The 55,764-nt window shown below is 46.7% G+C and overlaps 4 protein-coding genes and 1 non-coding gene across 6 annotated transcripts; 1 reads left to right on the top strand and 4 right to left on the bottom strand.

The window, feature by feature from the left end:
* Positions 1–1,975: 1,975 nt before the first annotated feature.
* Positions 1,976–9,201, bottom strand: PDCD5 (programmed cell death 5). Of its 2 annotated transcripts, XM_033129664.1 has the most exons (6): positions 9,042–9,196; positions 8,045–8,082; positions 5,561–5,622; positions 4,672–4,763; positions 3,491–3,562; positions 1,976–3,172 (listed from the first exon to the last, which is right to left on the bottom strand). In XM_033129664.1, exons 1-6 carry the CDS (start codon positions 9,105–9,107, stop codon positions 3,125–3,127), a joined length of 378 nt encoding a protein of 125 aa, XP_032985555.1. In that variant the 5' UTR covers positions 9,108–9,196; the 3' UTR covers positions 1,976–3,124. The 2 variants fall into 2 exon arrangements, with proteins under 2 accessions (XP_032985555.1, XP_032985556.1); XM_033129665.1 differs by lacking the exon at positions 3,491–3,562 and having other exon boundaries at positions 9,042–9,201.
* Positions 9,202–13,955: 4,754 nt separating this feature from the next.
* RPL13 (ribosomal protein L13) lies at positions 13,956–16,791 on the bottom strand. The gene is made up of 6 exons (XM_033128846.1): positions 16,706–16,791; positions 16,399–16,519; positions 15,953–16,094; positions 15,575–15,748; positions 14,772–14,828; positions 13,956–14,138 (listed from the first exon to the last, which is right to left on the bottom strand). Exons 2-6 carry the CDS (start codon positions 16,500–16,502, stop codon positions 13,980–13,982), a joined length of 636 nt encoding a protein of 211 aa, XP_032984737.1. The 5' UTR covers positions 16,503–16,519; positions 16,706–16,791; the 3' UTR covers positions 13,956–13,979.
* On the bottom strand, positions 15,806–15,889 carry LOC117035674 (small nucleolar RNA MBII-202). The gene has a single exon (XR_004425244.1). It is a non-coding gene; the product is annotated as a small nucleolar RNA MBII-202 (small nucleolar RNA).
* A 1,701-nt stretch (positions 16,792–18,492) lies between the features above and the next one.
* LOC117035143 (prostaglandin reductase 2) lies at positions 18,493–22,748 on the top strand. The gene has a single exon (XM_033128845.1). It carries the CDS (start codon positions 18,777–18,779, stop codon positions 19,692–19,694), a length of 918 nt encoding a protein of 305 aa, XP_032984736.1. The 5' UTR covers positions 18,493–18,776; the 3' UTR covers positions 19,695–22,748.
* A 148-nt stretch (positions 22,749–22,896) lies between these two features.
* Positions 22,897–53,330, bottom strand: SPG7 (SPG7 matrix AAA peptidase subunit, paraplegin). Its single transcript, XM_033128843.1, has 17 exons — positions 52,500–53,330; positions 50,773–50,875; positions 49,367–49,456; positions 45,259–45,500; positions 42,369–42,508; positions 41,165–41,267; positions 39,752–39,877; positions 39,227–39,389; positions 38,671–38,844; positions 32,353–32,477; positions 31,314–31,416; positions 30,370–30,480; positions 28,359–28,474; positions 26,468–26,624; positions 25,691–25,857; positions 24,930–25,007; positions 22,897–23,274 (listed from the first exon to the last, which is right to left on the bottom strand). Exons 1-17 carry the CDS (start codon positions 52,680–52,682, stop codon positions 23,074–23,076), a joined length of 2,382 nt encoding a protein of 793 aa, XP_032984734.1. The 5' UTR covers positions 52,683–53,330; the 3' UTR covers positions 22,897–23,073.
* Positions 53,331–55,764: the final 2,434 nt, after the last annotated feature.

Here is a 55,764-nt window from a genome sequence, read left to right as displayed (position 1 = left end):
CATTAGACAGTGCCTAGGGCCCTCACAGTTTTCTTTTAAAAGCAAAACAAAAATGAATACAGCTTCTTAGTCCAAACAGGAAATGTGCACTGTTGCTTTGCCAATTTTTCATCCTTTTCCCAAGTTTTGAACAAAACAACTTATTAAGTTGCTACCATCCTAATTAAGAAACTATATCCTATGCAGTTTATCAGCACAGCCATTTCTATTTTTTGGATGGTGCGATATAATTTTTAAATTATACCTCTGTGTATACATACTCCTGTTTAATTTTAAATTTGCCCTGGCTAGCAGAATCGTCAAATGAATAAATAGGCTCAGAGAAGTAAGGGGACTAATTTGCTTGCATTATCAGAGCTGGGGTCGAGGCCTGATTTGCTGTGATTGGCGGTGTCATCCAAATTGACAGTTTCCAGCTTGGTGTACACTTTATCTAGAGATATGAGTACCCTGAATGGGACTGGCAATCTTAGGGGAGGAGTTTCCTCTTGAGCTACTCTGGTAATCAGCAGGGTGAGCCATCTGAAGTGATTTACCTCGATTATTTTCAAAAACACGTTTTTCTCCAATTTTTTACTAAATTTGATAACTCAGAAATTGGTAATGCCCGAATTTCTATTTTGCGTAAGACTGTTTTTTGAGGTTTTTTAAAGGATTTTATTGGGGAAGGGGAACATGACTTTTATTGGGGAACAGTGTGTATTTCCAGGACCTTTTATTGGGAACAGTAGTGTGTTTTACCCAGGACTCATCAGCTCCATCCAAGTCACGTTGTTGTCCTTTCAGTCTAGTTGTGGAGGGCAGCTCAGCTCCAGGTCCAGTCGCCGTTGTTAGTTGCAGGGGGCGCAGCCCACCATCCTTTGCGAGAGTCAAAACGGCAACCTTGTGGTTGAGAGGACGCGCTCCAACCGAGCCATCCGGGAGCTCAGCGGCATCCCGTTGACTTCATTCTATTTGTGGAGGGCGCAGCTCGCTGGCCCATGTGGCAACTGAACTGGCAGTCCTGTTGCCCAGAGCTCGCGTTCTAAACAACTGAGTTACCCATCCGCCCCAAGAATGTTTTGAATTCAAAGCATTGTCAGTTAAATTATAAAATTTAGTGTAACCACTCCCCACTCCCTAGACCAAAATGTACTCCACCCTTGTTTGCCTTCAAGAACTTCTAGCTTTGGGGGCGGCACGGATGGCTCAGTTGGTTAGAGCGCGAGCTCTGAACAACAGGGTTGCCAGTTCGATTCCCACATGGGCCATTAAGCCCTCCACAGCTAGACTGAAGACAAGGAGCTGCCAATGAGCTTGCAGAGGGGCGGCCGGATGGCTCAGCTGTTTAGAGTGTGAACTCCCAACAAGGTTGCCAGTTCAATTCCCACGTGGGATGGTGGGCTGCACCCCCTGCAGATAAGATTGAAAAACGGAGACTGCACTTGGAGTTGAGCTATGTCCTCCACAACTAGATTGAAGGACAGCGGCTTGGAACTGATGAGCCCTGAAGAAACACACTGTTCCCCAATATTCCCCAATAAAATTTTTAAAAAATTGTTTAAAAAAAAACAAACTTCTACCTTTGGGGACTTTGGGATGGCTGGTTAGCTCAGTTGGTTAGAGCATGGTGCTAATAACATCAAGGATGCCAGTTCGATCCCCACATGGGCCACTGTGAGCTGTGCCCTCCTTTTAAAAAAAAAAAAATATTACAAGAACTTCTAGCCTTGTACAGAGAACCACCTTCTATTCTTAAGTGTCTTTGGACAGTTCGATCATGATCTTTAAACACATTTACACCAGTAGCTGCCATTAGGACAGTGGCAACAAGAAAACGTGTAACAAGACTTGCTGAGAATCGTCCAGTCTCCCTCCAGCATTTTTATATAAATGAGACTTGAAGCAAAATTTACCTGTAATTGGGATTTTTTTCAAAATTCTTGATCAAAATTTACTTTTGACTATTTCTGTTGCTTTAAATTTCTTTTTTTACGTTCTTCATGGTTCTCGTTCATTTGTTCAGGAAAGCTAGACATTTAATTCCAACACTTTCTTCATTCACTACTTGCAAATTTCAAGTCTCAAAAAGAGTAAGCTCTCAAATATAGTTTAAACGCATCAGTAGTATGCTAGCTAAAGCAGAGACAGGGCTTGTAAACCACATTTCCCATCACTTTTCTGGAACTAATCTTATTCATCTCTCTAAATGTTACAACTTGCCCCTGGGCTGGGTCTCACAGGACTAAAACATCTAAAAAGTTACACTGAACAGCTCACTTGAGAGTTAAATTTATGATTTAAATTTATGAGTAAAGGTTTCAGAACCTAGTGGGAATAAAGCATAATGTAAGAGATGACATTTGCTGTAAGTTACCTGCAACTTTTATCAGTGAAGCACCCAGAACATTTCTACCAAAATGTAAACTGTTAAACTGTCTCAACCAGATTTGAATCATCAGAAGTCATCATTTCTCTTACAAACATGTTTTCATTGTTCAAGTATTATTACCAGTATGTCCTGGTTATTTGGGGAATTCTTTTCAATGGAAGTATCACTCTAGTTATAGACTTTTTGGATAGAGGCAAGATTTGTTAGATAATGTATCTCAATGCAGTTGAAAAGATGATAAATGAAACCAAAGCTATGAATTTTCTTACATTAAATGTAAGTACTATCTGCAGTCAGAAGAACAGCTTGCCTGCTTTCAGAACCTGTGTCTTGAAAATATTAGATGTTAAATATTAGAGATTAAAGTTGGTTCAGTTTAATCCATGGTCTTTAACGCGCACCATGTTACTGGATGCTATTTTCTTCTTACTGAAGACCACTCGAGCAACTTCTGTTTCTGCTAAGGCCATTTTCCTACCTAACACTAATATCATAATTACAAAAGATATATTCATGCTGCTATAGGTTTTTTTGGTAGGAAAGGAAAAAAAGCAAAATGCAGATCTGTTCATTCTTGGTACTATGGTACTAAAACAACTTCACCCAAATTGTTTTATTTTACATAACAAGTTTATTTTTCCAAAGGCATATAGACAATAAACAAAGTAAACATTCAACCATATCTTAACTTCTGCCAAATATTATCTGTCCTAGAACTGTTCCATTATGTTGCAGTGTCTGACATCTTTAAATTCAATAGTCGTCATCTTCATCAGAGTCCATTACTTTTCTTCTGTTGAACTGGGGAGAAAAAACAAGTGTCGTTCCATGTTTAATAAAGCACAACTCAGATTTTCTGAGAACTATTTCTGCCTACTACCGCGAGATATTTTTGTTTGTCTTTAAAACAACCTGGTGTTTTAGATCTCAGGGGAGCGGGACGACGACGGAAGAGCCTTAAAAACTACACCCTCCATACGGCAGCCTTTCTCCCCAAACTCCCACGTGTTACAAAATGGAAATGTCTCTGGCCTGAAATGTGGCCAATAGATGTATATTCAATACACCGTTTAAAATATCCATCTTTTTCTTTTGCCACGTGCATTTAGGGAAACTTACTTTAACTGTGGTTTTCCTTTCTGTTTGTTGGCTTACTTTTTCAAGGATTTCTATTAAACCTTGTTCTGTTACCTAGGATAACCAGCAAGAAAAACAGTCATTTTTTTTAAACAAAGAATTTACCTCAGCAGACGGAATCATTTTAGTCTTCCTGGGGTGTAGACGTAGAGCACCAGAGGGAAGGAGAGGTGGGACTAAAGGTTGAAGTTACCGGTTATAATTACAGGTACACCTCTTTTTACTGGGCTTCACTTCATTGCACTTCACAGGTGTTGCACTTTTTTACAAAGTGAAGGCAAGACCCTCCACCAGCAAAAAGATTACAACTCACTTTACTGCAGTGGCCTGGAACCGAACCCACAATATCTCCGAGGTACGCCTATATTGGTTCCTTAGAAAATGTGCTCAGCTAGTCCTCGTTTGAGGAGGGGGGAAAAAGTCTCCATCAATTAGCTTCCTCAGAAAAATCCAAAGTTAACAGGTATTTAAGAGCATCTTTATCACCACTAGCAGAAAAAGACCACCTGCACCACTCTGTCAAGTGTCAGGGATACAGACACACCACCTCTGCCCTTGAGACCCTGAGAAGATGAAGTGCAGGTGATAAGTCACTCAAAAAAGACAAACCGGTCACTGTCTCTTCCACACATTCCTAGTGTAAGGGGTCCAGGGCAGGACTGATCCCCTCAGGCTGTGGTGGCAGGTGGGGAAGTGGGGGTGATGCCGTCTGGATCTTGAAGGAAGGTCAGACTTGCCACAATATACCCATCGTGGCATTATAGTAACGCACACAGTAACAAGGAATTTTGCGCCATCTCATTTGCAAAACAAGCTTAACGTCTGCCTACACTGGTAGTATTTCCATTAGTATTACTGAGAAAACTTCTTTCCAGTATAGAAGCAATTTAAGCCAGCTGACCCTGCCAGTCATTGGGTCACACAGACACTAACAGGGTCCTACAGCAATGTCAGAAAGGGAGAACGGAGGAGTTTAGGAAGGGCAATTCGTTATCTTTTAGGATTTATGGTGATACACCTATTCTCTCCTTTAAAAATTACTTCCTTAAAATAGTCAACAAGAATTCTGTAACCAGAAGAACATGAAATTGACCTTCTGAAGGTATGTTTTGATAGAGTAGGTTAACGACAGGTAAAACTGCCTCCAGGCAGTCCAAGCTTACCTTCCCACTTAGTTGTCCGTATCTTGCCATCTGTATGAGGTAATTCTCTACTGCTTTAGTTTTTTCAGGCTTTACAAGTGCTAAGTTACTTACTGAAAAGAAAAAAGTAAATATACAAAAAAGCATCAAAATTAAATGCACTTATACCTTAAAACTAAGCACCAGCATTTCCAAAGCACTTCACAGACTTATTTATGTCTTGAGACTAGCAAAGTAGGTATGGCAGAAGGTACTGTCACCCTTCTTAAAAATGAGGAAACTGAAGTTCAGCGATGTCAGTCTAGTCAAGGCCACACACAGGTGGTGACAAAGCCAAGATTAAACTTGGGTCCTCAGATTCTAAGCCCTATGGCTTTTTAAAAAATACATACTATTGCCCTCTGGAAAACAAATTATACATTACTATACATACATAATGGCAGAGATCCATCTAAGGCTCCCTCCTCTAAGCTGGGCTTCAAGTTACGTTACAGAAGGTACTAGTTCATTCCAATTGGCTCATTTAATTTTTTTCTACATGTTTTTTTTTAATTATGAAAAATTATGAACTGAAATGGAGAACACAGTAATCCCCCAAGTCCCCATCACCCACGTCAACTACCAGCAACATTTTGTGACTGACTTACGAGTTGTTTCCTATAAATTTTACCTAATAAGCCCTCGGAGATCATCTCCCTGGTAGAAGAGAACCGAGTTGCTACTTTTAATAATGATTTAAGTACATTTGTTTAGGTTTCTAAACTTCACATTTCTTACAAATGTCTGTATCTTAAGTTTTTTTAGGTTAAACAACTATTTAGAGAAAGCAATAATTTCATATGTATCTCCCTATTCAACTAACCCAAGCCAGTTTTACGGAAATAGCTTAGAAGAAACTGAAGATACTTACACCGGGCCCGGGCTGACTGATCCAGAACTTGGGCTAAGATACTGTTTCTCATTTCTGCTTCCCTACAACAAAAACAGGTCAAGCAAAATTAGAACTAAGCTGTCAGCATGCCAACTAAACATACAAAAATGTAACTCACTCAATACATGTCCCAAGATGGAAGCCTGCTGCATACACCGACTGTATGCTGTAGTAGGTGCTGTGCGGACAGCAGCAGCTATTAAAAGAGTCCACTCTTGCCCTCCAAAGCCAGTTTTATATTATGTGGGTGTAAACCTACCAGGCTGAAAGGTAAAACTTTGCATTTTCACAATTCGGGGTGGAGTTTTCAGTTCAACCACCATTACCAACACTTATTAAGTACCTTCCGTGTTTCCCCAAAAATAAGACCAGGTTTTATACTAAGTTGTGCTCCAAAAGACGCATTAGGGCTTATGTTCAGGGGGTGTCATCCTGAAAAATCATGCTAGGGCTTATCTTCCGGTTAGGGTTTATTTTCGGGGAAACACGGTAGTATGTAAGAGGTACTAGAAATTTGTAGTGAGATTTCTGGCAATTAGAAGGACCAAATGATTAATCCATGGAATTATCTTAGAGACGAAGACGCCAAGACCTAGGGAGGCTATGTTAAGAGGACACAGAATCGTGGCCAAGCTAGAACCAGATCCCATGTTTGAAGACTCTCAGTTCTATGTTTCAGGTGAGAAGGGGGAGTGAAATTATAACTGCAAGTATCTTTGCATCATCCTACCTATCTAAGTAGGAACTAGTTCATGTTAATAGGACAGTGGTTTCAAACCTTTTTTTAAGTAGCAGCACTTTTTTTTTAAGCAAAGTCCTTCAAGGAACTTAATACACAACACAGACAACAGCAGAGATTTTTTGGCTGAACTGAGGGGGCGCTGGGACTGGCTGTGCCCACTAACTGCCCCATAGGGTTCATGGAACATAGGCCATATTTTTACCACACCTGAGTACTTCAACCCTGCCAGAAACTACTGTTACTATATTTCACTGAATCTAAGATGCCATTGATTGTAAGATGAACCATAGTGTTATGTACCTCTAAGAACAAAAAAACACCCTAAATGAGGAGGCTATTGGGAGATTTCCCCCACTCACAACTGGGGCATTAAAGAGCAACATCCACAGTACAAGGTAAATAAGAAATAAACCCGCCATGCAGAAAGGGACAGCAAGTAAGGATACATGCAGGAAACTTGGCCCTGAGTGAAGGAAGAAAAAAGTTCCTCTGAAAATTTGAACTTGAAGCTTTAGTCATGCAGGTGTGCTGTCTGAATTCATAATACCAGCGTAAAAGGAGGGGGGAAACTTCAAGCAGAGAATGTAATTGTAAGACATCTCAGGTTAGAAATGTACCCACGTGATGGCAGAAGCAAAGTAAATCCTCTCTGGAAAAATCCAGGACAATAGTGATCAGTTATGAGAACTTTTCCAAATTCAGGTATGTTAAAATGTAAAAAAAAAAAAATGTATGTCTTAGAATTAATGAAATTCATGTAGGTTTATTTTCTTAGCACTATCCCAGATGCTTACCATCTCTCTTCTCTCAATAAAATAAGCAATGGAAAGGCAGGATCCTTCTCTGCCTGTTTCTACAGACCCAGTACAGTGCCTGACCTAGAGCAGGTTCTCAACATTTGCTGAGTGAGTTAAAAGGCAGCATGATGGAGGGAGGAAAAAGTAGAGAATTCTTCAATACCGTGTTTCCCCGAAAATAAGACCTAGCCGGATCATCAGCTCTAATGTGTCTCTCGGAGCAAAAATTTATGTAAGAAAAAATGTACGTTTACATTAAACCAGGTTTACATATGTTATAGTAAAATACGACCAGGTCTTACATTAATTTTTGCTCCAAAAGACGCATTTGAGCTGATGGTCCAGCTAGGTCTTATTTTCGAGGAAACACAGTTTAGTTTCATGTTTGCAAGATGAAAAAGTTCTGTTGCACAATAACGAGACTATAGTTAACATGACTGAACTGTACACTTAAAAATGGTTCTTATGGTAAATTTTATGTGTTCTTTTATCACAATGAGAAAAAAAGGTAGCATGATGGGGTAACTAAGTAGTCATTCAATAAGCCTGCCATGTGTGAGGTGTTCTGCCATGTGCTGGGATAAAATAACAATCTGAGAATAGTATAACAGTTAATATTTACCTAGCACTTACTAAATGTGAGGCACTGGACCCCTCTAAAAAGTAGTCCTATTGCTATGCTCATTTCAAGGTAATCGCAGTTTAGCAGAGAAACCAACAGCAACCAGTAACTATTAAGGTAAGTACTATGTATGGGGTTCCACACATTTATTTAACACATTAATAACAAAGATACCTTGATGGTTTATGGAAAAATAACTATGTCAGGAAGAACTTTAAGATTCACATACTTACTAAAATAAAAAATAAAAAAAAAAAATTGGTGAAACCAGCCTTCAAAAAGTTCAGCGCTCCAGCCCATACCTGTGCTTTGCTTCCTGTTGTGCTGCATCGCCAGGATCCTGAAAAAGTAATTTTATCTTTTAGTAATTTCACAGAAAAAAAACCTATATAGGAACTATTCTACTTTCTGATACCTAATCGGCTCCTGCAGGGATAGAAGTCAATTACCAACTAATTAAAAGTTGGGCCTCCCAGAAGTCAATGGGATAAGTCAATGGAGGGTTCCACTTACTACAATGTTCTGATGAGCTTCTAAAGTCACAATCCAATAGAGTGTTTTAGCATACAAGCAACCATTAGGGAGAGGTGTACCGGTACAATGAAACCGAATTTTAGGAGGTAAGAGTAGTTCCTGGGGGGAATAAAATGTGCTGCTGTCCTGGGGATGCTCATGATTCAAATGGCGCTTCCGTGGAGACCGTCGCGCTCCATCCCTTACCCAGTCCTCCGCTCTCTTTACAGTAAGTCATTACTTGAGTCTCTTATCTATGGTATTTAGTGTTTAGTGTCTGGCTCCTCCCCGGGGCTGTCAACTCCGTCACAGGGGATGGGTATTCCCCGCCGTGCCCTCAGCGCCTGGCACTCAGGAGACCCTCGACAAATGTTTATCGACTACTTGGGTCAGAACAACTGAATTCTAGAAAACAATTCGGCTGGAACAGTAATCGAAGCAGGCTAGATCCCAAACCTAAGAGTACGGAGACCCGAGGAGCTGAACCTTCTGCTTCGGACCGACGCCGGCCCAGGCGAGACCGACATCTGAGCGGAGCCGACCCCCGGCTCGGGAGAGGCCCCCAAGCCGGACCCGCCGGAGACAGCACGTGGTCGGCTTGCCGCCCGAGTTGCCAAGCGACGGAGAGAAAGGCCCAGGCCGGCCTCGGAGTCAGGGCCAGGGGCAGGGTCCTCGGCCACTCGGCCGGGGACCAGCCGCGACGCTTTGAGCCGCGGTCCTCCTTGGGCCGCGCCCTCCATCTCACACGAGGGAGGGCTGGGCCTGGCGGGCGGCCGGCGCGCTCACCCCGTGCTTTGCCTGCAGCTCGGCCAGCCTCTGTTTCCGCAGCGCCTCCAACTCCTCCTCTGCCATGCTGCAGCCGTCCGGGTCGAGCAGCCGCAATCCGGCCCCGATCCCCTGCGCTCCGCCGCCCTCCCTACTGCGCAGGCGCCCACGGCGACCAGGCGTCACCAATCCAGCCCGGAGCTGCGCCGCCCGACGCAGCCAGGGCGCCGGGAGAGGCCCGATTTCCCGATAGACAGTGGTTGCGCGTGGGGCGGGGCGGTGGGCAGAACGAGTGGGCGGAGCCTTCTCCAGCGCGGCCGCATCTTTGCTCTGCACTTTGGGGCATCACCTGGGCTAGGAGCTGGTTGCGGATGGACAAAGATAGAAAACTAAAAACAGGCCGTCATCAAAAAGTATAATAATAACAGGTAAATTTTGTTGGTGGGCTATTATGTGTTAGGCTCATATTATCTCCATTTATAGATGAGGGTCCTAGGGCTTAGACTGGCTAAGTGGGGTGATGAAAAGGTTCTAAAACTGGATTGTAGTGAGAGTTACACAACCCTTAAATTTGCTAAAACATTAAATTGTACACTTAAAATGAGTGAAAGGGGGACTGGAGGCGGAGGCAGAAGAGACTCGCTGGTTACCTGAGCATTAAGAAGCCAAGTTAAAGCTAACTTGGAAGGTAAGACTGGGGCAAAAAATGGGGCCTTTCCTCCGAGATGGGAGCGGGGGTGGGGGTAGGGAAAGTTCTGGAAACCCTTCCCCACGAGGGCCTATCGAGGGTCTGTCGGAGGATGTTGGGGTGGGCAGCGGTGGCTACGTGAACTCCCCAGCGGGAGGCATGGCCTTTTCAGTTGGGGACCTTGGTGTGTGTAGAGGGGAAGGTGGTGCAATGCCCCTCTTCCTAATCCTGTTACTCTGCACGTTAAACACCTGCTGTTTTTCAATTGTGGTAAAATACAAAATTTACCATTTGAAAATATGTTCTCATTCTGTGGGTTGCCTTTTTACTCTGTTGATAGTATTCTTTGATGCAGTTTTTCGTTTTGATGAAATCCGACTTACCTACTTTTTCTTTTGTTGTCTATCCTTTTAGTGTCGTATACAAGGAATCATTGCCAAATCCAATGTCATAAAAATTTCCCCCTATGTTATGTTCTAGAAGTCCTACAGGTTTAGCTTTGATGTTCAGGTCTTTGATCTATTTTGAATTGATTTTTGCATATGGTGTAAGGTAGTGGTCCAAACGTTTTGGGTTTTTTTTCGCATCAGGATCTCCAGTTTTCCTAGCACCAATCGTTGAAAAGACTATCCTCTTTCCCCATTGCATAGTCTTGGCACCTTTTTTGAAAATCATTTGCCCGTGTATGTGAGAGTTTATTTCTGTGCTATTTTATTCCATTGTTCTATATGTCTGTCTTTATGCCAGTGCTACACTATGTTGAATACTGTAGCTTTGTAGTAAATTTTGAAGTCAGGAAATGTGAGACCTCCAACTTTGTTTTTTTTTTCAAGATTATTTTGGCTACTCGGGATCCCTTGAGATTCCATATGAATTTTACAGTAAATTTGTCTTCTTGTTCAAAAAACATCATTGGGATTTTGATAGAGATTGCATTGAAACTGCAGATTGCTTTGGGGAGTATTGTCATCTTAACACTATTAAGTTTCCCAATCCATGAATACAGGGTATCTTTCCATTTGTGTCTTCTTTCATTTCTTTCAGCAAAATTTTGAACTTTTTGATGTGCAAGTCTTTTGCCTCCTTGGTTTAGCTTATTTCTATGTAGTTTATTCTTTTTATGCTAATATATGTGGAATTGTTTCCTTAATTTCAGTTTTTGATTCTTCGTTAATGTATAGGAATAAAATGATTTTGTGTTGACTTTGTATCCTACAACTTTGCTGAATTTATTAGTTCTAACATTTTTTAAATTTAAAAAGACTCCATTTTTTAAATGGAATCTCTAGGCTTTTCTACATGTAAGTTCATGTTGTTTGCAGAGATAATTTTACTTCTTTTCAAATTGGATGCCATTTATTTCTTTCTCTTGCCTACTGGCTCTGGCTAGGACTTCCAGTACTCTGTTGAATAGATATGGTGAAAGTAAGCATTCTTATTTTGTTCCTGACCTCAGAGGAAAACTTTCAGTCTTTCACTATTGAATATGATGTTAGCTGTGGGTTTTTCATATATGGCCTTTTTTATTTGGAGGTAGTTACCTTCTATTCCTAGTTTGTTGAATTTTTTTTTTTTTTTATCATGGAAGGGTGTTGAATTTTGTCAAATGCTTTTTCTGCATCAATTGAGATGATGTGTTTTTCCCCCTTTCTGTTACTGTGTTGTATTACTTCATTTTCATGTTGGAACTTCCTTGTATTCCAAGAATAAATTCCACTTGTAATTGTGGAATTTGGTGTAAAATCCTTTTAATATGCATCAGATGCCCACCAAGTGCACCTAGAGAAAATAGCAAGATAAGGAACACACACTGCTGATGGAATGTTACCCAGCTATAGAAAAGAATAAGGAATCCTTGCGTGTATTTGGGTTAGTTTTTAACGCTATGTAACAAATGATCACAAACGTGGTGGCTAACACTTGCAGGCACCTGGCACAGCACACAGGGGTCTTTGCTCGTGGGCTATCATGTCTGAGGCAGAATTCAGTTCCTTGCAGTGACAGAAGTGAGGTCATGTTCTTGCTTTGTCTCTCGAGGCCTGTAGAGTGCTGCTGCCCTCCACTAGGCATATCACAGAATCATGACTGGCCTCTCCTCCTCGCCCCAGTTCTGCCCGTGCTCAAGGGGAAAGCCTGGGCATGTCCTCCAGGGGAAGAATCCCAGGATCATCCTAGAATCCTGCCAGTGCCAGAGATGGCTGGTGGACAAAGGACCCCATTGCCCTGGCAGTGCTTGCTGCCTTGGGGTTGTCACACAGACACACAGGCATCCCTGAAGACCCTGCCCCTTTGAAGGAACCACATCTCTACCAAGCGTGTGTTTGCTCTTAGTCTCAGTCTCATCGTTCCCCAGCTGCAAGGTCTTCATCACAACCCACCAGATTCAATCAGGGACCCAGCATGAACTTGGGGGTCTCGGAGGCTGGTCAGCACCACCCGCCCTGCAGGCCTCCCATTCTGCCTTCAGGGTGACTTCCTCAACCTCCCTGCTGCCCAATCCATAGCACGTCCTGTGCCAGGATCACCTAGTGGAACCTGGGCCAGTCTTGATTGATATAAATCTATGGACACACTGCCAAGAGCATTCCCAGACGGCAGGGACAGTAGCTTCTCACGCCCTCATATCAGAGATTTTAGTAGATGGAGCAGATTTGGGAGAACAAGCTGGAGCCCCAGCACCTTTCAAAAAAGCTCCTCCAAACATTTGCCTGGCTCAAGCCCCAGGTGTGCAGGATCAGAGTTACTTCCTGCCTAGCTTCCCCAGGTGGCACATCTAGCTTGGGGGGCAGAGCCTGTCCTTGCTTACTGAACACTTGCAGCACAGGCTGTGACAGGATGGAAAGGGAGGAAAAGGGCCCAGAGAAGCAGCTCATTCAGTGTGACACTGTATATACCACCACCACCGGGCACGGCCAGGTGAGGTCTGTTACACAAGTGTGGACTAAAGGCCAAGTGTAACAGGGTGCTACAGAATGGGTCCACCAGCCAAGGGCCTTCCTGAGCACTCACCAGGCCTGTTCCAGGCACCCATACAGCCCTGCATTCCAGTGCGGTGTGGTTGGTCATACAATGCTGGAAGGTGGGCAGGGTGTGCACAGAAGTGGCTCAAGGTGAAAAATCACATCTAAGGGGAGGCAGGTGTTTCTTCCCCAACCCAAGGCAGCAGCTCAGTGCTAGTGCAGTGGGGCCCCTACCTTGCACACTTAACTGAAGACCCCTGTACTCCTGACATGTGAAGATCAGCAGAGCTCTGGCTGAAGGGCAGAGCCACCTGACTCTTGGTAAGTTCATTCCTCACTAGGCTCCCAAGCACCAAGCAAATGGAACAGGTGCCACTAGGCCATCCAGAGGCAGGCAGCCCTTCCACACCTCCAGATGGATTGCCAGAGATACAGCTTAGGTTCAAATTCCCATGCCTCCACCTCAGCTGACCTTTATATATGACACAACGTCCGTGGAAATCAATACCTTAATAGTTCCTTTTATCAGGTTGGTGCAGAAGAAATTGCGGTTTTTCCAATTAACATTTTAAACCACGTTACTTTTGCACCAACCTAGCATGTTAAAACAGTCCTCCAAATTACCTGACATAGCTGTTGGGTACGGGAATGCAAGTTGACTGCAATTTACAAAGACTTGCAGTGGCAGGGCTGCAGGGTCCAGACAAGAAAGCACCTTCAGCAGCGTCTCCAAGGCTGCTTCGCTCACAGCTGTCCCTGTTGTGATGCAGGACAATGGAGGTTTATCTGAACTTTTCACTGTAGACAAACCAGACTGGTTTCAAGGAAATTCAGGCACCAATCTGCCATCAGGGAGGGATCCAGGCAAAGCAGTGCTTACCCATGAGGAACGTTTGGCAGGGCTCCAGCCTCCCTCTTGGCCAAGAAGGCAGTCCTTGAAGAGTCTGAGGCTGGCCTTCTGCCCCAGAGCACACATGCCCTACAAGTTTGGGTGAAGGGCTGCAGACAGGCTCAGCACGAATCTGGGTGCAAATCAAAGCAAGGGCGAGGTCCTAAGACCTACAACGCCAAAATAACTACAAACTGCTCTGATTAAAATAGGCAGCTCTACTTAAAAAATGGGATTTGTAAACTATCCACAGAATGCTATTATGGACAAACAATAGTCCTAAAATATAGAAAGGGGGATGCAATCCTGTCTCTGGCCTGCCTTGTAAAAACACCCTCACCCCAGCTGAGGCCCCCTACCCTGTTCTTACAGACAGGTATCAAATGGAGACTACAGACTTATCACAAATTGTCAACAGAACTTTATTTCTTCTTTTCAACATCCTGTTCTGCAGCTTCCTTGGCCCTTTTTGCCCGGATGCCAAAGAGCCGGGCATTGGCACGGGCCATGCGAAGGCTGGCAAATGCCTTGAAGTTCTTCTCCTCTTCTGTGATGACCCTGGCTTTCTCCTTCTTGTAGACCTAGAAAGAGTACAAGGAGTCAAACCCTGGCCTGCAGTGAGGCCTGTAACGAGGCCCAGGACCCAAACATCAGCAAACCCAGAGAGGTACTGGAAAGAGATCAAGTAGTGCTGAGGAAGTGAGTGGCCAGCAGCCGGCGAGAGCTGCCATGAGCTGCCGACCGACGACTGCCTCAGCCGGGGGGAGCGCAAGGCTCATAATACCAGCATGGGCCAGGGAGCTGCATCCTACACTAGACTGAGAAACAACGGCTTGAACCGGAGGGGAAGGGGGGAAGTGGAAGAAGAGGGGGAAAAAGAGTAATGCTGAAAGGCTACACAAAGGCCACCGAGGAATAGATCCCCTTTCCCAGAGGAACCTCAAGGGCCCAATCACTTGATGGGCAGGTTACAGAATCATCAAACATGCCCTGAGATTACCTGTGGCCTGGGATTTCCAACTAGCAAGAAGGAAAAAAGGACCCAACAAAGAGAGGAGTGACAAGTGGGGTTCCCCAAAAAAGAGCATACGGCCTTCCCTTGAGGAGTCCATTTGTTTAGAAGACAGGGTGCTCTTGCCACCCTTTACTCCCTCCAAGTCAATCTCCACCTCAACACACGTTCCCTTGTACATCCTCCCAACACCTCCACTTACGTTCCGTATGGGCATCACCGGGCCTGACAGCTGGGTGGCCAATTTGAGTTCTTCAGCCTGTTCACGAGAAGGGCGAGTCAAATGGGTGCAGCTCATTTACGTAAGGGCCCCAAGCTTATAACCCTCTAAGGCAGCCCCACCTCACATTGGGTGACCGTGTGCTTGGAAGGGCTAGGTGTCTGCAACTGCAAGCACACATTATGTGGGTCTATGTGCCAAGTAATGGCATGGCACCAGATTCCTATTCTATCTAGCTGACAGTCACAGGCAGCTGCAAAAGTGCACGTATACCTGAACAGATGCAGATAAAGCAAAACGTCAACTGAAGTGTAAACCCACTCCCCACCCAACTCCAGAGAAGCCTGTATGGATGGATGGACACTATCAACTTTGTTCCAAAAGTTCTTCTAGAAATATCTGTGTCATACGTAAAGCGTTTTAGAGAGCAAATCACTTTCAATGTAAAAAAACTAGGTCCAAGTCAAACAACTTTTACCATTCCTACAAAACAGAAACATCACATTTGAGGAGCACGTGAGTGAATATTGGCGGTTCTGATTCATTTATAAATTTTTAGGAGCTTTCCGCTCATTATCAATTCTCTACTGCCCATATGAAGGCCAAGTTTTGGGGGATAAAAAGGTTACAGGCAAATGCTTTCCTTCTCACCCCAGCTGGACCCAGCTACAGAAACTACCCCTGAACCAAGGAAAGCCACATGCTGGGGTTGGGCAGCCTCTCAGAGACCCCCACGCCCCTGACCACCCCTCTGCCCCACCAGGAGCTGGGAGCACTGTACTCACAGAGCTGTCTCCCTTCTTGGGGGCTGATGGCTTCCTGGGGAAGAGGATGAGCTTGGATCGGTACTCCTTCAGGCGCTGCACGTTGGCCTGCAGGGACTCAGTAGACTTGTTTCGCCGTCTAGGATCCACTGAGATCCCAATGGTCCGGGCCACCTTCTTATGGATGCCAGCCACCTGCCCCCAGAGACAGACACAAATGAAGCCCCAAGAAGCCTCTAATTTCCATACCTTAATAAAATCGCTCAGTCGTCAGATGGAAAAGGGTTCAAACGTACTTTCATCAAGGCAGTACAGCGATTCCGGAGAATGTCATCATTTGACTGTGAGCCCAAGAGACAAAACGTATGCTTCTGATAACGAGGTTTTGCGAGTACTCACCCGTAACTCCTCCAAGCTGAAGCCCCTGCCGGCTCGCACTTTGGTGTGGTACCTCACAGTAGGGCATCTCACGATGGGCCGGATGGGTCCCGACGCAGGGCGCGGAGCGATACGGCGCGCTTTGGCTTGCCGGGCCTTGCGTCTGAGCAGACAGAAACCAGGCAGCAGTTACCGTACCCCAAAGCTTGTCTCCCCCCTCGGGTGTGACGTCTACGGCCTAATGCCAAAGCAGGGACAGAGAGCGCAGACGGCCCCGCCCGCCAGCGACCCCAAGCCCAGCGTCCCCACCCACTTGCCCCCAATCATAAGGTCACGTCGGCTCTCCAGTGGAGCTGAAAGTGCTGCAGTTATGACATGGCAAAGGGTCCATGCGCACTTGCAACACAGGGAACACCGATTCCGAACACTGTCACTACCTGGCCGTGTACTCCAGGAGCCCCGCTCACCTGCGGATCTTCCGCGCTGGCTGGTTAAACCACGTGGCCACACGCCGCTGCCAGTCTTTGTGGAAATGGGGCTTCAGGATCATGCCATTTCGGCTGGGCGCCATGGCTGCTGCCTACCGGCCTGCAGAGGAAAGCAAGTCAGGGCTCGGGTTCCGGGCGGATGCCGCGTGCAGCCCGCCTTGGGCGCGGCCACAGAGCTCGGCCATAGGCCAGTGCTGTCTGCGCCATGGATCCGACGCCGATGGAGGCGGATGGAGCCCGATGGCATTCGAAGGCCTCCGCCGGCGCCGGACTAGAGCGTACCCACCTTCTCCCAGGGAGAACAGCCACCGGAAAAGAAATGGCGCCGCAAAGCACCCCGGGATGGCAGTGAGCCTGGCCAATCAGAAGTGCCGGGACGTTCTGACCAATCAGAGCCTGGAATCACGGAAGTGACGTATTCGCGTTCCCAGCCGACCTCGCGGCCCCTGGATAGAGATTGCGTAGCCTGCAGCTCCCAACAAAGTCAACGAGGGATGCTTCAGGCTGTAGGAGAGCGGTGGCGGATGGTTTCGGCAATGCCGGCCTTTTTCAGCTTCCGCACGCCCTGGGACTCGGTACGTTTTCCCAAAACCTAAAGCGTCGTCCTCTGTGCCCCAGTCTTTGTTCCTTCCCGTTTGGAACATTTGTGCTTCTTTAGGCCACACTTAGGGGTTGCTGTAAGCGGGGCATCCTGTACTTCACATGTATTTTTCACATGGAATCGCACAACCGCCTCTGCTCGGCGGAAGGATCAGGTAACTTCTCTGAGGTCGGGAGTAAGGGGTGGCACTAAGAATTCACGTGGCGGACTGCAGATGTCCCACTTCCCGCTGTGCATACGGCCTCCACAGAGGCGAGCATCATAAAAACACTAACTAGTCAGGCACACATCCATAATTTGTGCCTCGCGCGTCTCCTATTCTCCAAGTCTGGGAACTCGCCAACACCGTACTCCTCCTACCTCTTAAGCCTTTACTTCCTGCTAACCCACTTTCTTTCTCAGCTTTACACCAATCATCGAGCTTCCTCCTAGCAAAACTTAATCAACAGTTTAAGAATTTCATGACACAAAATGAGAAATTTGAAGCTCTGTGCTCCGCACTGGGAAAATAAGTTGCTGATAAAGTTTTCTGCTCTAGTGAGATACCCTTGGGTGTTGGAAAAATCACTGAGGAATTAACAAAGTTTTGACCTGGGGAACAGGAGGCACAGTCTTTTCAGATGAATGCACTGAGCCTACATGGGAAGTTCAAACCCTCACCCTGCCATTTAATAGATACGTGCTCAATTAGGAAACTGAGGGCAATAGCAGCCCTGCTTTTCCCACACGTTCTCAGGCACCTTGCAGTGATCCCACCATGGCCAAGATACTTTGCTCTTTGTAATCTCAAACATTCCTGTCCCCATCCCCAACTTCCCTTTCTGGATGGACCCACAGACTCAACGTATCTCCATCAATCCTAACCCTCACCTCCACCTGAGCTCCAGCTGCTTGTGGTCAAGACGCTGTCCTGGGACGCTGGGTGGGGGGTTAGGTCTGCTCAGAATCCAGTTAGCGGTAAGGAGGGAAAGTTGTAATTTGAGGACCTGCTCTGCTGCACACAACCAAACCAGACATAGAACCCAATTTTTCATGCTTCAATACTTCATACCTTACTTCAATCAAAAATTATGCAGAACAGCGAGACAAAAAATTCTGATACGAAAATTCTGTTGAAAACGTTCAGATTTCCTGTTGGGAAAGATTAGTGGGAAAGCTTAAAGAAGTGAACTGTTATGAACTGTCATGCAGAGGTCCTGATACAAAGGCTTGGGTGGCTCAAGGGTTTTAAAAATCTTTAGCTATAGGGATAGTTCTGTCCCTTGGCACAGAAACTCCACAGCCACAACTCTGCTTAAGGGCTTTTGTCCTGGACTTAGGCCTGAAAGGGCTAGCTAATGCCCCTGGAAGTAGCACTCAATTAAGGGGACCAGGGATTCCTGGCTAAGTGTCCTTGGGGGTGTGGCAGTGTGCTCTGCACACCCCCCAGCATTTCCTTGCAAGACTGAACCCCAATTACTGCCTGCTCGCTCATTCTGCCTCTGCACCTCACCGGCTTCCTCCATCTAGTGCTTTGAGGGTCAGCCTCAAAGAAATCCGGCCTAAGACAGTCAACTATAGCTTCTCAATCCCTTTCAGACACAGTCTTGATTGTTTAAATTATAGTGAAGTGATTTTTGAGTGATTTTTTTTTTGCGGGGGCAAAAGTCACGTCCCTATAGCACTTTGCAAAAAATTAGCACGTTAATCTTTGTCATATAAATATAGGCCGATGGTTAAATTAGGAAAAGCAGTGGCCTAATAATAAGAATGGATAATGGATATTCTTCTGAGGTCGGTGGCGGAATTATTTTATACAGAAATCTTGTGCGATCCCTATGCAAACAAGGCGATGATTGTACGAAGAGTGATACTGAATTCCCGAGTTGGGAAAAATGGTAATCCAGTGGCAGAAAATTTCCGAGTAGAAGAAGTAAATTTACCAGATAATATCAATGAAGGACAATTACAAGTCAGAACTCTTTATCTTTCTGTGGATCCTTACATGCATTGTAGAATGAATGAAGACACTGGATCTGATTATATAACACGTTGGCAACTGTATCAAGTGGTTGTTGGTGGAGGTGTTGGGATTATAGAAGAAAGCAAACACACAAATTTTACTAAAGGTGATTTTGTGACTTCTTTTTATTGGCCCAGGCAAACCAAGGTTATCCTAGATGGAAATAACCTTCAAAAGGTAGACCCACAACTTGTGGATGGACACCTTTCATACTTTCTTGGGGCCGTAGGTATGCCTGGTTTGACTTCCTTGATTGGGATACAGGGAAAAGATCATGTAACTGCTGGATCTAATCAGACAATGGTTGCTAGTGGGGCTGCTGGTGCTTGTGGATCTTTAGCTGGGCAGATGAATCAGATCAGCCACATTGTCCTGTGTGGTCAAATTTCTCAGTACAACAAAGATGTGCCTTATCCTCTTCCATTAACCCCTGCTATAGAAGCAATCCGGAAAGAAAGGAACATCACAAGAGAAAGATTTCTGGTGTTGTATAAGGACAAATTTGAGTCTGGTATTCTACAGCTGAGTCAGTGGTTTAAAGAAGGAAAGCTAAAGATCAAAGAAACTATGATAAACGGATTGGAAAACATGGGAGCTGTATTCCAGTCCATGATGACAGGAGGTAACATTGGAAAGCAGACAGTTTGCATTTCAGAAGAAACCTCTTTGTAATCTCTATAAATGTCTTCATCAAGGAAATACAGTTTTCTTTCCATTTTGCACAAAGATTTTGAAGATACATTAAAAAAACCTTACAGTATAGCTTTTGATCATAGTATGATCATAGGTGATATTTTCTTAGTTGCATAATTCTTTCTTATACCTTCAATATCATATACGTACTCTACATCCAACATGACTGTTTACAATGATAGAGTGAAGTCAACATGATCTATTTTTCTTTCTTTTACTAAAACTAGTATTACATGTGATATTCTTATCAGATATTCCGAAACCACTGGAGATTTGATACAGCTGTTAATGGATCACACAAAACAAATTTTTTTAAATCAATAACTTTTATTTAAAATGGAATGCTTGAGAAGGCACTTAGTAAATATTTGTTTTACATAATTCTTGAATTGAAAGTTGGAGTAAGAATAGAATTGGGATAGCCTTTCCATATTGTAGATGGAAAAGGGACTTAATGGCAGGGCGTCTGTGTAGAGGTTTGGGGGAATTCAGTGTCTGGCACATTTTTTGGGATAGGAGAGTAGAGGCTTTGTGTGAGGAGTGGTATGAGAAGGAAAGTAACAGGTTGGTTAGGTGGATGGAGAGACTAGATTTACTACAGAAGATGATCTGTTTGTGTTCTGCCAGTTTCCTGTAGAGCCTAAAATCTCAAATACTTAGTGATAAAAGCACATGTTTATTTTAGGTTAGCAGGCACATACTGTCAAATGGTTGTAAAGATTTCAAGGGCAAATAAATATAAATATCACTTGGAGTTTTAGGTAATCAAAAAGATTTAGACAGCAAAGAGAGCTTCAGAAAATGCCAGGACTGACTGGGAAAATTAACAAATGGTTGTAAAAACATGAATGTGCAAGACCTACTAATGTAACTCTAAATAAGAGTGTTTTATTAAATGTAAATCATTTAAACATTAAAATTGAGGATATTTTTCTGGGGGAAAAAAAAAAGAATGGATAATGTTACACTGTTTCATCACAAAACTGATAACCATCCAGCCTCTCAACTTTCCAAAATCATGGCCTACACATAAATCAGATATAGGCTAACTCAAAGGTTCCTGTAGTATGAGAAATACATCAGTGAAAGACAATTGGAAGTACATTATCATAATCATAAATATTTTAAAGTTCCTAAGAGAGTAGATCTTAAAAGTTCCCATCACAACAAAAAACACTTTGTAACTCTGGTGATGATGTTAACTACACTTACTGTCCTAATCCTTTTGCAGTGTATACAAATATAGAATCATTACATTGTACACCTGAAACTAATATAATGTATGTCAATTATACCTTAGTAAGTTTTTTTAAAAAAGCAAAACAAAAATCATGTTTATTTGGGTATAGATGAGAGCGAAGAACAATTTATATTATGATTTAAGAACTACAAGTTAATTATTTTTCTTATTCTTTAATGAGCTTCTGAGGCTCTTGTGTTCAAGGTACATGTTTACCTAAGGAACATGTGGTTATCTCAGGAGATTTCACACACTTAACTCGGACAAAGACAGTTCCAGAAGCTACAGTCAAGCCATGCTGTACCAGTTCTGCTGGTCAGAGGGTCAGAGTTCAGTTCCAGAGTCACACCCAGATTGCCCGGGTTGTTCTGGCTGCTCCAGGGACCAAGTGTTGTTACGGAAGCCTCTTCACCTCTAGGACCCCTCTTGAAGTATGAGCTTAACCATGCACAAGATAGCAGAGGATGTAACTCCTGACACTCTTTTCAAGTGCCATGTGTTTCCTGACAGGGAGGTTGACATAATTAAGGATCAGTCCCAGGGCCAAAGTCGGCAAACAACTCCTGTCATTCAGAGCACAAAGCAAACCCCCCTGGCTGAGGGTCAGTGAGCCCACTTACACCAGTGAGTGCTGGGAAAGCCAGCTGCACCTTCCCCACTATAGCAAGGCAGCCCCTTTCATGCCATTTACATCCTTTCCCTGGCTAAGTACCTTCTGGCACTCAGCAAATGATTTTCCAAACAGACATGGGCCATTTTAATGGGTAAAGTACAAGGAGGATGAGCTTGGCCATGTCCACCATTAGAGATTACAAAGGATATTGCCCTCAGGCAAAGACAGCACCCAGAAACTACGTGAAATGAATTTGGGGAACTGGGGCAAATGCAAAAGTGTCCTCACAAAACTCCAGAGCTGCCCACCCTCAGGTGTGTAACGACACGTGCACCTGCCTATATACAGCTCAGCAGGCGTTTCCTCAGGGCATCAAGTGGGATCAGCAAAAGAACAACTGTTCTGTCAGGAAGTACCCATAATCCATGGCTCCAAACACCACTGATGAGAGGCGGCAGGGGCACCTGAGTGCATGTAGCACACCCTCAGGGACACGGGAGCCGAGTGCACTCCACCTTTTATTTTTTTAATTGGGGAATATTGGAGAACAGTGTGTTTTGCCAGGGCCCATCAGCTCCAAGTCGTCTTTCAATCTAGTTGTGGAGGGCGCAGCTCAGCTCCAAGTCCAGTCGCCGTTTTTAATCTTAGTTGCAGGGGGCACAGCCCACCAGCCCATGCAGGAATTGAACCGGCAACCTAGTTAAGAGCTCATGCTCTAACCTACTGTGCCATCTGGCCACCCCACTCCACCTGTCTTGCAATGATGGGGTGTCCTGGGCCCTTTATCCCAGATTCCTAAAAAGGGGTCCTTCAGTAGGTTATCGCATAGCTGAAATTAGAACCTGCAAACACAATCTGTGATCCAGAACAAACCCAGTAGCCCTTCTGGGTTAGAACTGGCCATATGGTACAAAGTTGGATTCTCCATCCTAACGTATCACAGCAGGCCTCAGGTGTCCACACGGTGCCACCAGAGCAGTGAGAGGTTCTCGTGCACACATATCCGAATGGCAGTAGGTGGCGGTGTTTTAATCCTCCAGAGCCCAGTGCCTGCCGCAGCTGTAACCCCATTGATGAGTGAGAACACAGGCTCAGATCCTTTCCCTGGGACCCTGTTAGCATGCTGATGAAGTCACGGGTTGGGAAGAGCCCGTGCACAAGCGCCGGCATGAAGAGGCTGTGCAGAGCCTGACTGCTCCACTGGCCCTGGATCCACACAACACTCACGAAATGACTGTCATAAACCTGGGAACTCCTTCATGGGCACCTGTAACAAGCACTGATAACCCTCTCCATGGGGGAAAACGATCTACAAATGCAAAACTAAATCATCTCTGCAAAGACTTTACTAATCACAGGTAATGAAACCAACAAATCTCAGAAGCCCTTCAACAGGGAACAGTGAGGGCCCAGAGGTACAAGTCTGAGGCGAAAAGGAACTTGGGGGACAGCTGAGGAAGGAGTTCACTTCCTGAGTCCCCGCAGGCACCACTAACGAGGTCCAGCTATTTGGGCCAAGACGGCTCCTCCCCTTGAAGCGGGGGCTGCTGAGGTGCCTCCTCCTCCCCAGAATCTTGCTTCTCGCTCTCGGCATCCCTCCACCTCAGAGGGGCGATCATCTTCTTGGGCCCGTGAGGCGGTGGGCCGATGAGGGCCTCAATGTCGTCGTAGTTGATCACTTCCTTTTCCAGCAGCGCGTTCGCCAGCTAGAAAGAACAAAGGGCAGTGTGTGAGCCCAGGGGGCGAAGGGCACAGACAAGGAGAGCCTTTTGAGAGCAGAGCCCTGAGAAGGAGGGGGGCCCTCAGCTTCCCAGGAAGGGGCGTCTGGGAGCAGGACGCCCCTGGACAGGCTCCCTTCCCAGGGAAGCAGCACATGCAGGCAGCCTGAGCAAAGAATCACTCCCTGTCTCACCCTCGGAGATGATTTCCCAGCTGCAGCCTCATTAATTTTCTGCTTCCCTTCCAAATCTCGGCTTATTTGGGGCAACTTCAACTTCCTTTACCAAACAAGGTGTGTGTGTCTGCGTGGGGGCTGGGGACTAAAATGTAGAACCTCCTCGCTGGCACTTGGGGAAAGGGATGCTGGCACGGGGACCTCACAGTTTGGAAGGGAGCCTCTGTCTCTCTCTATGTGGTTGTGGAAAACACGCTGAATGAATCCTGTGCGCGTCCTGCATCAGCAGCCCGTCACTGCCACTCAGTCCCCATTACAAGGAATGCTGCCACAGCCACTTGGACTGGTTTCCGTCACCCCAAAACTGGAGCGACCACTTCCTCTGTGTGGCTGCTCTAATATATGACTACGTCCTGTACCCCCACCTGTGGTGTGAGGCAGGACATTGTCGGCTCACCACAGGGAGCCTGAGTCCTGCCCACATGGGACACTGGGGAGTTTGTCAATGGCAGTTTCCGGCTCAGCAGGTCAGGTACTGCCCACAACTCCTGGGGAGACTGGTACTGCCAGTCTGTGGTGAAACTTGGAGGACCCGACACGCACAGCTCCTAAGCTGGCAGAGCCTCACGTTCATGAAACAACAGCCAATCCACCAAGAGCTGCCCACCTCGATTAGGGACACAGTACCTTCACCTCTGGGGTCAAGAGGTGACCCCCACCCCAACACTGAGTCTTATTATGAGAACATCAGACCCGTCCTTCTAACACTGCCACGGCTGGCCATCAGCAACAGAAAAGTCAAAACTGACAAAGCCAAGAAGCGCCTAAGGAGGCCTGATGACTAAACGTAACGGGTCGGGGGGAAGAAGGGGCAGGAAAAGGACATTAGGGAAAAGCTAACAAAATCTGAATAAAGTGTGGACTTCAGTGAATAATAACATCAACACTGGTTCACTAGGTTGTGAAAAATGCAACATGTTAGTGGAAGATGTTAACAATAGAGAAAAACCAGATGTGGAGAATAAGAGAACTCTACCATATTTGCAACTTTTCTGGAAATCTAAAACTATTCTAAACTTTAAAATTTATTTTAAAATTTTCAGAAGTTTGACTTGGAAAAAAGATTAAACAATACTGACCAAACACTAGTAAATTGCTAATGCTAGTTAATGGGCACATGAGGGTTTATTATATTCTTTCTACTTTGAAGGAACTGGCTTGACATGTTCATAATAAAAGGCTAAAAAAATGTATGAAAAATGCTACATTTCAGTTGAACTGGGTAGAATACATATTGGTTATGTTGTTTTCTAAAGTTCTGTGTACGTTTGAAATATTACAGAAAAGGGTGACCAGTTGTGCCCGCACAGGGGAGTGATGGTCGCCCCCCCCCCACACACACACACACACACACACACGACTTCTGGAGGGACAGGCAGTGCCTGGAGGTCGGAAAGCACGTCTCACCGCATGCAGCTTGTCCAGGTTGCCCCGCAGCACCTTCTCGGTGTGCCTGTAGGCCTCAGCCACCAGCAGGCGAGCTTCCTGCGGGTGAAAGAAAAGCGCTCTGTAGTGAGCGCGCTGACCACTGTTCATGCCACCCATACAGCCCGGTGCTGGCACCAAAGTACACGAAAGGACCGTAGGTTCAGGAGCATAGCCTTTTGTCTCACAATGACGGGAGCGCTCAGCTGCCAAGTTTCCCTGGGAATGCCCTAGGTCAGGCTGCCTGCCCACCAGCCGTTCACACCCCGACGCCCCACCAGTTCCCGGAGGTCAGGGACCCTGTGTCTGTCCCCCATGCCTGCAGCTGCCTCACGTGCTTGTGCACCAGGACAGGCCAAACACTGCCTTGGCCCAGTGTCTCAGGGACAGTGCAGTGCACCCCTGCTGGCCATGGGGATGACTGGCACTGGCTCTGTCATTTGAAGCATTTATGTGATATTCTTCCCAGTTTCGCATCATCTAGTTTCATTAGGAGCCACACAGGTCCTCATCTAAGGACACACTCAGCAGGTCAGAGTGACAACGGGCCAGGAGGAACAGCCACCTTGTGGGGGCACATGACGGATCACTGTGCGCAGTGAGGAGCCACCTCTGAATGGAGAGCTTCGGTCCTCGCATGGCAGAGAGCACAGTGCCAGCACGGGAGACTTGCCCCTCCCCCAGCTGTGGTGCAGGCTGGGCAGAGGCCGCCTGAGGTGTGGCAGCGAGGGCCGTGCACTTACGTGGTCCATCATCTGCTGGAGGCCCTGGCTGAAGGGGCGCCGTCCGATACCCGCAAGGCCCTCCTGAGCCTCAGGGAAGGAGACGGGCCCGATGCTCGGTGCCATCCCGAACTGCTTCACCATGGAGTAGGCGATGCGAGTGACCTTCCGCAGGTCATCCTGCGCCCCTGGGGCGTGGGGACAAACAACGGTCTTTCTGCTGGTGATACTGAGTCAGGGCACCGCAGGGACCCCACTGGTATACACCTGGGCCTGATAGCAGACACAGAGTCCCCAGAGGACAACTGAATCCTGTTACTGTTCCTTAAAAGAGTCCGGAAACTAAAAGAAAATGCTCTTTTGTTTAAAACACACCTACTCGGGGTGCATATTGGCATTCACTTCACTGGCAGGTCTCTGGCACATCTATCAACAGGGAACCCCAACATCACAGGGATTGAGCAGGGAAACTCTTCGGCCTGCTCTTCGGACATCCCAGTGAAATAACAGTTTGAGAACAGTGAAGTGGCTCGAATTACCAACAGTTAACCAATTAAATGTGTTTATCGTCTGCATGTAAGGAAGTTTTTGTAACAATTATTTTAAAAAGGCTTGCTTAGTTCCAAATCTTTGACCATAGCTCATCTTTTAAAAAAACCACTTAATGAAATTCAAACTATATCTGCACATCCTACTATTCAAATCCCTCCATCAGACTCACCCCCCTCCCCACCCAGAAGGGCTAATGGATGTAAAAGCACCGTGAGAACTCCAGACCCTGCAGGGCCAGCTCCTCACCAGAAGTGACCTTGTTGAAGGAGATGCTCTCTGACACGCGGCCCCCCAGGGCCATGCACATCCGCTCAAACAGCTGCTCTTTGCTGAAAAGGTACTGGTCTCTCGGGAGCATCTGAGCAAAGCCCAGAGCAGCATTTGTCCGAGGCGCGATGGAGACCTGCAGAATGTCAGGTGGCCGGAGTTAACAGGCAGGACAAGGGCTTTAAAGCTGAAGGTGGGGCAGTATAAGGTCTTTAATCGGAGAGTGTCAAAGCAGTTGAGCAAATCTGTGCTTTCCCGTTTTTATAACTAGAAGATGCTATAATTAAAGAAAACCAGCGCACACTATGGGTGTCTTCATCACATATTACTATGTATGTAAGTAAAGAACAAAGACAGGGCCTTTTAGGTGAACCAACCAGGAAGTGCAGGGACCAACACCACTGAGCACCCCCACACCCATGGCCCCCTCCATCACCACCTCTGCTTCGGGCACCCTGACCAGGAGGCTATGAAGGGGCACAGAGACTATCCTCGTCTTCACCTTCCCCCACAGCCCAACACCAGGTGTGTGCACGGCTCCAGGGGGACAAAGCCTGCGGCCTGAGAAACAAGGAGACGGACTGCTGTTTCTGAGGGTGACGGCAGCAGGAGAAGCACCTCACAGTCCCCCGAGAATCAGAAGAGGAAACTTAAAATCCAACACTAAAGTGAACTACAACTGAAAAGCCTGGAAATAATGACCAAACAGGAACTTCACCATCGTGCCCTAGCAGAGTATAAGCCTCGGGAGGGAGGTTTTCTGATCATGACTCGTTTATGACTTTTAGTCAACAAATGAAGCAAAATTTCTAAAAACAGGGCATTTTAAATTATTTACTTGATCGTGGATTTTTCTGCATTAATTTTTATTGAGATATTTATCTTGCATTGAAGTATTTATCTTGATTACTGAATTTTGTAGCATCCCATAAGTATCACACCCGAGGTGACTGTCCCACCTGACTCACCCTGGGCCCGGCTCTGATCACCTCAGTGACTGGTGCATACACTTCTCTCTGTCAGAAAACACTAGACTGCCAGCCCTCTGATGAGCATATAAAAGGAACTGGCCTGATCAACAGTGACTTCACCAAACACGACTAACAAACATCAGACTAACATCTGCTTTGCTACAACTAACACCACTGATTAACAGACCTTAACCACTAACATACCAGACTGGGGATTGCTCCACTGTTCCCCAGTTTGGGTCTCAGGGAACTGCAGTGCAGCTCCTTCCCAGCTGGTAGAACCAAACCACCTGCACAGGCTCCCAATGGCTCTACTCCCTCAGGTCTATATGGAGGGTACGATTCAATCCATGCCCTCACCTTGACAGACTGGGCACCTGCATCCCCAATATTTAGTTTTCTTAATGGTCATTCAAGCATCTCCTGGTCATGAATACACACATGTTGGAAGAGCTATGATATTACCATTTGATACAAATAAATTTTCATCAAGCTCACAAATGTCTACAAGAGTAGACATTTTTAAATGTATACTAAACTCATTTCTTTTTAAGCTTAGGAATCATTAGATGAACATATTTTAGAGTTGATAGTAAACTTGGCGATTCTTAACTCCAAGACTGACTGTAGAGGGGGTATGAGACCCCAACTAGTCATGTGACTTTCCAACGGTCATGCCCAAACTGGACCGCACTGGTTTAGATGTCAGACCTCCTCCTGCCCTACGCTTCCCAGGGGAGGGATCCTGCAGTCACCTCCCACCTGTTCCCCGGTCCACCTCAGACTGCGCTGTATCTTTACCAAGCGCACAAACAGGTGGCACTTCCAAAGTCAGCTTTGTTCCAGGGCCAGTTGGGGTCACAGCAGATCCTCCCGGCACCCGCCCCCCGACACCCTACCTTCATCACAGCCTCGGTGTGCTCCAGCAGCCAGCCGACCAGAGCGTGGCCTGACTCATGAAACGCTACCACCTTCTGCTCTTCCTTCGAGAGGATCGTGCTCTTTTTGGCTGTCCCTGAAAGAACGTCCAGGACCCTGAGTTCAGGCGCACTGATAAGCCTGCGTAAGCATATGAGGAACCTTCTTAATCAGCGTTGCAAGATTTTTTACCATGTGTCATCAAGGCAAGGATGGTCACCTCCTGCATCTGCCCCAAGCTGACACCCGCAAGTAGTCCTCACTGTTATTCCAATTTGAAGGGAAACTTATTAGGTAGGAGAGGTTGGAGTGGACCATGCTTGTTCCCACTTCCATAAATGATGGAATAAATCCAAACAGCTGGTGCAGGCTTTGTGGGTGGGGCTGCAGGGCTGACAGGATTAGCACGGGCCCATCTGAGCTCTAGATTTCTTGTAGACAGGTAGCTGCAGTCCCTGTGACTCTGTAGTTCTCTTTTACCCTGAGTAGCTGACCACCTTGGTGACTTTATCTTTTTTTTTAACTTCATTTTTTTTATTTTATATTGAGGGTGCAGTTCACAGTGGCCCCTGCGGGGACTGAACCAGCAACCTTGGTGTTATCAGCACCAGGCTCTAACCAACTGAGCTAACCTGCCACCCCTTGTGTCTTTATCTCTCATTTCCCCTGTTCAAATTACTGCTGAGGTTTCATTCACTGTCCCAGACATCCTTAGGTTTCCATTTTATGCAACTGAGTAAGCTCTAGGTTCAGCGTATGTACTGTATCATGCTACTAGCATCATCCACCACTATTTACCGTAGTCGTACATCCTAAGACACACTGGCTGTAGCAGAGGAACCATTTCAACCAGAGCGGATTATAATGAGCCCCTACACATGAAATCACAGCCTCACAAGATGGGCTTTTCCTGAATGCGAACGTGTTCCAGCTCAGGCAGTCCACCCTGGAATGACAGGAGAGCTCGTCTTGTTCTAAGCACTGCATACATGGGGGGCAGCATTCTGTTAGTATTTTCTCCAGTCTTTCCCGCTTTGACACTATTACTGTAAGCTTATCAATTTCCACATAAAAATAAATGGCTTATAGAAAACCAAATTTATAGTAAGAAACAGCAACTTTAGTCTTTTATATCCACACAAGTTCACACCTTTCCCAAGCTGCAGCCTAGGAACTTGGTGGCTTTTGTCTCGATTTTCACTCACACTGAGCGTGACGGAAATGCACTTCCTGTAAGGACGGCTTCTGACGGAGGGCTCAGGACCACATGCAGGCCTCACGACCTGTAAGCGTGGCCTGTGCTCCTCAAACAGCTGTAGGAAGGACTCCTTTCCCTTTTTTAAAATTGTCAGTGTCTTGAATTAACACTTTTGTTCTGAACTCGGTTCAAGGACAAGATGCACTGCTCATGTCTGGATGTTGTCACATGGAGCTATGGAAGCTTCTAGATGCTTTCAGTTTTCGTCCTGCTCTCCTCACAGAAGTCCACAGACCCCACTTCGAGCAGCAGTGCTTAATTAAGCACTGCCAGCAGCACCTCTTCTATTCCTGTACCGAGCAGAGTGCACGAGTTTCAGCAGAGATGGAGCTGACCGGCAGGGCATAGCCCTCGGCAGACATGCCCCCTCGTCCTCGGGCAGCAGCAATGTGTACCCCTAAAGACATGCACACTGGCCCATCCATCAGCAGTTGGCTCTCAGGCACCGCAACAGCTGATGGGCCAAGCACCACTCGCATTTGGGTTTGCAAGATCCTTTCATATTTCTATTTGAAGAGTGTGTCTGCTTTTCAAATTGAAATTTGCAGTATTTTAAACTATGGAAAAGTAAGTCACAGGGTAAAGCCCTGACTTCCAAAACCAGAACTACTTTATGTATTTCCCTCTCATCCAACAATTCCTTGCTGATCAGGTCCACCACGCCACATCTAAGTCTGACCCACTCCTTCCACGCGCCCCTCCCTGAGGGCACTTCTGGGGATCGTGCCTCATACCTGCAATGACGCGCTCGACGGCGTACTCAAAATTAGACGTGTCGACAGACGTGTGCCCTTCCCTTGCAGCGTGCAGTGCAGCTTCGTTGCAGATGTTCGCGATGTCAGCACCTGTCAGTGCAACAGGAGCGTAGGGTGTTGGCATGCGCCCTCGGGGCTTGAGAGGAGGAAGGAAGGAGGGGCCCACAAGCAGATGAAGAGGGGTCAAGGGAAGTGGTGCAGAAAGAGAAGGCCTGGTGAGGGCCGGGCTTTACTGGACTGAAGCCATTTCACACAACAGACCCAAAGAACCACCTCTTCTTCACACCCACTCCAACCTCTTCAGTCCTCCTGCCTTCTCCACTGCTTTACTACACAACTGTAATCAGTACGCCTCCATGTACCATCTTGTGTTCCATTTTACCTAATAGTTCATATACTGATGGCTAAGAAATTAAAGGCTCGCTAGTATCCACAAGATTCTAGTTAAGGACATTAAAAAAAAGTCCAAGAAATTATATCACAATAAAAGGGATTTTTGTTTACACTACTCTTTAAAATGAGAGCCATAAAGAAAAAAATCTTGATCTGTGATGTCTGTCTCTACGAATTAAATCTGAGACCATGAGTGACATGGCCTAGCTAGGGCGGCACCCGGTGGGAGCAGCGGTCTGAGCTGCAAAGGAACTGAAGAGGCCTGTGTGCGGAGCCCTGAAGACAGAACAGCCAGGACCACCCGGAGGGGACACAGGCTCAGTCTGATGAATGCAGGCAACGCAACCACTGGTGGGTTTTCCACCCTTGGAGGAAAAGTAAAGTGTCATGCATCCTTCTATCTCCTACCTGCTCTGTGTGCACAACCTCACTCCCACCCAGGCTGTGCTGCCCGTGGGTCCCAGAGCAGAGGGTGGAGGGCACCTGGCAGAGGCTCTGCCCTCAGGACTGACAAGAACTGGCCCGCGTACCGCTGAACCCTGGCGTGAGCTCTGCCAGACGCTGCGAGTAAAAACTGCTGGGCTGGGTCAGCTTTAGGGTCTTCAGGTGCTGTTCAAAAATCTCGCGCCTTTCCTGCCAAAGATAGGGGAGAGGACACTGTGGGCCTGGCTCGTCCGCTCCACAGCCGGGAGTCACGTGGGAGGCACTCTCTGGAGTTTCTTCATCATCAGTCACGACCCCAGTTTGTGAAACCAATTTAGTGCTACAAGCAGCATTCCAAAATTAAAAAGAAAAAAAGAAACAATAGAAAATAAGTGCATGGCACATAGCAAAGTTATTCTGTAGGACTTTGGATTCATGCACACCCTGTATGCTCTAGACCCCAATGTAAATGTTTCCTTAACAGTCAGGACGGTGGACAGGCACTCCTGCAGAAGCAGTGTCACAGGGGAGCCTCGCTCCACTTCTTGCACAGAGCAGCAGTTTGCGAGAAGAACCCAGAATGATCTCAGGGTGTGCCACGAGCTGCAGCCCTGTGCCCCTAGGCACGTACCTACAGGAACAATAAGCAGTTAACCAACTGTTAGGTTCATCTTCCAAACCCTGTCTACCCACGCGGGTCCCTACCACACACGTGACCCTTATCACCGCACACTGGGTTCCTCTCCTCTCTCAGGAGCCACCATGAAGGCCCAGCCACCCAGAGGTGGACGTCCAACCAGAGGCCTGAGACAGAGGAGGCTGGTGGGGCCCAGAGGTCACCAGGGCTTCCACCTGCTTTCAGGGCAGCTACACACAACTCATGCTCCACACTCATGTGGCACTAAGGACTTGGGCCGGTCAGGATGAGAATTCTGCGGCTCTCCAAAGAATGTGCTACAATGGACTGGAGACCAGTCCATTCAACCCCAGATGCTTAAGGATAATGGGAAAAACAACTTGGGTGAACAAAAACCAAGCTGCAAAACCACAAAAAGAGTGGTACGCCAAAGAAAGTCTGAACAGGTAAGCACTGGAGGGAACACGCGGCTGCATCTGGGCCAAGGAAGGCGCCCCAAGAGCACTGACCTGGAGTGTGGGGAGGTCGATGAAGACATGTCGGTCCAAGCGGCCTGGCCTCAGCAGAGCATTGTCCAAAATGTCAGCTCGGTTGGTGGATGCCAGAACGATGACATGGTCAGTGGTGCCCATTCCTGAGGGACAGACAGCAGCCTTTAGGGTGTGGGGTCCCTGACAGTGGCCTTCCCCAAGGGGTCCCCTTTCAGGACACAGGACAGACTTCCTGCCAGAGTACACGAGAGAGGACCCAGGATCAGTCCTTCCCTGAGAGCTTTCCACCAAGATCACCGCAAGAGCAAGGATTGGCCGGTTTTACTTCCCCAGAGGCAGAACCACAGATGGGAACCTGGGCTCTGCGGTCCAGGGCCACCCGTAAATCCACACAGCACCCCTGGAGGTAACTGCTAACGGGGGCCCGGGAACAAGGGCACTCCTCTCACTCCATCACGGCACTTCCTTGGGCGAAAGTCACTACTACGAAGACATCTGGAACAGTCTACCTCTAAAACTTGGTCTGAGGGCCTGCGTTTTGTGCCCCAGGTTTCTCACACGAGAATTTAAAAGCAAGTCCAGAAACCATCCCAGTGGCCCAGATCTGCAACTGCAAAAACACATTTATGAAGCAACCAGGAAAACCAGAGCCTGACTGAATATTAGATGCTATGAAGAACTTAAGTTATATGATATCATGGTATTTCTCTGAATGTGGAGAAATACATTCAGAGCATATAAGATTCAGAGCATGTTAAGATTCAGAACTTTGAGTTGGCTTCAAAAGAAGCCACTGGGGAGGAGGAACAGAGAGGGGCGTGTGCACGGACTAGGGCTGGCCAAGTACCCACAGGACGGAAGCTGACCTGGGACACGGGGGCTCACTATACACTTCTGCTTGTTTGGATGTTGGATGTTTGAAAAGTCCCATAATACAAAGTTTCAAAAATAAAGATAACACGATCTCTCTCTTCCTAACTTAAAAAACCCCTAATAAACTGACATTGACAAATATAATTTTGAACCACCAATAAAAGCCTGTTAACAAGTGAATTTAGAAGAAATATTACAGAATTAAACGCTGAGAGCGTGTCAGGCCCTGCCGCCTGACAGCAGACTGTCGTTCACGCCACTCCAGGATCCTGTGACAGCGGCGAGGGACTCAGCCGAGCATACCAGCTCAGGGGGGCACCCACCTCACCGAGGGGCTGACACCTATGTCACTGAGAAGCAGCCACCAAGACAGCCCAAACCATATCCCATCCACAAGGAAATCACTCCAGAACTTCAAAGAAACGTCTCATGGAGATGCGACATCACTCCCTTCTGGGTCTGCACTGTGGAATGGGATAAGAGAGGATGCCACGCTAAGTCCAGCCCCGTTTATGTGTCAAGAGTACAGAGTGCAGAAAAGTATCCACTTTGCCCATGCAAAGGTGATGTCTTAAAATTACCCTGACTTTTGAAACAAATTCAGCAACAAGAGTAGGCACCCCTGAGCACTGGTGAGGCATCAGCCCTCTGCTCCATTTGCTCTCACTCTAGTTTAAGTGAAACTCTGACGCAGGAAACTAGGTGGCTGGAGGAAGATGCCCTGGACAGATGCACCTGCATTCCCTCAGGGCTCCTTGTTGTATGTGTGGGGAGTCGGGGGAGACCCTACACCGCCATCCCAGGTTCGGGATGTCCCTGGTTCGAGAGACCTGCCAGGGTTCATCGCTCACATTTCTGAAATGCCTTTCTTCCACAGGCCAAGGTGTGAATACAGAAATCTGAAGTTACATACACAGAGCAAAAAAAATATGTTGAAAGCAGTAGGAACAGTGGGTGAAGAAGAAAAACAACAGCAAGGCAAGAAGAGTGGAAGCTATGTCAGTGAGCTCCAAGCAGAAACACCTTGAGCAGCAACACTCGAAGCTCTGCCATCACAAGTCACCTTGACCTCCCTGCAGAACTGACTCCTTACTCCCAGGCGTGGTCATATGGACCGCCTGGGCTTTTGTTTTTGAACCTTTGTATTCTGACTTAGTTACACATCAGGTTGCAAAAATGATGCAGAGAAGTCCTCCACCCATTTCCAGGGTGGCATGTTAAGTAACTACAGCACAATGTCAAAACCAGGAAATCCACACTGCACAGTCCCCAGGCAGTCTTACGTGCACTTGTTTCTCTGTGTGCGCCTCGTTCTCTGCAGTTTTGTCACACAAGATTCCTGAAAGCTCCACCTCGATCCAGACAGATTCTACCAGCAGGAAGACCTCCCTTTACAGTCACACCCTCTCCCAACCCACGTTTCTAACGCCTGGTAACCACTAATCTGTTCTCCATCTCTAGAATTCTGCCATTTTGATAGTTCATACAATTTGTAGCCTGCTGAGGTTGGCTTTTTTCACTCAGTGTAATTCCCTTGAGATCCACTGAAGCAGTTGCGTGTGTGAAATCTGTTAGTTTCTTTTTATTGCTGGAAGGAAACCTTAAGAAGGACATAGTAGAGTTTAACTACGCACCCACTGAAGGACATCTACATCTCCAGTTTTCAGCTATTACAAATAAATGAACATTGCTGCACAGGGGTTTCGCGTAAACATTCTCTAGGATGAGCACTCAGGAGTGTGTCGTATGGTAAGTGTATGTTTAATTTTTCAGAAATTGCCAGATTGTTTCCCAGAGAGACTGCACATTTCACATTCCCACTGGCAATGCAGGAGATCCAATTCCCTTCACATCCTCACCACCATCTGGTGTTGCCATGATTTTTCACGTGCGCTATCCTACGAGGTGAGTATTCCTTTCAAAATCTCAGCAGGGATCCAATACAGGGTGATGAAAAGAGAACTGAGTCTGGGTGGTGAACACACAATGTGATATATAGATAATGTAATACAGAATCGTACACCTGAAATCTATGTGCCTTTGCTAACAATTGTCACCCCAATAAACTTTAATTTAAACAAAAGAAAAGAAAAAATATTGTGAAGTTGGAAAAAAAAATCTCAGCAAGATTATTTTTGGTAGATATGAACAAACTTATTCTAAACGTGACATGAACAGGCAAAGGAAAGAGAAGTGCCTCCACACTGTTGGTCAAGAAAAGCACAGTGGGAGGACTCACACCATCTCTGTTGAGACTCGCTGGGCAGCTGGGTGAAGAAGGCTGCAAGGTGTGAAGCAGCACAGACCTGGAGACCAATCAGCAGACCAGAGGGCCCAGAAACAGACTCTCCCACACGTGCCAGCTATGCTCTGACGAATGTGCAAAAGCAACTCGGTGGATGAAGCACAATGCTTTAAACAAATGGTGCTCGAGCAACGGGACACCCACAGGCAGGAATAAATGCACCATGACCAAAACCTCACACCTTATACAAGTAGTCACGGAAAATGGATCTTAGACTAAACTGGAAAAGGCCATGTGAATGGTAGCTGGAGTTTTCTAATGACTCCATGCAGAGTCCGCGCATATGTCCTCTCACACTGTCTGACGTGGGCTCAGATGGACACGCCCAGCGCAGGGGCACTCAGTGCAAAGCCCGCTTTCTGCCAGTCAAACTGTAAAAAGGTGATTGCCTTCAGGTTGCTCGGCTGGGCCCAGTGCTCTCAGGTGTAGGTGCCCTTCCCATGTGGTCTGGCGGTACTGCAGGCCCCACTCTGCCTGACCCATGAAATCCCGTGGGGATTTCTCTTCCTCGGCGAGCTTTTCCCACGACCAGCACAGCATCTGCTCTGCGCTCTGTACTTCAGTGAATAGAAACTGCTCTTCCCCGAGAAGCAACAAAGACCCCTCAGACACAGCTGAAGAGCTGAGAATGCTTGGCTGTGTCTTTGCACAAAGGCGCTTGTTTGCTGCTGGCCTAGCCCAACAAGAGGCCTTCAGTCGGGGATTCTGGGCACGAGCAATCCTGGGGCGGAAGCAGCTCTTTTCAAGGCAGCACAGAGAGGCTCCACTCAGAGGAAGATGCCATCTGGTGAATGCTTCCTGGTGGGCTCAAGTCTGCCCAAAAAGGTGGTCTCTGTCTTCTGTGCAAAAAGCAATATAAGCAAAAAGAGACGTGCAGTACTTCCCAATGGCCCTGAGTGCTCAGCCACCTCTGAGTCCCTTCGTAATCACCAGGAATGATACTCTGCCACACACGGAAGGGGAGGGGGGTCCCTGGAACCTGGTCTGGAAAGTGCTCTTGGAGGGCCCCCATCTCTGAGGTCTTTAGAAAATTCCTCCTCAGGAAAGCTTGCTCTTCAAGGGGAAGGTGGCTCTTCAGATCTTGATTGTTCGTGCCATCCACAGTCCCTGAGCAAATGTTTATGGACAACTGGATGAAAGACAGAGACAGGCTGCAGTAGGTCTGCCAGGCAGCTCCAGGGGGAAGCACTCTTATGGCGTAACAATGCAGCCCTTTCCTCAGCTTTGTTAGAAATTACACCTAGATTTGAAATGCATAGGGCTTTCAGAGCTCACAAAATGCTTCCACATGTATCAGTCCATCTGACCTGCTCAACAACGTGAGGAATGGCCGCACCATGCCCGCGTGCAGCCATCTCAGTACAAATCTCAGCACCAGGGAGGAGGCGTGGTGACGTCACGTGCAGTGAAGGGCACGGAGACATCTGCACTGCTCCTGCCCCAAATGCCCAACTTGACCTAACTCTGAGGACACAGCACAGCATCACAGTGGGATGTCCTTTAATGAGAGTGGACTGTAAAAGTCATCACAAAGACAGAGACGGAGAAATGGTGCCAGGCTGTAAGAGACCAAGGAGACAAGACAACTAAATGTGACATGTGGGCTGGACTGGATCCTGGACCAGGAAAGGCACATCCATAGGCTGAGAGGTGACCCTCGTGGACACTGATGTCCTGGTCACAGCCATGTCAGCTTTCGAAAGCTTGAAGGAAGGTATAAAGGAACGCTTTAACTACTTCTGTAATGCTTTCGTAAGTCTGGAATTATTTCAAGACAAGAGGTTCAAAAACAGTTTTGCCCTCCGTCACATACAATCAAATTCGACTCGCTGTATGCTAGTCAACAGATACACATCCCAAATGGTAAGAACTCTTTAGGAAAAGAAACATACAAATAACTGGCTCTCTTAGAACCCAAAATACATCGAGAAAAAAGTGTCTTCCTCATCAATAACATGTAAAATACAACTAGAATTCTGATTAAAGCTAAAAATGGATTTTACACAGCTGGGACATGAAGAGGTACTTGTATACCCATGTTCATAGCAGCATTTTTCACAATAGCCAAAAGTGTCCATCAACAAATGAACAGATAAACAAAATGTGGTCTATCTATACAATGGAACAATTCAGCCTTAAAAAGGAAGGAAATCCTGACACACGCTGCAACGTGGATGGATCTCGAGGGTATCGGGCTCATTGAAATAAGCCAGTCACAACAAGATAAATACTGTATGAGTCCATTTACATAAGGTTCCTAGCGTGGTCAAATTCATAGAGACGGAGAGGAGAAGGGTGGGTGCCAGGGGCTGGGGAAGGGAAATGGGAGTTAGTGTTTAACGGGGACAGAGTTTCAGTTTGGGAAGATGAAACAGTTCTGGAGACGGATGGTGGTTGCACAACAAGAATGTAATTAATGCCACTGAACTATCTACTGAAAAATGGTTAAAATGGTAAACTTTATGTTACATATATTTCACCACAATAAAAATAAATATACCCACACACACTCAAAAAGAGGATCTTACAAAAGTAGCTCAAAAGAAAAACAATTCCATGTCAACTTTACTGGGTCATTTCTATTAAAAAGAAAAAGGAATTATGTGGAAGCCAGTCCAGAAGTCATTTTCAAGGCTAGGACACCCAGAACCTCTTTCAGTGTGACAGACACATCAGTTTCCATGAATATCCTGCTCTAACCTCCAGCTGGGTCACCTTTCAACCGGGCAGCATATAGAGATACACACAACAGCACAATCAACAGGGCTTATTCAAGATTGAAAAAAATATCACAGCCTGACCTGCAACTTATATTCTCCATTTTTTGCTTTACTATTGCCTTGACTTTTTTTAAATCAAAAGCTGTGTTTCTTGAGTGCAGTAAGATGGTGAATAGTTCTTAAACTGACCTTGTTTCTAGTTATTATCTGCTAGACAATGGTTCTTTGTGTGCTGACATGACCCTCCCCTGTGGCAGGTGGTTAAGGTGGAGAAACAATACAGACCAGTGACTGGAGAAAAGTTAAATGCCTGTGAGCGTCAGTATAAGGTTCTAGAACAACGAACACATGCAGTGCAAATCCACCTAGGAAACAACTGTTCTGAAAGAGTCGGAACCACTTCTTCCCGCACAGGAGCGGCTGGGGGCAGGCACTCACCGTCCATTTCCACCAGAAGCTGGTTGAGGGTCTGCTCCTCCTCCGTGTTGGAGAAGCCGGACATGGTGGTGGAGCGCTTCTTGCCGACAGCATCGATCTCGTCAATGTAGACGATGCAGGGGGCCCGGGCGCGAGCTTCCTTGAAGAGGCTGCGCACACGGGCAGCGCCCAGGCCTGAGGGGACCCAGAGGGCCAGGAAGCGGACAGGTAATGAGATAGGAACCCTACTTCTGGGCCAGAGCTGCCCACGAAGGATGATAAAAGCTCAGCGAGCATCCTCTCATGCACACAAAGCCAAGCCTCATCCCCACAGAGGTCGCCCTGGAGGTTGCCAACCCTCCTGGACTCCTGGAGCCACAAGCAGAAGCCCTTCGATCAACAACATCACCCAATTCTCTAATTAACATGATGTTTCCTGTAATACGGGTTTCATTTTTCCTTCTCTATTCCCCCCTTTCCTCATCATTCAGTCACCTGAGGGAGGACGTGTGAAAGGAGGGCCACCCTGGACAAATGGTCGGATGAGCCTGTCTGCAGCGCCCGCAGCAAAGCCTACCTCCAATGACCTCCACGAACTCCGGGCCAGCCATCGCCAAGAAGGGCACCTGGGCCTCCGTCGCCACTGCCTTGGCCAACAGTGTCTTCCCACAGCCGGGGGGCCCGAGCAACAGTGCGCCCTTCGGAACTTTGGCACCAAGCTGAAGGAAGCGCTCCGGGCTCTAGAAAAGCAGCAGACAATGCGACACTAACCTCAGGTGTTCCAGACAGAGTTTTCAAGAAACGACTCCCATGAAGGTCAGCTCAATACTGACATGAATCTGCTACAGTTCCCATGGTTCTGGGAGGAGCCAGGGTCCCAGACGGCTTCGGGTGCAATCAGTGATGGACTCTCCGCCCTTCTGCTGGTCGACAATTGTGCATTTAGCCCATGCTGACAGTTGAACAGCAACCAGCACGTGGAGCACATGCGTGTCCCCAGCTCAGCACAGGGAGCTCACCACGCAGCACACACATCTGATCGGTGCAGTTCTCCCCTCTCGGAGTGCGTTCCCACCCATCTCCCACTTGGCACCGGGCTCACCTTCAGATAATCCACAAACTCTTTGACCTCCAGTTTGGCTTCGTGCATTCCTGCTACGTCTTTGAAGCTGACTCCCTTCCCCGTCTTGCCGTCCACAATTGTGAAACGAGCCATTTTAAGCTGATTCTGGGCGAAAGAACAAAGGACAGGGTGTTGGGCGCTCCTACAGCGAGAAGATAAGCCCCTTGGTGCGCACTCTGCCTGTCCCGACCCTGCATGCTCACCTTCCATCGGCCTCTCGGACCTCCTCCCACCACCCAGAAGGACCAGCCCACACCCTCGCCACTCATGAAGACAGACAGCAGTTACGGTCACATTTCAGACATACAAGGAGAAATGTTTATTTTACATCATTAACAGGAAGAAGGCTGTCTAGCATCTAGCAGTTCGCCTTAAAAAAATAAAACCAAAACTCCCATATACAAACTACGTAATTTAACCATCTCTTTTGCATAAACTATCTTATTTTTCTATATGGATTTTCCCATTACTATGTGATTTATTTTTCTGATTGTAAAAGGAATGTCGTAATACTCAATTCTGGGGAGTCTTGGTAGAAATGTTAACAGAAAAGTTTTGGAGAGCAAATCAGGCAGGAGAGAGAAAGGTCTTAGTGAGGTGCATTCAACTTCAGCCAGTCTACTTTCAGGAAGGCACACTAGACAGGCAATTAAGACAGGTACTCAAAAGATGCATGTGCATGGAATTCATCAAGAGTATTATTTAAAAACAACAATAAAAATAAACAGGCAAAAATACGCAAGAGTTATCAAACTGGTTGAGTAAAATAGGGTACCAGCCCACGTGACTGTAATGGCACCCACTGTAATCCCACATGGCACACCATGCTGCCATTAAACGGGTGTAAGTCTTAGGCTACAGACACAGGAATACAGTCCTAATCTGAGCGGAAGCAAGGAGGTGACACTGCGTTCCCGCCCTGTCACAGTTCCCAGGGAGGAAGTAGGAGGCCACATACAGCCTGATAGGGCGGGGACGTGCATGTTGTAATGAATGCCACAACAACAGGAGAATACTTTTAAAGTGTATCACAGATATTCTTTTAAAGACATCCTTTAAAATTTCTCAGTGTCTTAGCTAGTAGGAGAAATCAAAAACAGAGTCCTACCCAGCTGATGCTGAAAACTGCAGAATAAGCTGCCCTATAAACTCCCTTGGCTCAGGCACCCCACAAGTCAGACAGAGGGGGCCTCAGTTAAAGCTGGTTACCGTACACCCTCCAGGCAGCCAAGCAGAAGGAAAGATGAGCTGCCAAATTATGGCTCCAGGCAGGCCCCTGCAATAGGTTAATTCTCACTTATTCTGTTGTTTACAGGGAAAGCATTCAGCAAGAACAAACACAGACAAATCCTAAGACCACAAGTTCAGTGCAAAATGATCTGTACAACTTACAAAAGCACTGAATCCTCCTTCCCTTCCCGTCATTCCAGCCAGACGGAAAATATACCACAGGATGGCCAGGCCAACTGCTGTCATCCCCAAGGCATAGAGGGCACTGGTGGGAGAAAGAGAGGCAGTTATAGGCTCAGAAGGCAGTCACGCCTAACAAAGGCAGGGACCACGGACATTTCAAACATGAGAAGAGCAACCCCTCCCTCCAAGAGCAATGTGTAGAATAAACGGTCGTGAAAATGGGTTTCCCTGTCCAGTTCTCACCAACTATCCTCTTCCATAGTTCTCAGGTTTTCCCAAACTGTCAGATGGCGCGTGGATACACTGGACATACAGTTATATTACCATGGCATGAAGCCAGAAGAACTGACGCCACACACTCAGCCTGCAATCTAGAACCTTGTGATAATTAACAAACCAACAAGAGCAGGTTTTCACGTTCAATATATTTTGTTTTCAAAAGTAGGCCATTAATTTTGGTTAGTAAGGCAGTAAGCCTGGAATAGAGAGTACACTTTATGGTGTCAGCCGTCCATGAAGAGGGGAAGCCACCCATCTGCCCTGTACCCTGTCATTCCTACAATAAACCAGAGGTGCAGCCTCAGAGCCCCGAGCCTTCAGGAGCCAGTGGGTTGTAGAATTGAGAGACCCATCATTTCACAGGCATGTTCACAGTCACTGGCACTCTGCGTCTTATCAGAATTACAAAGCATGTCCACAAGTAAACCTCTGTGCTCACGGCTTTCAGCCACTGTTGGTCCCAGAGTGCAGTCAGAACCCCAACTGTGCTGACTGATCTGCTCCTACTAAGGAGTCTGCAGTCCCTCGACACACGGGCCACCCCCTCACCCCCCCAGGCTTTATTTCTCTCTATAACACGGAACCAAGAATTTTTGCTAGCCATCCATGCTTCTCCCCTTTCTATTACATTTTTGTATTTGTAGAAGCCAGCAACCCCACAACGTGCTAAATTCAGAAATGCAACAGACAACTAAAGAAAGTGACTAAAACCAATCTCAACAGCCTCACACGTTTCCAAATTTTCCAGCGTTATGTCACTCACGCACAGGTTTGTTTCTCCTCCCACAAGGGGGTCTAGTTAACTGTAGGAAGGCCAGTTTGAGATTTTTGCTTGTGGTTTGTTTCTCACATTACAAAGCCAAGCCTATTTTAGTTCAGGAGCCAACAAAAATGACCAACATACTTTCCAAAGAAGCCTGTACGCTTATAGGTAACCGGGATCCTGTCCTTGCCTTCGATATTCAGCTCATCTTCAGCCGCTCGAAGCTTCTCTTCAAACTTGTCGATATTTGCCACCTGCATTCGGTACATCAAGGCCAGCCTCTGGGGGCAGAAGGCAGAAGGAACTGTGAGAGTGACAAATAGGACAGACTGCTGATCCCTCAATATACAGATGTCATTCAGAAACTATTCCACGTCTAGAAAGTTTTCATTTTCTCCAACATCATTACAACAAAATTTCAATAGATATGCTTTCTCTGTTTTCACTAATAGGAACATTTTAAGAAAATGGAGGGAGGCGTGTGTGTTTTACACTCAGCACCCTGCCTCACTCAGCCAAGTGTGCAGAGCACAGAGACACAGCCACAAGCCTGCAGTGCTGCATTGGGGATGCACAATTCACTTACTAAAGCGAGAAATGCAAGTGTTTGTGTTTAACCACTGGCTGAATCTGAAATTCAACTCAATGTATTTTTTCTCAGCAAACCTTTTCTGGATAGAGCAAAGACTAAGGAAGAATGAGCAGGCAGAGAGTTCCCTGAAGCAAAATCACCTCCTCCCCCAGGTACACAGGCCTTAGAGAAAGAGACTCAAAACCAGGCCAGGAGTCCACACTAGGTCCCCAAGTCCCTTCACGGTGAGTTGACCTGGTCACAGGGATGGATCGCTCCTGAGCTTGTCTGGAGCCCCCTTAGAAGAAACATCTGCAGAACCCCTAAGGATCAGAAGGACGGGTGGGGCGGGCCTCATTCTTCCCACCAGCACCCACTGTGCCACACCCGTCCCACTCATTTTCCTACGTGCCTGGTCCACACACTATCCAGCATTCAACTGTTCTAAGCTCAGATTCTAAACACACTCTTAGAATCGAAACTGAGCAACCAGATGTCCCCCTGGCTCTTAAGAGTTTCAGAAGATTTCTTGAGGAATGATTGTCACTATGAGAGCAGCCGGCCAGGCACCACGTCATGGGGGACAGGCCAAGTGGAGAGGCAGACGAGAGGACCCCCCAGTCACCACACAGGGACCACGGTCTGTGCTGGAACCCGGGCGGCCTCAGTTGCTGGATTAACCTAACGGCTAATTAACCCCAAATGTCTGATCTGGACTCAAACCTGGCCTGGCCCTGTAAACAGCGTTCCCAATTTGCATAGAAAGGAAAAATGTAGAAATGACTCTCTTTCCATGCAAGCTCCAAGAGTAAAACGTATGTATGAGTCCAGGAGCCAATTCAACTCCCACGTCCTGTCTAAAGCTTTCTCTGGCCACCTGGGCCCGAATCATCTGCTGACTCCTGCACGGCCCTGCAGCAGCCACCCAGGTCAGTCAGTACTCAGGGCCAGGCAGCCTCCATCATGATTGCTCATTTCTAAGTGCACTGGAATCTCACTTTTATTGTTTAGCGGACTCTGTGTTGATCCTGTCAGCCTAACTAAATTATAAGCCCTTGTCAACTGACAACCAGCTGTGAACACCTTGCCTGAGATCTGATCTGAAAGAGAAACGCTCTGGGCTGCGTGGCACCAACTGAGCATGCTCAGGCAGGACGAGAGCTCCACGGACCAGTCAACCCTATTCAAAACCCAGAGCAGAGACTGGAGTGCTCGTAGGGCATGCGCTGGGATACCATGCCATCCTGCTGTAAGGGAGAGAATACGCTGCAGAAAAGAGTAAACCCGTGTTCCAGGGAAACGGAGTGAATCAAACTCAGAACGCCTGTCTGTGTCCCAGTGTGGAGACAGGGGCATGGTTTTACTCGGTGTAGTTTTCCCACTGTGCAAACTTTTAATAAAAAATGGGAAGGAGACTAAAGAAACATGACAGTATAATCCACGATCCTTGATTGGATCCTGGATTAAAATACTAACAAAAACAGTCTCTAAGGTCAATACTAAGACGACTGAGAAACATGAACAGGGAAAGTCCTTCAGAAAATATTCTAGTATCAGTGGTACCTTTCTTGGGCCTGACAATGGTGCGTGGTTACTGGACAATGAGAAAGGGGGAATCAGAGATTGGAGAGAGCGATTCATTTCCACACCAGGGTTTTCACAGTGAAGCTTTTGGGGCCCAGTTTCTACATGCCCCACCTCATTTCCCAGCAGTGCCAGACAACTAGGCCACTGTTACTAGGGTGTGTCACTCCCCATTTTTGATGCCCAACCCTCTACTTGGTACAAAATCCCACCCTCCCAATCCCTCTGCAGTGTTTGCCACCTCTCCTCTCACTAGGGCACCACTCTCCAGTTCTGACCATGCTGGGGTTCTCTCCTGAGGCTGGTAGGGGTGCGGGGGTGCCTAAGCTGGGAGCTGAGCAGGGTCCCTTTCTTTCCTGCTCCTGTCCAAGGACCAGCCCTTGCCTGACTCCTGACTCTTAGCCACCGCCTCGGAGTGCTGTTCGTTTCCTGCCCCTGCCCCCCACCCCGAGAGATTTCTGCTTGGCCAACCAACCCCCAGTCACCTCAACACACCTGCACCTGCCAAAACTACCCTGTCTGCTGACCACCAGCCAGCGCCACGCCACTCGCCCAGACGGACTGAGCAAAAGCTGAGGGCTACAGTTGGTTCCTCTCTCCTTAGTCCCTCGTGCCAGGGAGTCACCACTGTGGCCACTCTGTCACTGCTTCATCTCTTCCTCTCTGTACACAGCGACCACAGCAGCTGTGGGAACCACTAGCTTCTGTCTGGAGACAACTCTGCCTCTCCCCATTTCAAACTCCATCTTAGTGGGCCACCGCTCAAAAAAACTTCAACAAACTCTCCTTTACATCAAGAGGCTCATATCTTGTTTTAAGAATACCTAACACAGGACAACCACCCTGAAAAAGGGGCGCACACATGCCCTCACTCACAGGCCGCCCGAACACCACGGCTCCAGGATGCAGGTACACTTCCACCACGTCACTCTCGGGCACCACCTGGACCCGCTGCACTTCGCCCTTGGCCAGCATCTCGTTGACAAAGTCGTTCCAGGAAATGTTGCCCCCGCTGGTGCTGAGCGCATTCAGCAGGCTCATGACAACAGCGATGACGAACAAGGTGCGCAGCCGCTCGCGGTACATCTGGTCCTCCCTCTCCTTGCGCCTCCTCTCCTCTGCGAGCCGGGACCAGAGGGGCGTTAGACGCAGGCCTAGGCCACAGGCCCAGCCCGCCCTCAGTGTCCTCCGTGTTTTTGTCAGGAAAGCTCAACGCTGAGATCGTGGTGTCTCCTCTCCCACACGATCCCACATTTCGGACTTTTTTTCAACAGTGATTCAAGATTAACACTCATCACAAGCCATTCGAGGTCACCAACATTCCATTCAGGGGCCCCACTGCTCAGAAAACAAGAAATCGCTTTTATTTATTTTTTTTTAAAAGATATTTACTCCAGGAAAGAGAGGGAACAGTCATTTTCTTACCATGGAAAGTTCTTCTCTGGTGTACCAGTGGTTCTCAACTCTCAACCCTGGCAGTACATTAGAATACTTTTTTTTTTAATTATTGGGGAAAGGGAACGGGACTTTATTGGGGAACAGTGTGTACTTCCAGGACTTTGTTCCAAGTCAAGCTGTTGTCCTTTCAATCTTAGTTGTGGAGGGTGCCATTCAGCTTCAAGTTGTTGTCCTTTCAGTCTTAGTTGTGGAAGGTGTAGCTCAGGTCCAGGTCCAGTTGCTGTCGCTAGTTGCAGGGGGCACAGCCCACCATCTCTTGCGGGATTTGAGGAATCAACCTTGTGGTTGAGAGCCCAACCAACTGAGCTCCAACCAACTGAGCCATCGGGAGGCAGCTCAGCTCAAGGTGCTGTGTTCAACCATCCCTTGCGGGACTCGAGGAGTTGAACCGGCAACCTTGTGATTGAGAGTCCACTGGCCCATGTGGGAATCGAACCGGCAGCCTTCGTAGTTAGGAGCATGGAGCTTCAACCGCCTGAGCCACGTGGCCGGCCAAGAAATTATTTTTAAAGTCAAAAAACTTCCTAGGACCACCACGCGGTGCAGCTACACAGTAAACGCCCTCACTGAGAGCACATCTGACCCAGGCTATGAGGAATTCAGGCAGCCAAGCTTTGATTAGATACTAAACAGCATCAACAGAGTATTTATGGCACATGTATTAATAACAATAAAACAAATACTTTTTACCATCACCTGCCTTAAGAAATAACACCATCCGACCCCTCTGAAGACCCCATATGCCCTCTCCCAACCCCACAGCCACCATCCTGAACTTGTTATTTATCAGAATGAGTAACATTCAAATAAGTTGTATGTTACATAAATTTGAAAATAGTACACTTAAAGTGTAAGATACGTTATTTAATCTTTACAAAAATATTAGGGACCACTTACTTCTAGAATATTCTCTAAAGACCAATTCTTTCTCAGATCCATTAGATAAATCCCCCCAAATCACACTAGTCAGTTATTAATACCCTACTTAGGATACAGACAGCCTCATGCTCAATTCTTGGGGATGGAAAAAAGACAGAAGATTCAGCCCGTGATCTTGAGACCAAGGAAACCTTGGGGGAAGGTGAGTAGACCTCAGCAGGCAGTGGACGGAAAAATGCTCCAGGAAGGAGGGAGAGAGAAACCTTTGGAGAGAGACGAGGAACACATGCAGGGGTCACCTGTCTTCAGCCCAGAGCACAGCTGGGAAAGAGGTCTGCAGGTGGGCTGAGTTTTAGTGTCCCACCAAAGGCCAGGCCACAGTATTCCTCCCAAACTCCCCAATCAGATAAGTCCCCTCATCTGCTGGGATGAAGAGCAGGTGCTGTATTTTATTTATATGGTGCTTTCCATGGTCTCATGGCCCACGTACCCCAGTCCTTACAACCATCAGTCCTTACATCCGTTCACACAAGGAGGCCCTGGAACTACTTGTGCAGCACCCACCTGTGCAGTGTGGGCCCTTCCTTCCCAACATTCCAACTTTTTTACAACATTCCAAGATTTTACCAGACTTGTCCTTAATGATGCCCTTTGAGAAATGTACAACCCATCACCAGTTCTGCCCAAGATGGGCCCGGACCTATTTCAGCAACCAAAGCCTCAACCATTTATTTATCCCCCACACCATCCATATGTTCCTTCAGAAGCACAAACATGCTCGTCTGCTCCGGGGAAGGGCAGGGAGGACCTGGAACAGACACAGGGCTCAGCCCAAAGCCTGGGTCAGGTGGGCCGTCCACGCCAAGCTGCCATGTGGTTACTTCTCCAAAGACAAGAGTGCGGCTGGAACTCAGTGTGTACCGGCTCCTCTCTGCACTGCCTGGAGGCGTCACCCACAAACACACCACCTTCCTCTGCAACAATCAATTTAGAGGAATTCAAAAGCATTTTAAATCAGCTTAGAAAACACAAATGAAACCTACTGAGCAGCTGTCCTAGTAATCATTTTAAAAACATGAAGGTAAATTTTAAGTATTATCATACCTTGTTATAACAGATTATAATGATATATCTAATATTTAAAGCTCACATTCACAAAAGGCAGCTAAATAAAGCCTACCACTTATTTTGGAAAGCAAGTGTATGTTCTCAGGTGAGTACTAATTATTTAGAAACCATCTATTTCAAATATTTAATTTTCAATCTTGTTTCCTAATTAACAATGCTGACAGTCATCACACGAGCTACAACACACTGACCGGAAGGAGGCTCGTGCCATTAACATCTCTCATTCAGAGGCTTTATATGATCATAATGTCTATTTTCGATACATTTAAGACACTGAACTTGTGAGTCCCGTGTTCCTGGCTGCATGGCTACAGTGCACAAATCCAGGGTCATTCCTCACTGCTCTGCATGTAACACTCCACCACACCCCACATGAAAAGGGTTTGAAGCAATTCTGTCACTCAACAAGCATCTGGTCATAGAGTGTGAAGGTCGACAATTTTCAAAAGCTACAGATGGGTGTTAAATAAGACAGATTTGCACTTTAGCAAGAATTTCTAAAAACAATAAAAAGACAGTTTGAATTTTGACTCCAATAAACACCTCTTCCATTTTCTTCACAAAAGTCCAATTTTTTTCCAAATAAAAACCAGCCTGGGGGGCAGCCGGTTAGCTTAGTTGGTTAGAGCGCAGTGCTCATAACAAGGTTGCCGGTTCAATCCCCACATGGGCCACTGTGAGCTGCACCCTCCACAGCTAGATTGAAACAACTACTTGACTTGGAGCTGATGGGTCCTGGAAAAACACACTTAAATAAATAAAAGTTTCAAAACAAAAAACAAAAAAACCCAGCCTGGTGTTCTCACACACGCTGAGCCATACACGGCCCCCTGTTCATTCATTCATAAGGGTTAGCAATTCCCATTATCATCAGCTCCTGGCAGCCACCTTTCACCTTAGAGGTCAACTCAGTTCAAACTTACCTTTTTATTACCCTTTACACGATCATTCAGTCCTAATTCGGAGATGAGACTTAAGATTTGCAAGTGAGGTCACTGTGAACTGGGGCTGGGGGCTGGGGCAAGAACTGAATGGCACACAGTGGTTGTCTTATAGGACAGTGATCTTTCCTACTCCTTCTTCAAGGCCACACACTGTACCCTCCTCTCTCCTGGGGCTGCTTCTCAAGCCTGGAGGCAGTGGCAACACTAACCAGGTGTAAATGGGGGTGGGTTCAGCCAAGGAGTCTTGGTGCCTTCCTCCTTGCCCCAGAACCTTGAGTTCAGGACAGATCCAAGATTCACTCTTTCCATGCAGAGAACAGAAATGCCGCCTGCCTATAGGCATTCGGAAGATGACAAGGGACACAGGTGCTGATGGAAGCGTTTCTAAAAGGACAGGCAGGAAGGATCCAGCAATCGCATTAGAGACTGGGGGCAGGTGTGTTCAGGGCAAGGGGCGGACAGGTGCCTAGGCTTGCTCTATTTTTAAGATAGGACTGCTGTTGCTTAGATTAGAACGTGCGTGTGAAGACAACCAAGCTAGCCATTATTCCAGAATACCCGATAGATAGATCTACCTTCATCATCTTCAGGGGTCCTCCCCTTGGGTTTATCATGGTCCTTAGTCTTCTGATTCTTCCTTGAAGTGTTAAAATAGTAAGTGCCACCTACAATGAACAGGGAAAATATTTAACACTCAAGATCTGCAACTATAAAAAAATAAAAGCAAAAGAAAAAAAAACCCAATAAAAAAATAAAGATCTCCAACTACAGGGAGACATCTAGGAAAATAGTATATTCTCGAACAACCAAATCAAAACACAAACCTACATCCATAAGATTTAGAAGTTTGAGATAAAGCATTTACTTCTCTCATTCTTAGTATAGTATATACTAATTATAGAATACAAAGCTACTTCAACTTATTAAGTATTTGTAATTTAAATCAGTCAATGTAAGGGAATGAAAATAGTTATACACATAAATTTGAAAAAGTGTCATGAGTTTGTTGGAGAACAATCTCTTCAATACATAGTCACTTTAAATGAACTTAAACAAATGAACAACACAAGTGGCTTTGGTACACGCAGTAAGGCAGCAACCCAGCTCTCACCATCACCATCACTCCTCACACAAAAGGCTCTGTCTTGTGCAAAGTCTGAACTAATCAGTGTTTAAGATGGGGAAGCAAAGATGCTCGTAACTATGACCGAGCTGTACCTTTCTTCACAGACATTAACAGAATCACAAGTGAAACTACCCTGATAGCCACTCGACACAGATCAGGCTGGTTGGAGGGTGAAGTGTGTGCCACTGGGTGCGTGTGTAGATTTAAATGGGAAAACAGACAGCAGATGTGCCAACTGCTGGCAAGTCACAGCTCTCCCTGACTATGGGGGGCACCAGGCTGTTTCATGTACATTAGGAGTCAGAAGATTTTACTTTTTCCCTGTTCCAACTGGATAAAGGGGGGAGTAAAATTACAGGTGTCAATCCTAAGGTCCTCTGACCTACGATCAAGAAAGACAGCAGGATATCAGTGTCTCACTAAACAGTACATGCAACTCCATTGTGAGAGCAAACTATTTACAGGATGTTTTCAGTTACCTTCTGGATATAAAACATGTGAGCCTCTCTGTAGATCCTTACAAATGTTCTTGGAGCTGGCTAGAGAATATGACAAAGTTTTTTCAAGCAGCCCAATTATTGCTATATACCATAATTTCCAAAAAAAAAAACACAAAAAGGACAACTCAAAATAAGCAAAAATGGTCTGTTCAAACCTCAGACAATCTTCCTTTAAGTAAATTTCATTTCAGAGCATCTAAGGTCTCACGATAAATAGAAGCCAAAGGATCTCTTGGTGATTTCATTTTCCTGTCAATGTCAAACCAGCAATATTATCCTAATTTATTCAAATTTATCCTAATTTATACAAATGACACAGGCTCTGCCAGTCACTTCTCTTTCAACAGATACACACCTAAGAGCTTCCAGAGTCTGACTGGATTCTGGACTAGAAGCTGTTTCAACAATAATCCATGGATCCCTTCAAAGGTAGGGGTTAGCGGTCGCAATTGCAAACTCTGAAAAAAAAAGAATGAAAGTCAGGATTGGTCATACCAGCGTAACAGCACACCAAACCAACGTGGACTAATTCCCTGATGCAAAATCTTTCCTAAAAGCTCAAATATTTATTTATTTGTAATGTTTATATTGCCCTGAAATGTGAAGAAAGTCTGAGATTTCAAAGTTTTGACAAAACATCAAAAGAAAAAAAGATAATCAAAACATCAAAAGCCAAGAGAGCAAAGCAAAGAGTCGCTGAACTAAAGGCACAGGGCACTGGCTACCACTCTGTGCCTCAAGGTTCAACTATGCTGCAGGATGCCAAGCGGAGAGTTCTCAAAGGCCACAGTGACTGCCCAGAGCCTTTGCTCCTGATATCTCCAGACGACTCCATGTAGAACACATCCAGCAGTTTACCAGTCTATATTTCCAAAGTTCTGTTTTCAAGATGAGTATTCCCCCACCTGAGTGTGTTTCGTGTTAAGGTGGTCCAATTTAACTTTTTCTGTGTCTGTGTTGGCAATTTCTTAATTTGTTTTATTTATTTTTAATTTTTTCCTTAGCTCATCCCTGCCCTGCTGCTGCTATGGAGAAAAGTAACACCTTGCTCAATTCAGTGCTCTTTGGTAAGAAGCACATTACATGCAATTTCCTTTAGTACGGAACAGAATGAAAATTCCTAGTCTATACAATTATTGCCCCATTTAATTACTACTACTATTCTTGGCTCAATGATGACCAGAAGTCATACAACAGAGAACCCAGAATGTGGACTCAGACCAATAAATGAATATCAGTGTGTTAAAAATAGCACACACACGAAAATTGTCATTCTTCAAAGTCAGCCCCAAAGACTGTTTAAACAGGTCACCTTAGTTTATTACGATTATAACCATTGGTGAGATAATCTGTTTAGATTTCACAAGTATGTGTGAATTGTGTACTTCAGCCCTTCCTTTCATAGAATAAGCATAGGGTCAGACTAAAGATAATGAATTATAATGTTCCTTCTCAATAGAACTAACAAGCCAAAAAACAACTGTAATACATCTATAGTTGCCCTCACGTTCAGGAAGGTGGCCAGTAATCTAGAATAGGATTATAATTCAAATTCGTCCTCCAGTTATGGGAAAATATAACAATAATAAATTTCGACCTAGAATGTGAAGGTTGAACTAAGAGAGGGCTGGAAAAAAAAAACAGCCAAAAACGCACCAGGAGTTTGGATCTTTGTTTTCAGGATGAAATGTCAACTTTAGCAGGGCCTGGAACACAGCCTTCACATAGAGAGTGCTCCATGAATTTGTGTGTCAATAATGTGTGAAGCCACACGACAAAAGGAGAATACAGCTACGTGGTATTTTGCTCACACAAAACCCTCAGGCGACCTCTGAGGGCTACTGTATGGAACACGCTGAACTCATCCCGAGATGAGCTCCAGAATCAATGCGAGCCCCGTGTAAAATACGTCTCTGCTAGAAAACGGTGAAACTCACTAGATTCCATTTTAAAAAGCCAGAAAGAACAGTAAAAAATATTGACCCACGAAGTACAGGCTGAAAACACCCAAACCGGAGCCTCTGCGGATGCGCCGGCTCCTCCCGGGCCCAGCCGGAGCGGCCTCTGCGCCACCGGGGTTACCTGCAGGGCTCGGCCTTCAACCCCGGCGACACCCATCGGAGGCCTGTGGACGAAGTATGGCCACCTCCTCCTAGCCCCGGCGGAGAGGCCTGAGCCCCAGCCCCAACAGGGGCCCCGCAGCCTCTCCAGACCCGGGCTCTGGCCCTGCCCGAGGGCGCGCAACAACAGCCACGCGGCCGCCATGTTGGCCCGGAAGCGGCCCCGGCGCGGTGGGAGCCTCCTCCAAGCGCCTGCGCGGTCGAGGTGCGGGGGGCGGGAGGGTCTACTCAGGGCGCCTGCGCGGTCGGCGCCTCCAAGACTGCTATGTCCCCTGGTCTCGGCTTCTGGGGTCGAGCTGCCTATAGTCGCCCTGTATCCGACTGGTTTCCAAGCGGCTTAGTGAAGTGCCGCCCTGTGCTGAGCGCCGCGAGTATAAGTGCAGCCTGGCGGCCCGGGGAGGGAGGGTATTGGGAGTCGGCGCCGGGCCGCTGGTGGGGCGGGCTTCGCCGCAGCAGGTCCCGGGTCACGGAGCGCGGCGAGGGAACGTGCGAGCACAGCCGGGCCCCGAACCCAGCCTGGCTGCGTCTTGGCACGAGGGAGGCCCCGCGAGGGCGGAGAGGGCCCTGCGCGCGGTCTGGCGCGGGTTAAGAGGAAGGACGTTAAGAAGGAGGGTCGCCGGGCACCCCCGACGCGGGCACAGTCTGGAATCTCGTTCTACAGATGTTCACTTTCGAGTAAGATAACCGTCTCCTGAACTAGTTATCTTGTTCTGGAGGCACGCTGACTCGGTTCTGAAAGTCATTCCAGCCCTGGTGGTCAGGATCACGGCCCAGACACCAGAGTCCACTCTCTGCCCGTGGGAAATGAGCAGGCGGGAGTCTTTAATCCCCGGCCCAGGCCGCCTCCTTCCTGACTTTTCCCATCTCTTTCCCTGCCCACCTTCGCTTTGCTTGAATGCTTAGTTCTGAGACTGATGATTGATGAGAGCTGAAAAGCTTGTTGAGTGTTACAGTGGAAGCGTTAGGGTGACATACTTGTTTCTGTGCTTTTCTGTATTCCCCAGTGCCTAAGGACGAATCATAACAGCCATATTCCTGAATGGTAAAGAGTGTCTGGCTCCATATCACACACTCTTATTTCATACTCACAACTCTGAGAAATAAATACTTTTACTAGGTATTTTACAGCTGTGGAACAGACTCAGAAAAATTAAAAGTAACCTGTCCAGGGTCACAGCTAGGAAATGATGGCACAGAGTTTCAGAGCTGGTCTGACTAGTTTCTGGGCTACTCCACCAGTAAGCCTTAAGTATTACAAAGTAACATGTATGACTAGTATGTCCTTCTCCTTCCTCTCCCTAAGACTAGAAAGGTTTGGGGACATTTTTTTAATTAAGTGTCCTGATTATTGGTCCTCAGTTCTCTGGCAGCTGCTGCTTTTGAACAGGTTGCTATTTGTGGTTGGTTGGTGGAGCTAGCAGCCTCATAGCCCAGGGCTGCTGCTGGCTACTCTTGAATTACACAACTGAGCTGCCTTTCCTTTTGTTTCTCCTGTCCTTACAATCTTCTTTCACAATCAATCCATCCTCCCCCATTTCCTCCTCCACTATTTTTCATTTTTCTGGTTAAATTGTCCCGCCTACTTTCTGCCTTCCAGCTGGCTGTATCCTGCCCTCACTTTCTCCCCAGACAAGTCCTGTGACTATAACCAAACTTCCGAGAGTGGTTTCTTGAGCTCTATCAAAGCTTGTGCGAAGCTGCCCTGACAGGAAGTGACCAAGCCCACCCTCAGGCCTGTTGTCTCATTGCCCAGTTCAGAGAATGTGTGACTCAAAGCCTCTAACAAACATGCATGTGTTTGGGAAGAGTATAAGATGCAATCCCATCAATATTGTTTGAAATAAAATTCTTATTGTGGTCCAACCTCTACCTGGTGATTCAGTTGTAAGCAGTGCAGGATGATGTCAGGGGGCCAGACTCTGGAGAAAGAACGTTGCCTTCTGTTCTCAGCTTATGACCTTGAGCAAGTTATTATTAACTTCTCCAAGCCTCAATTTTCTCATCAGTAAAATGGGGATGATAGTTATCTGCAAAGTAAGGCTGATATCAGCCTTGAGTTTCCCACAGGGTTGTTGTAGATAAAATGCAATTAAAGTATGTGAAAGCAGCTTGTGAACCAGGGAGGTGTTCATATCCAGGAGTTATTCCTAGGATGTCGTGGGAAATGAGGTTCTGGGAAAACAGACTATTGATTCATTTATTCAAACACATGTGTTTAACAAGTATCCTTTGAAGGCTGACTGTGTCCCTGGCCTCAGGTGAGAGGTGAATCATGACTCTGAACCCCACCTTGCTTCAGTCCCACCTCTGCAGTGGCCCAGAGCACAGGCTCCTGTGGTCTCAGGCAACACGGATTTAATTTAAAGGTTCAGGTGCTTCATGCCCTGGACCTAGAGGATAAAAAATGCTATAGGAAAGCTGGCTCACAGAATCTTCCCTGGCTCTTAGGCCCCACTTCATCACCCACCAGGACATCAGATTCATTTCACTTTCCTCTCAGCTATTTCCGTCACTGCTATCTTTATTCTTTCCGTACTTCGCAACTTCTGTTTACTCATTTGTACTTCCTCAGCTCTCTGAACTCTGTTAATCAGGACGTTTCAGTGTGACTTCCCTTAACATCTGAGAAGCAACCACACAGTGAACTGGTTTGAGTCAGGGCATGTCCTGGCTCTCTGTACTGCCACCCTGGTGCCAGGTGCCATCCATTCCAGATCCATGAGCAAAGTGAGCCTCAGGAGGTGTAGAAAGGCCACCCTTTCAGTCTGGGCTGCAGAGGGTGTGTCTGTCCCACTGTCATCCCCAGAACTCCACTCTTTCTCAGCGTGGAGGAGCCTCTGCTCACTGTTAGCTGAAGGGCTTCAGGCAAGCTGCTCTTGGAACAAACATCAGTCACTTTGCCTGTAAAATAGTAATAATACTTTAGCAGTCTGGAGACAGAAGTGGATCTATTGGGCCCTTTTTGGTTTTAAGATCTAGGCTTCCTTGTTAATATTAGAGCAAATAATTTCTTCTTCCCAAATTAGGCAGCTTAGTGGCAACTAAACTTCTAAACTTTTAAAAAATTTTTGTTAAATGTATTGGGGTGACATTGGTTAGTAAAATTATATAGGTTTCAAGTGTACAATTCTATAACACATTATTTATATACTGCATTCTGTGTTCACCACTCAGAGTCAGTTCTCCTTCCATCATCTAATATGACCCCTTTTACTCTCTTCTACCAC

This window comes from Rhinolophus ferrumequinum, chromosome 15 (assembly GCF_004115265.2).
Source record: "Rhinolophus ferrumequinum isolate MPI-CBG mRhiFer1 chromosome 15, mRhiFer1_v1.p, whole genome shotgun sequence".
NCBI lineage: Eukaryota > Metazoa > Chordata > Mammalia > Chiroptera > Rhinolophidae > Rhinolophus > Rhinolophus ferrumequinum.
The sequence above is the reverse complement of the archived record's forward strand: the minus strand, read 5'-3'. Positions and strand labels throughout refer to the sequence as shown.

Excerpts from the sequence above, each read along its gene's own strand:
- PDCD5 (XM_033129664.1), bottom strand. The coding sequence starts at position 9,107 with ATGGCAGAGGAGGAGTTGGAGGCGCTGCGGAAACAGAGGCTGGCCGAG. Across the intron at positions 8,083-9,041 it reads AGCTGCAGGCAAAGCACGGG|GATCCTGGCGATGCAGCACA; the intron begins GTGAGCGCGCCG and ends TTACTTTTTCAG. Across the intron at positions 3,173-3,490 it reads AAAGGAAAACCACAGTTAAA|TTCAACAGAAGAAAAGTAAT; the intron begins GTAAGTTTCCCT and ends TTTTCTCCCCAG.
- RPL13 (XM_033128846.1), bottom strand. The coding sequence starts at position 16,502 with ATGGCGCCCAGCCGAAATGGCATGATCCTGAAGCCCCATTTCCACAAA. Across the intron at positions 16,095-16,398 it reads CCAGCGCGGAAGATCCGCAG|ACGCAAGGCCCGGCAAGCCA; the intron begins GTGAGCGGGGCT and ends CTGTCTGCTCAG. Across the intron at positions 14,139-14,771 it reads CGGTGATGCCCATACGGAAC|GTCTACAAGAAGGAGAAAGC; the intron begins GTAAGTGGAGGT and ends TACTCTTTCTAG.
- SPG7 (XM_033128843.1), bottom strand. The coding sequence starts at position 52,682 with ATGGCGGCCGCGTGGCTGTTGTTGCGCGCCCTCGGGCAGGGCCAGAGC. Across the intron at positions 50,876-52,499 it reads TTGAAGGCCGAGCCCTGCAG|AGTTTGCAATTGCGACCGCT; the intron begins GTAACCCCGGTG and ends TTTTTTTTTCAG. Across the intron at positions 39,390-39,751 it reads AGTTTGTGGATTATCTGAAG|AGCCCGGAGCGCTTCCTTCA; the intron begins GTGAGCCCGGTG and ends CTGCTTTTCTAG.
- LOC117035143 (XM_033128845.1), top strand. The coding sequence starts at position 18,777 with ATGGATATTCTTCTGAGGTCGGTGGCGGAATTATTTTATACAGAAATC.